This window comes from Cryptomeria japonica, chromosome 6 (genome assembly GCF_030272615.1).
Source record: "Cryptomeria japonica chromosome 6, Sugi_1.0, whole genome shotgun sequence".
Lineage (NCBI taxonomy): Eukaryota > Viridiplantae > Streptophyta > Pinopsida > Cupressales > Cupressaceae > Cryptomeria > Cryptomeria japonica.
In genome coordinates, this window is record NC_081410.1 from 160,670,483 (window position 1) to 160,742,571 (window position 72,089).

Here is a 72,089-nt window from a genome sequence, read left to right on the forward strand (position 1 = left end):
ATGGAGGAGACATCCACATTTGTGATGGTTTGCATTTGAATTGAATGTTTTATTTCCCAATCTCTATTGAATGTTTGTAGGTTTTGTTATCATTGCGATCTGGTTTTGTGATTGAGCTAGGCTAACGTTTATATTGCTTTGATGATTTCCAGATTCCTATCTATAGTAAGACATTAACATCTAGGTCCTACAGCACCCTAGCTTGGTTCTCCTTTTTCCCTGGTATTTCAGCTTTGTACATGATCAGGTCAGCTACATTAAAGACTGGTGATATAGCCAAATCTGAAGGCAAGTCAATCTTGTAAGCATTTTCCCCATACTTTGATAGAATTCTACAAGGTCCTACCCTCTTCATTTGCAGTTTGGTAGGATTACCACTTTGCATCCTTGCTTTGCTCAAATGGACCATCACAAAGTCACCCACCTTGAACTGAACCTCTCTCCTTTTCTCATCCATTTTGACCTTCAGTTTGTGAGTGGATTCAAGGATGGCTTTCTTAACTTGCTCTTGGAATTCCTTGATGGTTTGGGTGAAGTCCTCCGCTTGGCCACTCTTCATTTCCAAGGTACCAAGGTCTCTTGACTCACATACTCCTCTTGGATGTCTACCATAGACAACCTCAAAAGGACTTCTACCAATGGTCCTATTCACACTGTCATTATATGCATACTCTACTTGAGGAATGATTAGGTCCCATGTATGCCCATACTCCTTAGTTAAACACCTCAACAAGTTGCCTAACACCCTATTGATGACTTTAGTTTGACCATTTGTTTGTGGATGGTAAGCTGAGCTAAATGAGAGATTAGTTCCAAGTCTCCTCCATAATGTCTGCCAACTGTCCCTGTTTGAAACAATGCTTATAGGGAGTCCATGAATCCTAACAATCTCCTTAAAGAAGAGATGTGCAATATAGCTAGCATCATGTGTAGTTTTACATGGAATGAAATGGCTCATCTTGGAAAATCTATCTACTACCACATAGATGCTGTCCATACCTATCTTTGTCTTGGGAATTCCTACTACAAAGTCCATGCTTATACATTCCCAAGGCCTATTTGGGATCGACAATGGTTGATAGAGACCATCATTGCTTGATCCTCCTTTTGCTCTTTGGCATACACCACATTGTTCTACATATCTTTTCACATCCCTTGGCAACTTTGGCCAATAGTAGTACCTCTATACTAAATCCAAGGTTTTGTTGACTCCAAAGTGTCCACTTAAACTACCATTGTGTTTCTCTTGGATGAGGTTTTCCCTCATGGATCCTCTTGGTACACACAACTAATTAGCTCTGAACAAGAGACCATTTTGGAGAGTGTAATCTACATACTCACCATGGAAATAGTTCTCAAACTCCTTGCAAACCTTGTAAGCTGATGAGAAGTCTTCATCTCCTTCATAGAGGTCCTTGAAACCTTCTATTCTTATGCTCTGCAACTGTAGTTCTTGAATTGTCAACAACTTCCTACTTAATGCATCTGCCACCTTGTTAGGTCGCCCCTTCTTATGCTTGATGGTGAAGGTGAAGGATTGGAGGTATTCCATCCATTTCAAATGCCTATTGCTAAGCTTCTCTTGAGTGTTAATGTAACTCAATGCCTGGTTGTCTGTGAACACCACAAATTCCTTTGGAAGTAGGTAATGCCTCCATTTCTTTAGAGATTGCACTAATGCATACAACTCTAGGCCATAGGCCGAGTACTTCTTCTTTGCTTCATTAATCTTCTCATTGAAAAATGCCACAGGTCTTCCCTCTTGACTCAATACACCACCTACTACAATTCCACTTGCATCACACTCCAATGTGAATATCTTATCAAAGGTAGGTAGGAGAAGGATAGGTTTTGTGGCTACTTCTTGCTTCAACAATTGAAATGCTTTGTCAGCCTGCTCAATCCATTCAAACTTAGTTTTAAGGCCTCCCTTAATGGTGTCAAGGACTGGTGCACATATGCCACTGAAGTTCCTCACAAACTTCCTAAAGAATTGAGCTAACCCATGGAAACTCCTAACTTTAGTCCCTGTTCTAGGTGCAGGCCAATTCAAGATTGCCTCCACTTTGCTTGGATCCATCTGCAAGGTTCATTTAGATACCACAAATCCTAAGTAGACCAGCTCTTGCTTCAAGAAGTCACACTTCTCTAGGTTGATGGATAACTTCTCCTCATGCAACCTCTCTAGGACTAACATCAAATGCTCAAGGTGCTCTTCTTTGGTTCTTCTATAGATGAGTATGTCATCTAGGTACACCACCACAAACCTACCTGTGAAGTCTTTTAACACCTCATTCATCAACCTCATGAAGGTGCTTGGGGCATTGGTGAGTCCAAATGTCATCACAATCCATTCATACAATCCCTCTGTGGTCTTGAAAGTAGTCTTCCACTCATCACCCTCCTTAATCCTAATCTGATGATAACCACTCTTAAGGTCCAATTTAGTGAAATACATAGCACCTCCTAGATAGTCCATCAAATCCTCTATTCTAGTAATAGGAAACCTATACCTTATGGTGATCCTATTTATTACCCTTAAGTTAGTGCATAGTCTCCACTTACCTCCCTTCTTTGATGCTAGCACTACCGGGACTGCACATGGGCTGATGCTCTTCTTAATTAGTCCTTGTTCCAATAACTCCTGCACTTGCCTTGCTACCTCCTTGTTTTGATCAGGTGTGAGCTTGTATGCAGCTTTGTTAGGTAGGGATACTCTGGGAACAAAGTCTATTTGATGGCTTATAGACCTTCTAGGTGGGAGTGTTGCAGGTGCTCCATCACTCACTATTTCCTTATACTCTTGCAACATTTGCTTCACCTCCTTGGGTACTTCTACCTACAACTTGTCTTCTTCCTCCTTTGGTTTCACAAAGATGGCACACTTCACTATCTCCTCCTCATGTAGAAAGTTTAAGAACTCTTTACTGATAGCCAATAAGACACTAGGGGTTCTTGAAGTTCCCTCTTCATCCTCTGTCAAGGACTAAATCTTGAAGGTCTTGCTATCCTTATTGAATGATATGGAGTTCTCCCCTCCATCATAGATCACCTTCCTATCAAATTCCTAGGGTCTTCCTAGCAGCAGATGACAAGCATCCATAGGCAACACATCACAAAGGATCTTATCCTTATATCCTCCAATAGAAAACTCTACCAGTTCTGTTAATTGACTAGCACAGTTTGTCCTTTGTTCAACCAAGTTACCTTGTAAGGGCTAGTGTGGGGTATTCTTGTGAGTTTCAACTTCCTAACTACCTCTTCTGATATGATATTGTTAGTTGAGCCTGAATCAACTATCACCTTGCACACTTTACCAAGAACTTTGCATCTCACCCTAAACAATGCTCTCCTATGTTTGGGTTCCTCCTTAACCAGCTGTCTGATCAAAATCCTATTGAACATCAAATTCTCACCAATTTCTAATTCAATCTAGTCAACATCCGGTGTCTTTCTACTTGAAGAGTCTTCATGACCATAGGCAACCCTCTTTCCATTGTTGGATGAGGTAGGCTTGTCAGGGCATCTATATGTCGGGTGTCCCAATTGTCCACAGTTGTAACACTTCATAGTTGTAAAGTAGGAGTTACCTCTACCGATACCTCTACCCCTACTTGGACCACCTTGTGCACCTCTTCCTCTAGAATGGCCTCCCCTAAGATTGGTTTCACTGCCATGTTCAGTTAACTTGGCTTCTCCTTGGTTCCTCTGCTTATTTGACTTGCTTTGGTAACCACCTTGGTGATTCATTTGCTCTCTACCTCTACCTCTACCCCTATTATTGGAGTCTCCTTTCCTTTTGTTCCTCTCTTTCACCTTGATAGCAAGCTGATGACATTTTTGAACAGTAGTAGGAGTCCATAGGCTTATCTCCTCTTGTATGTTCCACTTTAGGCCACTTAGATACCTAGCCACCTTAATAGATTCATCTTCTTGGACTTTGGATCTAAGACAAAGTTTTTAAAATTCTTTGGTGTAGGAGGTCACATCAAGGTCTTTTTGCTTCAATCCCTATCTCTTCTTATGAAGTTGGACTTCATAATCCTCTGGTAAGTAGTTTTCTTTGATCTTGCTCACCATGGCCTTCCAATTGGCAATAGGTAGCTTCCCCATGCTAACTCTTTCTTCTTGCAAGTACATCCACCATGTCAAAGTTGCTCCCCTTAATCTTGATTTGGCAACCTTAACCTTTTGAGACTCTGTCACTCCCTCACACTCAAAGTGGTTTTCCATACCCTCAATCCATTCCATGAAAGTGTCAATGTGCAATCTTAAATGAGAAGATCAAGTCTGTGAGTTGTAACAGAGTAAGGAGTTACTAAAGACTGAAGTAATGCTAAAATGAATTAGCTATGAGGTACAATGGATCTAATCAAGGAGACTATGTCATTTGCTAGATCATTCACTTTATGATTACTCACATCTTTGACAAGTTTGAAACCCTTAACCAGGTAGGCCCAAAAAAGCCTTTGTAAATCCTCTAACAAGGTGGTTCACATCTGTGGATCTGAAATCCTCTCACAAGGTAGTCTTTAATCAGACTTATCTCCTAACAGAGATTGAGATTCCTAATAGGATCTGTTGTGGTAAAGAACATTGTATGACCTTAACCAGTTTGACCTTAACCAGTCTGACCTTAACCAGACTGGTTACTATTCTGCAGATAGTTACTTGTGAGTTTCATCTCACCGTGGTTTTTCCCATTTGGGTTTCCATGCCAAAATCTCTTGTGTAATGGTGATTGTGCTTTTGTGGGTGAATGCATTATTTGCTATTTGGTTTGCATGTGTGTTAACTAGTTTTTTTGCTAAACTGTTTTACTAGTTTAATGCTAGAATATTAAAGTGTTTAAGTACAGTATTTTTTGGTATACTAATTCACCCCCCCTCTTAGTATTCATCAATTGGTATCAGAGCCAACCTTTCTATAAGTCTAACCACTTGGAAAGAGATATGGGGGAATACACTATGAGGGAACTTACTCATCGGCTCACTCAGTCTAAGAAAGCCTATGATGAACTTATGGTCATATATAAGGCCTTTCAGGCAAAAAGGAGAGAACATGCTGAAAAACTGATGGAGCTAATTGAAAACAATTCTTTTGATGAAATAGACATGGAAGCTCTAATTCAAGAAGTAGAAAAGAAAAATGAATCTAATTCCAACCTAAGAAAGGAGTTGGAAGGACTGACTATCCGAATGTGTTAAGAGCTTGATAACCAGAGGAAAGCTAAAGATCTGGTAAAAGACAAAGACTATGAGATCTCAAAGCTAAAGCAAGAGATCAGTGCACTTACCACTCACCTTCATGAGAGCAAAATGGAAAAAGAAGAAGTATAAGGTGAACTAAACATGGCCATCTCTGAGAATGCAACCTTGAAGGAATCCAATGTTGCCATTTCCAAAGATCTCACAGAGTCAAAGGAAATACTTGTCAAATTCAATAAGAGCTCTGTCAAGCTAGAGCAGAAGCTTGAGTCAGCTAGACTGGTAAAGAATACCAATGGACTTGGTTTCTCTGATTATGAGGAAGGTGAGACCTCTGGAACAAAAAATGGAGCATCAAAGAAACAACCAGCATCAAAGGATAAAGGTAAGCAAAAGTTCAAACCTATTTGCTTTAACTGTCTCAAGGAAGGACACATGCTAATGTATGTAGAAGTAAGGCTTACAGCAATTTTCCTTATTTTCTAAATGATAAGCCTAGATCCAATAGATTCAATGGTAATTGTTATGCATGCAACAAGTTTGGGCATAGAGCATTTGAATGCAGGTCTGTCATGCACAATACTGGAAGGTGTCCTCAAAGGAATCAAGGAGTTTTTCCTGAACCCTCTAGGAACCAAAACCTAAACCGGTTTAATACCTATAGTCATCAGTCTGGTAGCGGTGTCTATCAAGCGGCAATTGGATGGAGAGAAATCTATATGATTTTCCATGGTCATGGTCACACTATTGCAACATGCAAAAGGAAGAATAGAAACATGAATAATGGACCTTGGAGAGCACCTCGAATGGTTTGCTATCATTGCAACAAACCAGGTCATTCATCAAGATTCTGCAGAAGTATAAAGAGTATATCAGATGATATACCGGTCACTCTAGAAGGAAAAATTGATGTTGAAATTGTTCAAGTAGATATGAAGAAAACCTGGAAGAAGAAGCCAGAAGAATTGATTCAAAAAGAACCAGTTTCTGCACCCAGTGTGGAAGTCGTTGAACCGGCAAACTAAGCATCAAAAAATATTAGGGGGAGAAAATGATGAAATATCTCAAACCCCTGGTTGACACTAGTAAAAGACCTTAATTGGTATGAGATACTTGTCAGATTGGCAGAAGACCGAAAATAGTATAAGGCAAAATTAGGGTTTACGCCCTAATAGTGGAGCATTTATTATGGTAGGTGGAGAATCTATTTAAAAGGAATTTTCAAATCATTTCTCACTATCATTTTTTGAGCAAAGAAGTCTTCAAAGTGCAGAGCAAAGAAAAGTGACTTACATTGCAATTCAAAGAATTCATCAAAATCCTGAAGAATAATCTGAAGCAAACATCTATTAGAGAAGTGTAGAATACAAAGCGGTATTTCAGCAACCGAAGGAGTGTGTAGAGAAGTTCAAATTGTGAAGCCCTAAATTTCAATCTACGAAGGTTTTTTCAAAATTCTTTGTTTATCATGGCTTTAGCATCACATGCTAGCTCTAGTGCACCCGTTGATTCTGTAGACTTCATTCAATAGAAGGCAAAATACAATGCCCTATCTCAAATACCCGTTGGTGTCATAGTCGAAGAAAGTATTTCAGATTTCATTGACTGCAAGATTGAAGACCTAGGATCTTTGATGATCCATTCCCAGTTGAGTCTGTTCTGCGAAAAGGATAAGAAGATTAAACTGGAATTCAACATTCTAGAAAAGAAGAAACTTCACAATGCAACTTATTTTCTTGAAGAATTTTCAAATGATCACATTCGAATTATTTTGAGCAGAGTACACGGTGATAAGATGTACTTAGAGTGGACGCATGATATCACACTAGAAGCAATTCATACCATCACCGGTTTCTACAATGTCGGTGAGGTGCCAGCCCTAAGAAAGATTAGCAAGATAGAAATGACTAAGCACACCAGTTCTATGAGAAATTCATGGGGAATGACTGTCAATTCAATCAAGGATGATCTTGTCAAATATGCATGTATGGTGATAGGATACTGGATGTTCCATGCCAGTAGAATCAACACAGTCTCTGCTGCAGTGGTAAATGTCACCTATAGGATGATCAAGGAAGATGCATCATTTGATCTGTGCACTTGTATGCAAAGACAACTTCTGTTGAATCTCAAGTCGATCAAACAAGATAGTGCACTAAGATTTAAGTTTGGAAAACTACTAGTTGGGTTGTTCTTTTACTTCGAAGGCTACTTTCTAGGAGTAGGTGATATTCAGTGGTCTGCTGACCAACCGGTGATAAAGAAAATCAAGGAAAACCTACAAGTGGTTGGAACCGACTATCTGAAAGTGCTAAACAAATACTTTGATGAGTTTAGATACAAAATGAACCAAAGGGTAAGAATATCCGATGATATAGTCAAAAAGTATGAGGAAGACATCTACTTCACCATCAAAGTCGATGAGTGCATAATGGAAGCGGTTGAGCCTAGATAGGAAGAAGTGGAACCAATGGGATATGAGGTAATGTATGATATGTTGGATAGATATGCCTCTACCCTACTTGCCTCGCCTCTTGATCCAAAGGAAAAGAGAACCGACACCTATCTAGAAAGGGTTACCCCGGTTCAAGAACCCTCAGCAAAGAAGGGAAAGGCAGTGCCTTCAACATCGACACCGGTTACTCCAGCAAGTCCCAAAGTGACCAAGCGGTCACCAGTTAAGATGAAACCGAAAGCAGCACCTGCCAAAGTCATTGAGAGGAAGTGAAAGACAAAAAACAATACACCAGACTTAGAGGACACTGTCTCTGAAGAATAGCCTAAGAAGACTAGGCAAACGAGGAAAAAGAAAAAGAGTGAACTAGCAACATCTGCACCGGTAAATATTAATATTTCCTCTTACAAACCTTTGACACATTATCAAAGAACAATTAAGAATATTAGAAGAAAAGTACTTGGTGATTTGAAAGAGTGCTTTGATGATTTTAATGATGATGAAAAGAAAGAAGTTGAATGGGAAGTTATCAATTAGCTATGTATTAATGACCGGTGGCCATCAAAAATTAAATCTGAGACACCTGATTCTTTGTATAATTCTTTAGATAACAAGTGGCACATTGCCATAGAAAAGGAACAAGAAATAAGAGAGAAAGTATTTGCACAATACTTTCCAAATGTGCCTAAAACATAACTATATGAAGTGGTGGAGAGATATAAGGGCCTCTTCTTCATGAGAAGAAGAAGACTCCTATTGTTGGAAGGAAAAGTTCTGGAAGTGGTCAAAGATACCCACTCCCTTGCTCAATCAACTTTAAGACTGCATGAAGTGGTTGAAGCCAACATGAAAGCTGAGCAAGAATCGGAAATCACTCAACTAGATGCAGTATATGATAGTGAAGGAGAACCGGTCACTACTCAAATGGAACTGATTGATGTTGATGCCTTAAACGGTGACAATGTTACTCTGGATGCACTAGTAGAAATAAAGGGTCAAGAGAAATAGGAGGAAGACAAGAGAAAATAGGCAGAGGAAGAGAAGAAGAAATAGGAGATAGAAAAGAAAAAATAGGTAGAACAGGAAAAGAAGAAAGAGGATGAGAAGAAAAAGAAACAAGAGGAAGAAAAGAAAAAGGAAGAAGAGAAGAGGAAACTAGAAGAGGAAAAGAAAAGACAAGAAGAGGAGAAGAAGAAACAAGAGGAAGAAAAGAAGAAGAAGGAAGTGGAAAAGGAAGAGGAGAAGAGAAAGGAGCAAGAGAAGAAGAAGCATGAAGAAGAGAAGAAGAAGAAGGATGAAGAGGAAGAGAAGTAGAAAGAAGAAGAGAAAAAGAAGGCATAAGAAGATAAGAAAAGAGCCAAAGAGAAAGAAGAAGTGGCACAGATCACTCAGATGGAGACTCCAAAGGCAACTGGTAGTCAAGCAAAACCAGCTGACATTACCAGTCCTAGTGATCTCCAGTCTGCAAATGAATTGGAGCTATTACAGAGCATTAAGCTTGCTCAAGAGTGATTGGATGCTCTAAGGAGGAAAAAGGAGGAAGATGTTATCCAAACTGTAGTGGAAACACTCACCAATTTGATACCTAGTACAAACCTTCCTAGTACCGATTCCTCACTTGCCCAATTAAAGCTTCTACGTATAGTTGTGGAAGACCAGGTCTGAAGCGTGGAAGAAGTTGCAGAAACAAATGCCAAAAAGGAGCATGAAAAGGCTCTAAACATTGCCTTGGTGAAGAAGTTCAATGAGCTTTGGTTAGAGCTTAAGAAGGCACAAAAGGACATCAAAGATGCAATGGATGAGGGCAATCTACTACTCAGCAAGATTTGTCAACCTCATTTATTTTGTGATGATGTGCTCACTTAGAAGGACAAACTGCAATCTGATATGCAGTCATTTATTAGCACCTTCAAGATGACATATGATTCCTTCTCCACATATGGATAAACTGCTCACCAATTTCAACTTTAGTCTGCAAGAATAGAGGCAGAGATAAGCAACCAGACATGTAATTTGCAGGAACTTCAACTAGTCCTACTGCCAAGACTGCAAATTCTCCAGAAATGCTACCTCATAGATGCCCTAAAGTTTACTCAAGAGATGAGTACCATGGATGCCATGGTGTAGCAGGTTTATCAGATGCAAATGGAGAATGAGGTTGCTACCTCATTACTTGAATCATGGTCTTTATCCATGAAGACATTTATGCAGGACTTTAAATCAGTTTTTGACAAATTTCACTCTCTATTGTCATAAACTCTTATTTTGTTAATGTTAATAGAACATGGATTATTCAGCTGTACTTTGTCATTGTTGGCAAAGGGGGAGTAGTATACTTGAATTAAAATTTTGATAAGGAGTAGTATCTGTATTTAAATTTTGATGCATGCTATGCATACTTTCATGTCTATCTTTGCAAGAGAGTAGTATACATTGTATTGTCTGCAAAAGGGATAGTGTATATGCTTAGGGGGAGTAATTTTGTTTATGGCATAATTTTGTTGTAAAACACTTAGATGTCAAAAAATTTTCTAAGTGTTGCCATCAATGCTAAAGAGGGAGATTGTTGGCATTTTGATGATTATGTTGTGATTGTCATTGATGGACACACACTTGCTATGAGATCCCTTTGAGAATGTATGAATTGTGCTCAACCGGTAATTATTCCAAACCAATATCATGTTGTAGTCTTTAGACTATTGTTGTTATGGAGAAAGAGTTTACCGATCTCAAGCGGTATAAAGACCCAAGTGACATAGAGAGATCAAGCGGTTTAAGGATCTCAAGCAGAGGAGAGAAAAGGAGCCACAAGCGGCAGTTATCTTTTTTCAGTCTTCAAGTTTTGTCAACCAGAAATCTGTTTGAATCGGTATTACTATTGAGTTAACAACCGGTAACCAGAAAATTTGGACAAACTGGTAATACTCTATGATGAGTTACCAACTGGTATATTTTTGTGATGAGTTACCATCCACCGACACTTTGACGATGTTTTTGTGTCATGTTATCAAATGTGTTTAGATACAATGAACCTAGGAACTTGTAATGAAATCCTATTGGACTGACATGAAATCAGATTCCTCTTAAGAACATCATGTCTAGGATTTTAAAAGAGAGAGAGAGTATGCGAGTATAGCTGTTAGGTTTTGTAGTGGTAGAAAAACCTCTTGAATGTGCGATCTTAAATGAGAAGATCAAGTTTGTGAGTTGTAATAGAGTAAGGAGTTACTAAAGACTAGAGTATTGCTGAAATGCATTAGCTATGAGCTACAATGGATCTAATCAAGTAGACTGTGCCATTTTCTAGATTATTCACTTGTTGATTACTCACATCTTTGACAAGTTTGAAACCCTTAACTGAGTAGGCCCAGAAAATCCTTTGTAAATCCTCTAACAAGGTGGTTCACATCTATGGATCTAAAATCCTCTCACAAGGTAGTCTTTAATTGGACTTATCTCCTAACAAGATCTGTTCTAGTAAAGAACATTGTATGACCTCAACCAATCTGGTTACTATTCTGCAGATAGTTACTTATGAGTTTCATCTCACCGTGGTTTTTCCCATTTGGGTTTCTACGTCAAAATCTCTTGTGTTATGGTGATTGTGCTTCTGTGGGTGAATGCATTATTTGCTATTTGGTTTGCATGTGTGTTAACTAGTTTTTTTGCTAAACTATTTTACCGGTTTACTGCTAGACTATTAAAGTGTTTAAGTATAGTATTTTTTGGTATACTAATTCACCTCCCCCTCTTAGTATTCATCAAAATAGTCATCAATCATCACTGTGAAATATTTGTTTCTTTGCAAGCTTATAACCCTAGAAGGTCCACATAAATCAGTATGCACAAGATCCAATAATCCATTTGAAAAATGTTTCTTACTCTTTAAAGTAACTCTGTTTTGTTTTCCTAACTGACATTGTTTGTGATAAACTTATAGGGCATTGAGAGGGGGGGGGTGAATCAGTGCAAGCAAAAAATTAATTAATATGATAACACCTTCCACTAATCTGGAAAATCAATATGCATGCAAGAAATATAACCACATAAGAAAACACCCAATAAAGCATGCAAACCATAACACAACGATTTTCATGTGCAAAGCCAAATGGGAAATAGTACCCACAAAGATCAACTATCTGTAGTATAGAGATTTGACCGGTTGAGGTCATACAACACCCTGTTAGGAGTGCCACCCAGTTAAGAGTGTTTTAGCCCGATTAAGAGCTATTAAAATAAGGCCTGTTAGGACCCAACCCTTTTAGGAGCTACCTTGCTAGAGGATTTTCAAAACACAAGATAATGTGTCACCTTTTTAGAGGATTTAAACCTTCAGACCTATTAGGATCCTACCACACCATGTTAGGAGTGACCTTGTGAGAGTATTTTCTTGTTGCAATTGTTAGGGAACAACAAGTTTGACTGATCTGTTGTTAGCACCTCTATGCCTAATTAGATCCATTTCTTCTTAGCTTCTATCATTGATTAAACATAAAAAACCTAACTCCTTCCATCGCATGATCAAATTCTCACTCGATCTCATAATATCATACAATTTTCATCTATTTATAAAACCTTTGTTAAGTCGGCTAAGAACCTTGGAATGATTCCCTAGATTCAATGAATCTAGGCACCTTCTTCATTTTCCCACTCATTACACTTTCCTTATGTCGGCCACAGAAAACATAACTCTAAAATATAACATAAACTCTATCGGTAACCAATCAAAGTAACTCTAATTTATCGGTTCTCTATTCTTCCTACTTGTGACTATTCTTTTGATCATAACTTTCTCAATACTCTAAATATATTGATGCAGTTTGAGACAAAGACTCATACCAATGTCATAAACATATTCTCCAAACCGCAATGTCTAACTCTTTGCTGATCTTTTGTACCGATTGTCTGGTCATCATTGTGTTCTTGTTTACCGGTTGCAGACAACATAATAGTTTTGTTGTCTGACAAATTCTACTACCAGTTGGTCTAGATAACTTAGATGACTCACAAAACATGGTTTCCATCAATGGAAACACAAATAAAGTTATCAAACATTCTATTATAACTCTATCATTATCATCAAGCCAACAATGTCCCCCTTTGGCATTGATGGCAACACTTAAGGTTTTTTTTTTTGTCTAAGTGTCACATTACAAAAATTATGACTCAACTGACTCAATTTAAATACAAAACCCCCCCTTAGCAATTACATGCTATTACAAAATTTTTGTTGACTTACACTACTCCCACTTTGACAGTAATGGCAAAGGTAAGCAAATACATTTGAAAACAAATGAATACAATATATCAAAAATTTACATTATGAAAAGTATAGGAGTTCATTACATTTACATTCTGAGAAAAATGTCAGCAAAATTAGTCTTCAAGACTTTCAGATCATTCTCCCATGTCTCCAAAAGAGTAGATGTAATCTCTATATGTTTCTGAATCTAGTATGTAGGTTCTTCTATAGCATCAAGTGTACTCATCTCCAGTGTAAGGAAAATTGCCTTTGTTTCGTTGTAACCTCTTTGCAAAATTTGTAACACGGGGACTAGGTGAGTCTGTAACTCCTGCAATGATGAAGTCCTCTTGACCTGCTATGCCTCAAATGCCTTAATCTTCTATTGTATACTTATAACTACTCTATCAAAAATTGTAGTTGAATCATTTAGAGGATCAAATGATTCACTTAAAACTTTTAGCTCTTGCTGCTCTGCCTTCCTCTTCTTATCAATATCATCCCAAAACAATGAAAAGTTGTAAATAGTAGATAGAATTTTACCCCCGGTCTTCAATGTTTCCTTGATCTACTCCATATTTATAGTAAGACCCACTCTATCTCTGTTAATTGCCTTAATCAATTGCTCAATTAATATCTTCTCATTTTCTTTCCCAACATTATATAAAGAAACTTCTCCAAGACTCTTCATTTGCTCCCCTACAAATGTAACCAAGTGGTCCAGTTTCTCAATAGGGGTTGAGAGACTATCAGTCTCAGTCTCTGGTAACAGACTTGAAAATATTTCAACAACAATTTGTATAGTGTGTGCTTCTCTCCTTTGTGCTCTCAACATCTTAATCTTTGCCTTAGATTTCACAACAGATGCAATCTCCATCAGCTCAATAGAACTCAACATATCCATGTTTATCAGTCCTTGAATAGATACTCTATCATCATATTCATCATCATCAATGGTCTTCTTTGAAGTAAGTGACTGGTAGGTCACTTTTTTCTCTTGTCCTTCTTCTTTCTTCTCTTCTTCATTCATCGGTGGCTCTGTAGTTGTTTGCTCAACATCAACCTGTACACTCTCCTTAGTATCTTTATGCATCTCTTCATCTTTCTCTGGTGGCTCAGTGATCTGCACATCATCAATTTTTGCATTCACTGATGTATCTATTTCCTCTTCATCCTTACCGGTTGGAATGTTTACTGATATCACTGGCTCTTCTACTGTGATAGTAGGAACATTAGGCACTGATGTATCACCTCCTTCTGGTTCTTTCTCCATCTGAGTAAATATCTCATCAATCTCAAATACATATGGTTGTTCACCTTCAGTTATTGGTGCCTCATGAATGTCTTCTTCCTCATATGATTCAATCTATTCCGGTCATTGTAAGATCTTTGTCATTCTCCATTAGACCTCTGAATGTTCACTCTAGACATGCACTCAATAAACATATGCACATACTTGTTGCAATTGAAGCAATGTCTATTAAAAGTACTAGGCTTATATCCTTCATACGCATTAGGGCTATATCCATCAAAAGTACTGGATCTACTTCTACAAACATTAGCAATATGATCTACCTTATAATAGTTAAAACATACTTGTTTGTAGGTTCTCTTATTGGTGATCGTATTGGTCTTAGGTGCATATGTGGATTCATGCATGGTGTCCTTGGTACTGGATGTCTCTCTTTTCTCAAAGGTTGTGTATCCCAAGACACATGTATCTTCATTCTTCCTTTGTGTCTGAATCTTCTCATCAAGCATAGTAGTTCTCTTGTTAAATTTAGCTAGTAAATCATTAGCATCATCCAACTCCTTGGTAATCTCCTCATTCTTCTTTGTAAGAATTTCTCTAAGAGACATAGCCATGTCTAGATTAGCTTGTATTTCTTCTTTTTCTTCTTTTTCCTCATGAAGATGTGCATGCAGGTTACCAATCTCCTATTTTAGCTTTAAGATCTCATCCTTCTTATCTCTTATCTTGTCTCCAGTTGTCCTCCCGAATTCCAACTCTTGACTCATCCTAATGGTAAGGGCTTCCAACTCTCTCCTCATAATTGACTTTTCATCATTCAGCTTTTCCACCTCATTAGCCAAGGCATCAATTTTTTCTTCCTCAGAAGAATTTTTTTCACAAAGTTCCAACAACTTCTCACCCAACTCTTTTCTCTTAGCCAATGAAGCTTTGCACTTGACCTTTAGTTCATGAAGGGCATCTTTAGATTCTAGAAGCCTATGTGAAAGCTCTTTGTAACTCATTGAACCTTCCCCCATGTTAGCCTTAGAGATCCTTACCAAGTGGTTAAGCCTTAAGGCAATTAGGCTCTAATAACAATTGATAAACTTATAAGGCACTGAGAGGGGGGGGGGGTGAATTAGTGCAAGAAACAACTTAATTAATCTGATAACACCTTTCACCAATCTGAAAAATCAATATGTATGCAAGAAATATAACCACATAAGCAAACAACCAATAAAGCATGAAAACCATAACACAATTATTTTCATGTGGAAACTCAAATGGGAAAAACAATGGTGGGAATTAGTGCCCACAAAGATTAACTATCTATAGTATAGAGATTTGACCGGTTAAGGTCATACAACACCTTGTTAGGAGTGACACCCGGTTAAGAGTGCTTTATCCTAGATAAGAGCTATTATAATAAGGCATGTTAGGAGCTACCTTGCTAGAGTATTTTCAAAAAACAAGCTAATGTGTCACCTTGTTAGAGGATTTAAACCTTTAGACCTGTTAGGATCCTATCGCATCCTATTTGGAGTGATCTTGTGAGAAGAGTTTCTTGCTGCAACTATTAGGGAACAACAAGTTTGATTGATCTCCTATTAGAACCTATGTGCCTAATTAGATCCACTTTTTCTCATCTTCTATCACCAAATAAACATCAAAACCTAGCTCCTTCTTCCACTGCATGATCAAATTCTCACTCTTGATCTCATTAAATGATACAATTTGTATCTCCTTATAAAAACTTTGTTAAGTCGGCTAAGAACCTTGGAACAATTTTGTAGATTCAATGAATATAGACACCTTATTCATTTTCTCACTCATTACACTTTCCTTATGTTGTCCACACAAAAAATAACTTGAAATTATAACACATACTCTACCGGCAACCGATCAAAGTAACTCTGCTTTACCAGTTCTCTATTCTTCTTGCCTGTGACTGTTCTTCCGATCATAACTTTATCAATACTCTAAATCTGCTGATGCGGTTTGAGTCAAAGACTCATACCAATTTCATAAACATATGTTCCAAACCACAACTTCTAACTCTTCACCAATATTTTGTATCAGTTTCCTGATCATCACTTTGTTCTTGTTTACTGGTTCCAGGCATCATAATAGTTTTGTTGTTTGACAGATTCCACTATCGGTTAGGCTCTACTAGTTGGTCTAGATAACTTAGATGACTCACAAAACATGGTTTTCATCAATGATAACATAAATAAATTCATCAAACATCCTATTACAACTCTATCACTATCATCAAGCCAACACTTTGCACATAGGGTTAGCAGCTTTTATCAATTTAAGAAGATCTCTCACAGCCTAAGTAGAACTTATCTTGACAATGTTATCAAAATTCAAATGAAACATCCTTCTATTTCACAACCAACTTTCATCAATTTGAACAATCAAACATCTTTTACTGACACTATTTAAGTGAAAGATATTACCTTTAGTCTTTGTACCTAATGTAATCACAATTTCAGAGCTACTCAAGATTCTACACCTACCATGTTCTTGAATTCAAGATCACATCCCTTGTCAACCTTTTGTCCAACACTCAAAATCTTATGTTTTAGGCCTTGTACATACAATACATCATTAGTATTGTGCTTATCATCAAGAGAAATGGATCCTCTACCACGGATTTTACCAACTTTGTCATCACCAAACTTTACAACTCCACCTTCATACTTTTCCAAGTTCACAAACTTACTCTTATTACCTTTCATATGATGAGAGTATCCACTGTCAATCACCCATTCATATTTCTCTTCAAATTGTGTAGCCAAAGCTCTTTCCACATTCATGCAACTAGAAGATTCAGTAGGCATTGGATCATCTTCCTTGATAGCAATAAACACCCATTCATTATTACTTGTATTTCCTGTATCTAATTCATCATCTGACACATCGGCTCCTTTGGGTAATCTCTTAGCAATAAGAGCTTCAAGATCCTCAAGCTCTTTCTCTTCTTATTCAATTTCCTTTCTCTCTTTCTCATATCTAGACATCCACCTTGAATAACTTTATCTTGAATCATATCTCTGCTTATCCTTTCCAGAAACAATAGCTTTGAATATAGATTCTACCTTAGGAAGAGAATCACCAAACTCACTCAATTCAAAGGTTGATAGCTTATAATTAAACATGTCTTTGGTTACATCAGTCATGGTCTGATCTCCTCAATAACAACAAATTTATGTTTGTAGGATGCAGGTAAGGATTTGAGAAATTTAACAACAATCTCTAATTCTTCCAACTTTCTACCAACACATCTAATATTGCACACTAGTTCATTTACCTTCCACAGAAGTGGTTTTCTCATCTTCACCCATCCTCAACATCTCATACTTTCCTTTTAGGCTCTACAACTTGGAAATCTTCACATAATTGTCTCCTTCATACAAAGTTTCAAACTTCTTCCAGATCTCATGAACAACCTACAATTCCATAACATTTGTCATCTCAGAGTTAGCCAGAGCACTCAACAATGCTTCCTTATCCCTAATATTGCATTCAACTTCCTTTATCTCTTCTAGATTTGAAGGTCCATTTGCAGGAATGGTATATTTGTTCTTGGTAATAGTCCAGTAAGATTCATCGATGCATCTTAGATGACACTCCATGTGGCTCTTCCAAAAAGAGTAGCTAGTACCATAAAATCTTGGACTGTCCTTGTAAGATGTCATCCCGGATCACCTCAAGTGGTTAAGCTTCTTCAGAGGAACCTGCTTTGATACTAATCAAAGGAAATAGGCCAGACAATTGAGAGGAGAAGGGGGGTGAATCAGTTGTCTCAAAAACTTAAGCAACTTGAAACTTATTCTTAGATTTGATAATTAAACATGAAATCATAAATAAAAAACATAACATAAACACACATAACATCAAGATTTTTGATGTGGAAAACCTGATCAAGGAAAAAACCATGGTGGGAACCTACCCACAATATGATTATATTCAGCTAGAAGTATATAAGTATTACAATATGGAATGCACATGCATTCAAGAACATTGCCTAGAGCTCACTACTCAGAAACAACAAGGGCTACAACCCAAGGAAGTCTCACTGCCTTACAAATAGGTTTAGATCACATCTAGAAGTAATGAACTAGAAAATAACATCTTCTTAATGCCTAGTTATAGTTCTGGTTAAGTACATAAAAACTTTCAACTTGTTCACACTTCTTCTCTACTTCCGAAAGATTAATACATTATTCGCACATCCACAACACCATTTACTCACAACATGCTCAATTACAAAGACATTAGATTTATTTATACATGACATCAACCTTGGAAAGATCAACAAGGTCGGCTTAATACACACCACCTAATTACAAGGATATAACTACATGCTACAATATCACATGCAAACCAAGCAATTTTGGCCAAGACATAGAACATACCCATATCACATGCCTTGAATTTGAAACACCTTCAAGATTAATGCATCAAATATCTACAATAGGCTACAAGCATCCAATTGACCAAAAACATGAAGAACACTAACACACCAAAGAAAATCATCAATTGCAAGCTCAATGATCAATATGAACCACCAACGCAAAAGTCACTTGAACCAGAAACTTCCACAAGAATCATGAATTACCATAACAACATCCACACCAACACAAATTACTAGAATCACATCATAATTATACCGAACCTCAAGAATACTAACTGCAATGACTGTCAACCTTGAAAAATCACTTGTGGAGCTCCAAACCATGAACCACTTGAATTGAGGATACAATCAACATCCCAAACATTTCTCCAAATCCGTAGATCAAGATATTACAATCTAGAGCAATGGAGATCAAAATACTAACACTCTGTCACCACTGAACAACTGAAAAACCAGCCACAACACAGATACCCATAACTCACTCAAATATTCATGCAGACCACTGAAAATTGTACTAAATCTACTATAGACAATCCTTTACAAACCCTTTAATCCACAAACTTGGATCATCATCATGTTGAGAAAACTCACTTACTGAACTTCACTACATCACTATCATAGATAGAGAAATATATTGACATCAATGACAACACATCTCTCAGATATCTCTCAACCACATAACTGCAACATACTTCCAAAAATCTCCAACACACTCATGTTGCTAGAATGGAGGCTATTAGGATGTTTTTTGATTTTGAATTATTTAAGGATTTCAAAGTCTATCAAATAGATGTGAAGTTAGCATTTTTGAATGGAGATTTAAAAGAAGATGTATACATTGAACAGCTAAAAGGATTCAAGTTATGAGATGATCTAGAAGTTGTTTTCATATTGAAGGAGATGCATGGGTTGATGCAAGATCCTAGAGTTCTATATGGAAGATTAGACAAGTATCTATTGAGTCAAGGTTTTCAAAAGGGGTTTTCTAACAACAATCTTTATTTTCAAACTGAATCAAGTAAGATCCTAATTATTATTATACATGTGGATGATATAGTTTTTGGAGGAAATGATGAACATGTGCAAGAAATTTGCTAGTGAAATGCAAAGGAAATTTGAAATGTCTATGATTGGGGAGTTAAATTTTTTTCTTGGATTGTTGGTGAATCAAAATAGTAAGGATATTTTCATTTCTCAGTTAAAGTATGATAGAGAGCTATTGAAAAAGTTTGGATTGGAGAATTCCAAACCGATATATACTCCTATGACTACCAGATGCAAGTTGACTAATGAAAGAAAGTATATATCAATTATTGGAGGACTGTTATACCTAACTACTACTATACCAGATATCATGTATGTTGTTTGTCTTGCAACCAAATTTCAACAAGAACTGAAAGAATCTCATGTTGTTGCAGTAAAGAGGATTTTCAGATATTTGAAAGCAACAAAAGATTTTGGATTGTGGTATCCCAAAGGATCTGACTTTACTTTGAAAGCTTACATTGATGCAGATTGGGCAAGAAGTGTTGATGATAAAAATAGTACTAGTGGGTAAGTGCACCAAGATGGCGTACAAAAAGGGGGGTGTAAGTGGACACCTTTTTTCTAAAATCAACTAAACCTAAACTTGAAGGAGCAATTTGAGACTCGTCTACTCAAAATATGAAGATACATAGAGAACAAAGATTGTAGTATTCTGAATCTAGTTTCCAACTACCAATTTTTTTCAAAATTGGATAAGATTAAGGGGGTCAAATCATTCACACATGAAAAATAGATCCTGATTTTTTCTAAAAAAACATAACATAGTGTCTGGCATGTGCATCAAAAAGTCATAGCTAGATTTAGTATTTTGACAAATCCTTTGGTAGAAAGATAGATCAGAGTGAGCACTAGAAGTTGTGTATTTTTTTACAATTTTCTGTTTAGTATTATTTTTTATGATTTTTCGAAATGCGCATATTCAAAAAAATTAGGTACCTATTTGTGCACGAAGTATAACTTGCACCAAAATAATCGAAAAATGTAATTAATTTTTTTAAAGTGTAAAGAATCAAGTGAACTACAATAATATATAAAGTTTTTATAAATTTGGATAAGCAGATCAAAAGTTATTGAAAAAATGATACACATATGTCTCTAAGAACTATGGAGATAGTGGTAAAAGAAATTCACGAAAAAAAATTATATGGTTAGAAAGATCAGAAGATGGATGAAATTATGGTGGCAATTTTATCAATACCCACTTGATAACATGTAAACTTGATGATGATGGCATTGAGAAACCAGACTAGATGAAGAAAGCACGTAAAAATGAGGGAAAAAAGGCTCTCAATCCTCAGCCTTTTTATCCAAGTCTAAGTACAAGGCAAGTTGTGTACATGTTATTCAAATTAAAAATGAGTATGGGTTTTTTAAAACAAAAATGTGATTGTGTTTTAAAAAAAAAAAATGCATTCGTGTTTTTAAAAACACAAAATGCGTACGTGTTATGTTTAGTAAGAAAAACATGTTTGTGTTTTGCTTACATTAAGTTAGATTAGTAATATGCACGTGTATGCAATTCATTCAACATTCCCTTAGTTTTTTCAGCAAGATATATACATAAATATAAAGTATAAGAAAGATAAAAGACAAAGAGAAAATAAGTTATATTTTCTCTTTGTCTTTTATCTTTCTTATACTTTAAGTTATGTTTTATGTATAGATTCTCATGATTTTTGAGAGCGGTTTTAGATCTCTAGGAGTCATAATGCAGATTTTGGATTTTAGGAGATCTTATAATTTTTCAAACTTAGTCAAATTTCAGTAATAAGTAGGCTTGTATCATCATTCACTTGCTATCTTTATATCTCACACTCTTTGTCTACCCTAAGCTCTAGACTTATCTATTTTCCTATCTCTCTTACCCTCTCTTTACCTCTCTCAATCTAAATATCTCCTCTCTCCCCAAGCTTTAGATCTTATAATTTCTCATGATAAACCTAGAGGATCTGGTTAATACTGAGAGGGGGTTGAATCAATATTAACAAAAACTGAAACTTTCAATAGCAAAACAGACTTATCTTAGATCTAAAAAACATTCAACACTTAAACCAAATCTTCATAACAAATTTCCTTATCAGATCTAGATAATAATTTCCTCTTATGTAAACTTATTGATCGGATCAGTCATCAATTCCATATTACATCAACAAACATAGTTACCAACTTATTAACTGATCAGAATTCTTCATCAATCATATAATCATCAATATCGGTAGCCACTTAAAGTTCTCTGATAAACAAACATAAACTGTCTTTATTGGTTATCATAATTAAAACATGAACATAACAAGAAAAGCATACCATACATGAACAACATGTTTTCACATAGAAACCCAAATAGGGAAAAACCACAGTGGGAAATGGTACCCACAAATATTTTGCACTCTTTTGAAATGTGCCCTGTTAGGAGCCAAGCCCAATTAGAAGCTTAGAACGATGCCCTGTTAGGAGAAGACCTAGTTAGGAGTCACTCGGTTAAGGGATTTACCTCAGCCCTATTAGAAGCTTTGATCTGTTAGGATCAACCTTGCAAGAGGATTTATAAATTAGATATTGAGTCACCCTGTTAGGGGATTTTACAATGTGAGTTATGTTAGAACCTACTCGGTTAAGGGATTTTAGCTGCTATAATTGTTAGAGAACAACAGCGAATGATCTGCATATAGCACTCTACTTCTTTCTTGATTAGAACCAATTAAGTTCTAAGTCTATATCTCTCTGGAAAATATTCTCACAAACTCTAGTTCATCTTCTCACACTTCTCCAAATCACTCACACTCTAAAACATCAACCTTGTCGATATAAATAAATTTTACAAATAGGTGGGAATCAAAACCCTAAGACTTACTACATAGATCATCATAGATCTTTACAACTCATTACAGATCATCATAGATATCATTACAATCAATTAAAAATCAATATCGGTCATTGAATGATCATAAATTAGCACAACAAGTTCATCTGGTACAAAGTCAAACCCTTAGCACATTCTGCTAAGCACTTTGCACATTCCTAAGAAATTCATTCTTCAAATGCGCAAAAACATCTTTCAAACTCATCACACGATTTGTGGTGTGTTTGTTGGCAATATTATATTATAACAGGCAATGAAAGATTGTTGACATTTCAATAAGGATATTGAGAAGGTTGTTGATGATTATGGACATAACTGATTAAAGATGTTTTACTATCTTGATATTATTATTTTGTCATTGATGTCAAGAAATTGATTTTCTAATTCATTATGATGTTGCCATATCTTGAGAAGTATGATATGAATATTATAAAGAAGTCAGTAAAGACACAGGAAAGAATATGGTGAATAAGGGGATAAGTTATTGAATGGGCAACTCTACCGAGTCAGACAATGATGAGATCTTGATGTTTTAGATTGTTTTAACATCATACATATGTTGTAAAATGTAAAGGTTAATACTATACTATGTTATCAGGCAAAGAACCTAGTTGGTAAACCCTAAGGTTATCGCAATCAGTTAATGAAGATAAAATGTCTACCGAGTGAAGTTTAGTATTCATCGAGTTGTAACCGAGCTACAAAAAAATGAATTAAATGTTTACATGTGATATTTAATGAATGATGTTGATGAGCTGGAGCAGATCAATGACTGGTAAGCCGTGGAAGAAGTTTGTTAATGAATCTAAGGCAATGAAAAGTTGGCTGGAAGATCTACAGCTCAGATTGAACTGCATTGCCCTAACACAAGTTCCAAGGTGAATGTGCAAGTTCCAAGGCGAGGTAAAATGTTTTTAGATCGAAAGATACAATGAACCTATACAAGATTTAAGATCTGATGGCTATGATTGATCATAGGAAATGTGATCAAGGAGATTAAGCAGTTAGAAGATTGTTTATAAATAGGAAACTGTTGATAAACAATGCATGTGGGCAAGTGTATGCACAAGGATACTACATATTGATTACCAAGCACAAAAGCTTGAAGACCTGTTAGAATAATAGAGTATTGATGCCCAGCAGATAGACAAGATTAGTTCTATGTCTAGATTGTATTGAACAAATAGGAATCTGCTTTAGCATTTTAGATGTGAAGTTGTAGATAGATTGTATTACTGTTATTCTGTGAAAGTGATAGGAAATCTCTTAACCGAGTGGACTTAACAGTCTTATATGTAAATCCTCTAACAAGGTGACATTCTAATTAAGTGTTTGAAATCCTTTGACAAGGTCACTTCTAACAAAGTGAAGATCCTAACAGATCTGAGGGAAATCCCTTAACTGGGTCACATCTAGAAATGTGTTTGTAATCTTTAACAGGATTTTCTTTTAATCGAGCATACTCTAGAAGAGTATATTTCTTAGTGGGTCCAAAATCCCACAATGGTTTTTCCCTATTTGGGTTTCCATGTTAAATCTCGTGTTATGAGGTTTACATTGTTCATATGCTTTTGAGTTTGCATGTTTGATAGTTTTTGGTTATATGTGTTACCGAGGTTGAATCTGATGTTTTTATGGATGATTAAGTTTGTATGATTCACCCCCCCCCCCCTCTCATCTTGTTGGCTATTGGATCTGTACTTATATTAAGTATGAGAACTATCAATTGGTATCAGAGCTTTGGACTCCAAAAGGAAAGTTAAAAGGCACTTGAGTTAAAGATCCAAAGATGTATAAGAGGGATGCACCTAAGCTGAATAAGTCAAGTTTCTCTACATGGAAGAAAAGGATGAAGCTACATCTATCAGGAGTTGGAGAATATGCTATATACTATCTGGAGAATGATTTTGTTGCACCGAGCACCTATCCATTGACTATGGAAGAGATAAAGGTGAAGCAAGAACATATTCAAGCAATGTTTGAAATAACATCTGCATTGACCGATTCTGAGTTTAATGATCTAGAAGGTTGCAATGATGCAAAGGCAATGTGGACTAAGCTCATATCTGTATATGGAGGAGATTAACATGTTCAAAGAGAAAAACTTGATAGTTTAAGAGGACAACTTGAATCTATGAGGACGAATGAAGGTGAGAACATAACCTAGTACAGTACAAGACTAAAGGAGATTGTAAATCAAATCAAAGGAGCAGGAGGAACTATTGAAGAGAAGGATGTGACAAGTAAGTTGTTAAGATCCCTTCTACCTGCCTATGCAATCTAAGTCTCTACAATCAATGAATTGAGGTCTGTACCTAATATGCCAATTTCCTTGGATGCTACTATTGGTAAGCTACATGCATTTGAGTTAAGTAATCTTGATAATAGTGGGTCATCGGTAAATAAAGTTGAATCTGCATTCAGTTCTTTTCATCTAAATGAATCTAATGATTACAATGAAAGAAAGTATAAGTACTCTGAAGGAGATCACAGTGGAGCAAGTGAAAGATTTTGGAATAACATGGAGGAGGTACACAAATTGTATGAAGAAATTAGAAAGCAAGAAGAGTTTGAAGCACTATTGGCCAAAAGGTTACCAAGAGGCAAAGGTAAGTATAAAGGAAAACTACCTTTGAAATGTTTCAATTGTGATAAGATTGGACATATGGCTTCTAACTGTCCTGACAAAGATTTCACTAAAAAGAGAGATTACCGAGATGACAGACAAAAAGATAATCATTACAGAGGACACCAAGACTTCAGAAGAAGAGATAGAAAGACATGCTTAATTGTTGATGAGGAATCTAAAGATGATAAATCAGATGAGACTAATACAGAGGAAGTTGTTTATGTGGCTATCAAGGATGGATCAGATGAAGAAAGGTATGAAGAAAAAGCCCTTATATCTCACATAAACACTAATGATTCTTGGATTATAGATAGTGGATGCTCACATCATATGACAGGAGATAAACACAAGTTTGTTAGGTTAGAAGATTATGATGGAGGCTATGTTAGATTTGGTAATGATGCACCATGTCCGGTGAGAGGTAAAGGATCCATAACACTTCTTGATAAAGCAAGATGCAATGATGTTTATTGGGTTGAAGGTTTGAAATATAATTTGTTGAGTGTAGCACAACTAAACAACACAGGTTACCAAATAGAATTTCAGAAAGGAATTGTCAAAGTTCATGAGAAGAATGGAAAGTTAGCTGCTACTAGGACACAAACAAAAGGTAATACATTTCACCTTGACTCAACTCACAATAAGTGTTTGCATGCAAAGATTGATAATACTTGGTTATGGCATAAAAGGTTTTGTCATGTTAATTTTGATAATCTGATCAAGATAAGTAAGAAGCACAAAGTAAGAGGTCTACCAAGTCTTGAAAAACCTGAGAATGCTATGTGCCGAGGGTGCCAGATGGGTAAGATGACAAGATATAGCTTTACAAGTAAGTCCTACACTTCTAAGGGAATTTTAGATCTTGTGCACACTGATCTTTGTGGTCCTATGAAAGTTCAAAGTTATTATGGTGATAAGTATTTCATATTATTTGTGGATGATTATTCAAGGATGATGTCAGTAATGTTTTTAAAAGAAAAATCAGAAGCTTTTCAAATGTTTAAGTGGTAAAAGGATAGAGTTGAAAATGAAATAGGAAGACAACTGAAATGTCTTAGACAGATAGAGGAGGAGAGTTCACATATGATGAGTTCAACCTTTTTTGCAATGATCATGGTATTACAAGACAAGTCTCTACACCGAGAACTCCACAACATAATGGAATAGCTGAAAGAAGAAATAGATCTATTATGGATTGTGCTAGAACACTGATGATTGAGAAGAAGGTTCCACAAAAATTTTGGAGAGAAGCAATAAGCACAGTTGTTTACACCTTGAACCGAGTTCAATTGAAGAAAGGTACTGTGAAGACACCTTATGAATTCTGGTATGACAAGAAACCTAATGTAAGTTATTTTAAGATCTTTGGAAGTAAATGCTATGTTCATAAAGATGATAGAAATGGCAAGTTTGATCAAAAAAGTGAAGAAGGAACATTTCTAGGATAATCTTCTAGAAGCAAAGCATTTAAATGTCTGATCAAATCATCTAACAAAATAGTAGAAAGTGAAAATGTGAAAATTGATGAATTTGCAGAAAGAACTGATGAAGGGAAATTGGTCTATGTGCAACCGAGAAGTCCTACCAATATAACTGTTGGAGAAATGAAGGAAATATCTAGTTACCGAGTGATGAAGAAGATCATACAGAGCCTACCAAGCCTATATTAGCCAAGTATGTCAGAAGACACCATGCACCAAGTCAGATTATAGGAGATAAGGATGATCCAGTGATGACAAGGAACAAACTGAGACAGAACACATGTTTGATATCTGAATTTGAACCGAGAATAGTGAAAGATGCATTTAACAGTGAAGATTGGATAAATGCTATGACAGAAGAGATTGATCAAATCAAGAAGAATGACACATGGACACTGGTCCCAAGACCGAAGGACAAAAATGTAATCAGTACAAAATGGATCTTCAGAAACAAGCTAAATGAAAAAGGTGAGGTCATTCGGAACAAAGCAAGATTAGTTTGCAAAGTTTATGCCCAAGAAGAAGGAAATTATTATGGTGAGACTTTTGCACCTGTTGCTAGACTTGAAGGAGTAAGAACATTGTTGGCATATGCTACTTTCAAAAACTTCAAGGTATATCAAATGGATGTCAAATCTACATTTCTGAATGGAATATTAGAAGAAGAAGTTTTCATTGAATAACCTGAAGGATTTGTTGAAGACAATGATAAAGATCAGGTATGTAAATTGAACAAAGCTTTATATGGTTTGAAACAAGCACCTAGAGCATGGTATGAGAGATTGCACTCTTATTTGATTAAGATTGGTTTTATAAGGACAAGTGAGAACAACAACATGTACATGAAGAATGATGAAAATGGAATACTAATCTTAGCCATATTTGTTGATGATATTATATTTTGTGGAAATGACTCTTTATGCAAGAACTTTGGAAATGAAATGAGCAAAGAATTTGAGATGTCATAAATCGGTGAGATAAAGTATTTTATAGGTTTACAGATACTGCAAATGAAAAATGAGATTTTCATTACTCAATCCAAGTACATAAAAGAAATCTTGAAGAAATTTGGAATGGAGGATTCAAAACCAGTAAGTACTCCTATGACTACCAACTGTAAACTATCAAAGAATGATGAATCTACATCTGTTGATGAGACACTTTATCAATCTATGATTGGAAAGTTGCAATATGTTGTTCACAGTAGGCCAGATATAGCACATGCAGTAGGTATTGTTGCAAGATTCTCTGCAGATCCTAAGGAAATACACATGATGACAATCAAAAGAATTTTCAAATACCTAAAAGGCACTGAAGATTATGTCTTAGTATATCAGAAAGGAAATGATTTTGATTTAAAAGTTTATACTAATGCTGATTGGGTAGGAAACATTAATGATAGAAAAAGCACAAGTGGAGGAGCTTTCTTCTTAGGAGAAAGACTAGTGAGTTGGCTTAGCAAGAAACAAGGGTGTGTTTCTCAGTCAACAGCTGAAGCTGAATATGTTGCTGCAACACTGAATTGTACCAACATTGCATGGATCAAACAACTGTTGGAAGGTATAAATGAGAAAGTTACCAAGCCAGTAACTATATTCTGTGACAATACTAGTTCCATTAATATTTCAAAGAATCTTGTTATGCACTCTAAGACAAAGCACATATCTATCAATATCATTATCTTAGAAAAGAAGCTCAAGAGAAGAAAGTGGTGTTGGAATATGTTAACACAAAGGAGCGAATAGATAATATCTTCACCAAGCCACTACCAAAGGACACTTTTGAATATCTTAGAAGTAAGTTAGGGTTCCTACCCCTATCTTTTACTCACTGACCGAGTTTGGTGAAAGCATCACTTCGATGACTCTATTCAATATCTTTTGGGGAGTTGATGCTAGATTGATACACTTTAGAATGCTTTTCTGAAAGTGTACTAGAATTAATACTGGAATAATACTGAGAATGATACAGGGAAGAGGAATTGAAGACAAATGCTCTGACCAAGACTCAATTGATACACAACAATAGGCAATAACTTCTTACAGAAAGAAATTATGTTTTAGTTCTTTTTGGCATTGTTGTCAAAGGGGGAGAAGACCTACCTAAGGGAGAGAAGACCTAAGGGGGAGAAGACTAATATATGGGAAAAGACTGAGAGAAGAATACAGATTGAAATAAAGACTGAAACAGAAGAGAAGTATAATGAATGGGGGAGAGCATTTCAGCATTTCAGAATCACAGCAATCCGAATCTTTTAAAGGTCAAATCAATTGGTTTTGCCATCAATGCCGAAGGGGGAGATTGTTGGCAATATTATATTATAACAGACAATGAAAGATTGTTGACATTTCAATAAGGATATTGAGAAGGTTGTTGATGATTATGGACATAACTGATTAAAGATGTTTTACTATCTTGATATTATTATTTTGTCATTGATGTCAAGAAATTGATTTTCTAATTCAGTATGATGTTGCCATATCTTGAGAAGTATGATATGAAGATTATAAAGAAGTTGGTAAAGACATAGGAAAGAATATGATGAATAAGGGGATAAGTTATTCAATGGGCAACTCTACCGAGTCAGACAATGATGAGATCTTGATGTTTAAGATTGTTTTAACATCATACATATGTTGTAAAATGTAAAGGTTAATACTATACTATGTTATCAGGCAAAGAACCTAGTCGGTAAACCCTAAGGTTATCGTAGTCGGTTAATGAAGACAAAATGTCTATCGAGTGAAGTTTAGTATTCATCGAGTTGTAATCGAGCTACAACAGAATGCATTAAATGTTTACATGTGATATTTAATGAATGATGCTAATGTGCTGGAGTGGATCAATGATTGGTAAGCCATGGAAGAAGTTTGTTAATGAATCTAAGGCAATGGAAAGTCAGCAAGAAGATCTACAACTCAGATTGAACCGCATTACCCTAACACAAGTTCCAAGGTGAATGTGCAAGTTCCAAAGCGAGGTAAAACATTTTCAGATTGAAAGATACAATGAACCTGGACAAGATTGAAGATCTGATGGCTATGATTGATCATGGGAAATGTGATCAAGGAGATTAAGCGGTTAGAAAATTGTTTATAAATAGGAAACTATTGATAAACAATACATGCAGGCAAGTGTATGCATAGGGATGCTACATAGTGATTACCAAGCACAAAAGCTTGAAGACTTGTTACAATAACAGAGTATTGATGCCCAACAGATAGACAAGATTAGTTCTACGTCTAGATTGTATTGAACAAATAGGAATCTGCTTTAGCATTTTAGATGTGAAGTTGCAGACAGATTGTATTATTGTTATTTTGTGAAAGTGACAAGAAATCTCTTAACCGAGTGGACTTAACAATCTTATATCTAAATCCTCTAACAAGGTGACATTCTGATTGAGTGTTTTAAATCCTTTGACAAGGTCACTTCTAACAAAGTGAAGATCCTAACAGATCTGAGGGAAATCCCTTACCCGGGTCACATCTAGCAATGTGTTTGTAATCTTTAACAGGATTTGCTTTTAACTGAGCATACTCTAGAAGAGTATATTTCTTAGTGGGTCTGAAATCCCATAGTGGTTTTTCCCTATTTGGGTTTCCATGTTAAATCTGGTGTTATGAGGTTTATATTGTTCATATTCTTTTGAGTTTGCATGTTTGACAGTTTTTGATTATATGACTGATATATGTGTTACTGAGGTTGAATCTAATGTTTTTATGGATGATTAAGTTTGTATGATTCACCCCCCCCCCTCTCATCTTGTTGGCTATTGGATCTGTACTTATATTAAGTATCAGAACTATCAGTGTTATCACTAACATGTGAACTGGATGTAGATCATTATCAAACCAAAAATCATTACTAGTTAAGAGAATTATTTACTGGTCCTTAAACCCTTCTTAAACCCTCGCAGAATTTCATCAGAAATTCAAAACACACATTCCGGTAATCAACATAGGATGTGGTTCCAATCACATAGTCAAATCCATCATAAAAGCTTGTGAATCAAACCACAAATCACCAAACATTGCTAATCACTCGATTCCATCAACACGTATCTGCTTTACTGGTTAAGGTCCCAATTTGTAGTATTGTCGGTAAACTCTATCAAACTGTCAAACTCTTATTCCAGTAGACCAAATCACTTAGCGAACAAGCCAATCACCAAAAACCAACTATAAACATCATTAAACATCAGTTGAACATGGTTGACATCAATGCCAATATAAAGAACTAATCATGTCATCTTCCTCTACCAGTACAGTCATCCACCATCATCTCTTCTTCATCAGTTATTCCAAACATGCCAACAATCTCCCCCTTTGGCATTGATGGAAATACTAAATATCAACATACTCAACTCATAATGTATCGCTCTATTCTGGACCTTCTTTGCAACTCTCCTCTTCTATGTTGTATCTCATCTGCCAATTACACTATATCTACTCCAACTAATCATATGTCTTCTCATAATCATATTTATTCTCCCCCTTTGACAACAATGCCAAAGGTGCATAAGCATCACAAATCATCAAGCCTGCTACAGTGTTGTCTTCACCAAGTCTGCATACACATCTAAGTTTCTCCCCTTGTAGAGTAGCCTACATCTCATCAATCCAAACTGAAAAAATAGACATGAAGCCCACTAGATTGAAGCATCCTTCATTCTAGTTTTGTCTGAGTAGGGGTCTGACCCATAATTTATGTCTGAGATAATCAAAGGTTTTCTTCAAAAATGGTTTTGTGAAAATATCTACTAGCTGCTCTTTGCTTGTCACATACTCCATACAGACTTGTTTTCCCTCTACTCTTTCCCTTAGAAAATGATATTTCAATTCTATGTTCTTTGTTATTGCATGTAACACAAGATTTTTTAAAATATAGATTGCACTAGTATTATCACAGTAAATAGTTACTGGTTCAGACATATCAAATCTGAAACCTTCAAGCACATGTATCATCTAGATTGCCTGTGTGCATTTCATTGATGCTGCAACATATTCTGCCTCTGTATTTGACTGAGAAACACAAGTTTGCTTCATACTTGTCCAAGCTATTGGAAATTGAAAATCGTTGGATTCATATGTTTCCATTGGTGGAAACAAGATTCTATAGAAGGTATATACCGACATATAGCAACATTGGAGGCATATACTGGTAGATAATGACATTGGAGTAATCAGGGTCATCACCGACACCAACACTGACATCTAGCACTTTAGTGGAGCCGACATCAGTTTGCGATCCGAAAAGTTTTATTTGTAAAATCATTTTGTAATAATTGTATAGGGTCGACATTGAATATCTTTTGTATTGTAAGCCGACATAAGGCATATTGTTTGTAGAGGGTATATAAGTCAGTTTATTAGGTCATTTTCAAATATGAAAAGGTAGAAGAACAATGTGATGCGAAGGATATGTATGCAGGTCATCTGTATGTGAAATTTATATCATGTTTTGATCAGAAGATGGTTTGTAAAGCATTCTTGGAGGAAAGGAGATACCAGTAAAAGGGTTCAGGTTTTATGAACCGGTATAGAACATAGCTTTAATCAGAACTCTTTCTGGCACTGCAGATTCTTTTTGTGAGTTCATTATTTTTTTTATCTCAGTAGAAGCTTGTAGTCAGTGAGACTCTTTTGTGTTGAGCAGTGTGTCTTCTTGCATGTGCAGTCCCCCACACTATGTAATATATTTCATATGGCCAGTGAATTGATATTGTGGGTCACAAATCCCACTATGGTTTTTCCTCTTTGAATTTTTCCACGTATAAAATCATGTGTGTTATGGTGTTCATTGATGTGGCTAGTTTATTTACTTCATGTTATATGTTTCTTCATTTACCAATTTATATGTGTATGTTGTAATAAGGTAAAATCTTATCTTACCGGTAGAACACTAATTCACCCCCCCCGCTCTCAGTGTTCTTGGATTCATTGTACTCCAATAATTGGTATCAGAGCTTGGTACCTCAAAGGAAGTTTAACATCTTGAGGAAGATCCTGAAACCAGAATCATTGAACATGGCTATGGAGAAGAAACTTGAGATGAAACTTGAGGATTATGATGCTGAAAGGATGGAGAACTTAAAACTACAAGATGAATTGAATTCTGCTAATGAATTCATTCTTGTTCTGCAAGAAAGTTTATCATTTGCTCAAGTTAGGAGGAAGGAAATTTTGCAAAACCAGGATGATGAAGAGAAAAATGCATTTAAGGAACAATGTCAGAAGCTGAGTCAACAAAACATGCTAATGAAGAATGAAATCCTAGACCTAACTATGAGGATGTCAAAAGATATTGAGGATAAAAAGAAGAAGGAAGAAAATCTTGTTGTATCTCTGAAGAACAAATTTGAAGAATGTGATAGATTGTCTCATGAGAATGATATGTTGACAATTGATTTGGTATAATCTCAGAATAATGAACAAGAGCTTGAAAGATAAATAATAACTCTGAGAGATCATCTGACTACTGCACATGAGTATAAAAAAAAATAAGGATTAGTGTTGCATAGATGGATGATTTATTGAAAATACAAAGGCAGAGTGAAGATTCTAGAGGACTTGGATTTGTACAAGGCAGAAGCTCGGGTACTGCAAATGAAGATCAAACAACCGGTATGCAGAACTCATCAGACTAGAGGAAACCGGTAAGGCAATATAATGCTTACAAATTCAATGGTAAATGCTTTGTTTTTAATAAATTTGGGCATATGGATAAACAATGTACAAATAAAGAAAATCAAAACTATAATTCAGTTCCCGATCAATGCACAAATTGCAATAAATATGATCATAAGTCAAAAGATTGCAGAATGAATGTTAAGTGTCATGCATGTGGAAAGTTTGGACATTTGGATAATCAATGTAGATCAAAGAATGACACCAGATATGCCAAAGAAATTCAAAAGAACAATGTTACATGTTATGCATGCAACAAAATAGGTCATATTGCTAAATACTATAAAAGCAAGACTAAACCAGTTAGCAATGACAAAGAAAATGAGAAAGGAAAGAAGAAGGTAGATGAAATACAATAAGTCACACCAAGAGATGGGTTAGAAAGTCTAAAGAACCAAGTGGAGATGCAACTACACTAGTAACTGCACTAGTAACTCCATCGGTAGAACAGAGCATTCCTGCATCGATAGGAAATTCAACTGGTAACTAAGGCATATGCCTTAGGGGTTGGCAAATTAATTGTAAATCTTGCATATTCCCTGAAAGAGATCTAGAAAGAGATCTAGAGAGTGGTATTTATCATTGATGGAGGCTTATCCGACATAAAATTGTGAAACCAGCATCCGGTAGGGTGCATCGCTAAGCATTTATGACAGTGAAGGATTAGAGTTTACTCATTGATAAAAAGGGAAAATGGACTCATTTTCACTCACCCAACACTCGAGAAAATTAGAGCAAAGAAAAGATGAATCATAGGTGATCAAGAGCAAGAGAAGACATTCTGAAGGATTTCTAGTAGTTATCGAAAAAGTGATCAAGATCTTCAAACCGATAATCGTTATCCAAGTATTTCTTTGAAATGGCATCCAAATCATCATCTGCTCAGACTTTCATTTTGAATCCCACTATTGTTGAGGTTAAGGATAAGCTTAGACCTATTTTCAAGGAAGTTCCTCAAATTATGATGAAGGAAGACTCCACTAGTGCACTCTCGAGGGTTCCTAATGGCATGGTTTATGCGGAAGATGTTAGGGCTTATATTCACTGCACATTGGAAGATTTAGGAATTGGGGAGATCAAGGCAATGTATCAATCTATGATACTAGGCATCTCTAGAACAATCAATTTGGAATATCAAATCATTGAAAACCTAGGGTTAACCGAAATTTTGTATATACCCAAATTCAAGGATGAAATGATCAGATATGTTCTGAGTAGCATTCATAATGAATTCATCTGGCTAAAACATACTCACATGATCACCAAAGAAGGAATTCAGGTGGTCACTGACTTACCCAAAGTTGGACAGGAACTAGGGAAGAAGATCTCTAACACTGAGGTTGAAAAGCTTACCGATGCAACCCATGATGGAAGGTCAATGAGGGTCAGCACCATTAAAGATATAGATGTGAAATTTTCTAGCATGATCATTGGCTACAAGGTAATACAATCAAGTCAATTGAACTCTTTTGCTAGTTCCTGTATCCATGCTACATATCAAATGATAAAGAATAATGGAAAGTGTGATTTGTGTGAATGGTTGAGAAGTGAACTAATGTTAAATCTTGGTAAAATCAAAGTTGTCAACAAAGGAACTTTCCAGTTTGTAAATATTATTGTCTTCTTAACGTTTTATTTCATGAATGAGCTACTAGGTTTGGGAAAGAAACGATGGGCTCATGACATACTCGTAGGTATGTATATCAAAGATGCAATCATCAGTCTTGGAAGTGTTAGTATTTTGGTATGGTTTTGTCATTGATGTCAACACTTGCTAAATACACCTACTTTGGAGATCCAACAACATTCACCGGCAATCAATAAACTGTTCAAACAATCACCGGTATATGGTTAACCGGTAGGATATAATATTCACTGGTACCTGCAATGACATGGAAGACACTTGGTAATGTCAAAGACATCATGTGGACACTTTTCCTTGAAGTAATATCATTGGTATATTCTTATTTGCATATTTGCTTTTACTGACAAATAGGTCCAGGTTATCTAGGGTTACACAGACAGGTTTATCTTTTCTAGATCAGCATGGCACGCTATGGAGATGATTTATTATTGTTATAAAAGCATTAAGCCGACATGTTGAATCGGTTATTGCATCGGATATTGTATTATTTGTAATATCTTGTAGAGCTGACCTACTAAAATTGGTCTTAGGGTATGGTATAAATGTAAGATCTTATTTGTAAGATCAAATGTGGAATGTGAAAAAGGATTGTGTGAAGGTATATGCGAGATTAAGAAGAGCTACATACGCAGACATCATCTGAAGATTGAAGAAGGGTTTTTGTAGAAGCATATCAGCATTACACCAGACTGAATCCAGCATATGAAGATGCTATTTTGTGGAGTACATTCTCATTGGATTTAACCATCCAACTATAGTCAGTGCGACTCCCATTTGTGTTTGAGTAGTGAGCTCTAGGCTGTTGGCCTTTCTGCATGTGCAGACCCCTCTTTGTACACTTACTATCTGCAGTAGTATCATTTGATTGTGGGTAAGGTTTCCCACCGTGGTTTTTCCCCTTACAAGGTTTCCACGTACAAATATTTGTGTCATGTGTTGTGGTTGACTTTGTGCCTATGTTTCATGCATTAATTCTTACCAGTACAACATTTCCTGTTAACACTATTTACCGGTACATTTAACTATCTTACCGGTATTAAGCATTAAGTTGGTTAATAAGATTTTGGTTTGAATTTATTAGACAACTGATTCACCCCCCCCTCTCAGTTGTCCCCGGGACCTACAATTGGTATCAGAGCCTAGTCCTCTCTTTTTTTGCAGAATTTTAACAACTTGAGGAGATCCAATGTCTACTAATTATTTTAGAAAGGATAGTCCTAAACTTGATGGAACCAACTATGGAATATGGAAAATCAGAATGGAGACACATCTGGGAAGTTACTAAGAATGGTTATACTGCTGCTGTAGCTAGTCAGCATGCTTTAGCTAAAGATGAAGAAAATGATTGCAAAGCAAGAGAAGCACTTTTGAGCGCATTTTCAGATCAACAAATCATGGGATTATCAGATAGATCTACTGCAAAAGATATTTGGGATCATTTGGAAACACTGAATGAAGGGGATTCCACAGTCAAAATTGCAAAACTTGAAAGCTTCTGAGTCAGGTATGAACATCTGAAAATGGAAGAAGATGAAAGAATTTCTGCTTTTATGGAAAGAGTAAATGAAATTGTTTTAGGTATCAAATGTTGTGGAGGAACCTTGAGTGAAGATGAGATTGTTTCAAAAATCTTAAGAGGTTTGCCATTGGCATATAAAATAAAGGTTACTACTATTAATGAGTTGAGAACAATGCCTAATACATCAGTAACTAGGGATACATTGATTGGAAAACTTTCAGCTTTTGAAATTGAGGAATTTGGTCCTGTTGCTACTATAAAAACTGATTTGGCCTTCAAAGCATCAACATCATCTGCTCCATCTTTTTGACAAATCAGACTGGAGAGCCTTTTATGCAAGAGAACTTGAAGAAACCAGGAAGGAGAATGAAGAGCTTGAAGAACTTGAAGCACTATTTGCAAGAAAAATGCCAAAAGGTCCAATTGGAAGTAAGTATGAAGGTAAAGCACCCTTTAAATGTTTCAACTGCAATAAGATTGGTCATATGGCTTCAAGATGCCCTGATAGACATGCTAGACTAAGAGAAGAAGCTAAAAGGACATACAAACCTAATCTTGAATATCAGAGATATAGATTTAAGAAAAACAAAGATAAATCTTGTTACATTGCTGATGAAGGTGTGACTGATGATTCTGATGAGGATCGAGTAGACAACGGATGGGTCTTTGTTGCTATAATAGAAGATCAACCGGTACCTATTGCTCAACTGGTAGAACAAGCCCTAGCAACTAAAGTTGAATCAAAGGATGAATAGATTATTGACTCAGGATGCTCACATCACATGACTGGAGACAAAGGCAAATTCTTGAACTTTCAAGAATACAATGGAGGTTTAGTAAGATTCGGAGATGACAAAGTCTGTTCAATCAAAGGTAAGGGTTCAATATCTCTTGATGGTAAACATAACACTGACAATGTTTACTATGTTGAAGGATTAAAACATAATCTTTTAAGTGTTGGTCAATTAGTTGAGAAAGGTTTTCAGTTACAATTTAAAAATGGAAAATGCAAAATCATGAATAGAACTAGTTTGGAAATTGCAATCGGTAATCAGACTAGAGGTAATATCTTTCATTTGAATAATAGTGAAAAGGCATGCTTAATTGCACATATAGATGAAAGTTGGCTATGGCATAAAAGGCTATGTCATGTAAATTTTGATTGCATGGTAAAAATCAGTACTTCTAAGGCAGTTAGAGATCTACCTAAAATTATGAAACCTCAGAATACAATTTGCAAGGAATGTCAATTTGGAAAACAAGTTAGAACTAGTTTCAAAAGTATTCTAGAAAAATCCAATAATGCTCTTGATTTAATTCACACTGATTTATGTGGTCCGGCTAGAACTAAAAGCTTACAAGATGATAGATATTTCATGCTAATTATTGATGATTATTCTAGAATGTGTTGGGTTACTTTTCTCAGGGAAAAATCAGAAGCACTTGGGAAGTTCAAACTATTCAAAGCAATGGTTGAAAATGAAACCAATAAGAAAATTAAATGTTTAAGATCAGATCAAGGAGGAGAATTCACATCTAGAGATTTTAATACATTCTATGAAGTAAATGGAATCAAAAGATAGTTATCAGCACCTTGGACACCACAACAGAATGGAGTTGTTGAAAGGAAAACTAGAACTATTTTGGATGCAGCAAGAAGTATGTTATCAGAAGCAAATCTACCACATGTGTATTGGAGGGAGGCAGTAAGCACTGCTGTCTATACATTCAACAAAGTTCACATCAAAGGTGAAACTAGTAAGACCCCTCATGAACTATGGTTTGGTAATACTCCTACTTTTAAGTATTTCAGAATTTTTGGAAGTAAATGTTATATTAGAAGAGATAAGTATATTGGCAAGTTTGATCCTAGAAGTGATGAAGGAATATTTCCTGGTTATTCATCTAAGAGTAAAGTTTATAGATTCTTTAATAAAAGATTACAGAAAATTGTTGAGAGTACAAATGTAAAGATTGATGAACAATTCAGAGGAACTTCAAGGTATATAGACTCTGAACCGGTAACACAAATTATGACAAATGAACCAACAGCAAATCCACCGGTACAGAATGATGATCCAGTTACTCCGGTATCATCAGAGGATACCATTGTAATTGAAGAACAACAATAGAATAAGACACCCCGGTATGTAAGACTGAATCATTCTGAAGATCAGATAATTGGAAGCAAATTTAAAGGAGTCATGACAAGAGGAAGATTGGCAAATGAAGAAGTATGTCTTATTTCTCAAATTGAACCATTATCTATCAATGAGGCATGTGAAGATAAATTTTGGATTAAAGCTATGGAAGAAGAATTAGGACAAACTGAGAAAAATAATATTTGGACATTAGTTCCCGGCCTGAAAATAAAAATGTAATTGGAACCAAATGGGTATTTAGAAAAAAACTCAATGAAGATGGATTATGCAAATAATTTTCTCTTAAAATGCAGCATGAATTTGAAATGTCTATGATTGGAGAAATAAAATTCTTTTTAGGATCGCAGATTTTACAGACTGATAAAGGCATTTTTTGAATCAATCTAAGTACTTGAAAGAACTACTCAAGAAATTTGGGATGGAGAACTCTAAACCAGTAAGCACACCTATGACTACAAATGACAAATTATCTCAAAGGGATGAATCTACACCTATTAATCCAACTAGATACAAATCTATGATAGGAGGTTTACTGTATTTGACACAAACCAGACCTGATATTATGAATGCAGTATGTATAGTTTCTAGATTTCAGAGTAATCCCAAGGAAAATCATGAATCAGCAGTAAAAAGGATTTTTCGATGCTTACAAGGCACAACAAATCTTGGATTATGGTATCCTAAAGATGAAAATTTTGATCTATATGCATACACAGATGCAAATTGGGCAGGAGATGTGGATGATAGAAAGAGCACCACTGGAGGAGCATTCTTTCTTGGAAAGAGATTAGTTTCTTGGTTAAGTAAGAAACAAAGTGGTACATCTTTATCAACAGTAGAATCAGAATATGTTGCAGCAGCAACAAACTGTACACAGGTACTTTGGCTTAAGCAAATGTTGAAAGACATAAAGGTAAAATGCAAGGAACCTATTACTATATATTGTGATAACACTGCAGCAATTGATATATCTAAGAATCCAGTATTACATTCTAAAAAAAAACATGTTTCTATCAAACTGAATTTTCTAAGGGAAAAAGTTGAAGAAAAGGAAATAAAACTGGTTTATGTGAATACTAAAGAACAACTTGTAGATATTTTTACAAAACCTTTGCCTAAGGAAACTTTTGAGTATCTTAGAGATCAGCTCGGAGTCTTACCTCCACTGGTAGAGACTTAGACAGTTAATGATTGTCATCAACCGGCAAAATTAAATGGACAAATCTTTTATTCCGATATTTGATGAGGAAGCTACTTCTCAAGGGGAGTAGTTGGTATATTGAATTGGTTGGTATTTTGTATGAACTTGACCTTTTTGTGACTTTGGCATTTTATGTCAAAGGGGGAGAGATATATGGAAAAAAATTAAGGAAAAATATATGGAAAAATGCATTATCTTTTTGAGGAGAGATTGGTATTGTGAATAAATCTTTGTATAAACACATATTACTCCCAGGGGGAGAATTGGTTTTTGCACTTGGCATTTCTATTTTGGCACTTTGATGGTTTTTCCATCTTGTGTTGCCATCAATGCCAAAGGGGGAGATTGTTGGTATTTTGGTATGGTTTTGTCATTGATGTCAACACCTGCTAAATACACCTACTTTGGAGATCCAGCAACATTCACTGACAATCAGTAAACTATTCAAACAATCACCGGTATATGGTTAACTGACAGGATATAATATTCACCGATAGTTGCAATGACATGGGAGACACTTGGTAATGTTGAAGACATCATGTGGACACTTTTCCTTGAAGTAATATCATTGGTATATTCTTATTTGCATATTTGCTTTTACCGGCAAATAGGTCCAGGTTATCTAGGGTTACACCGGCAGGTTTATCTTTTCTAGATCAGCATGGCACGCTATGGAGATGATTTATTATTGTTATAAAAGCATTAAGCCGACATGTTGAATTAGTTATTGCATCAGATATTGTATTATTTGTAAAATGTTTTATTGTAATATCTTGTAGAGCCGACCTACTAAAATTGGTCTTAGGGTATGGTATAAATGTAAGATCTTATTTGTAAGATCAAATGTGGAATGCGAAAAAGGATTGTGTGAAGGTATATGCGAGATTAAGAAGAGCTATACACGCAGACATCATCTAAAGATTGAAGAAGGGTTTTTGTAGAAGCATATCAGCATTACACTAGTATTGAATCCAGCATATGAAGATGCTATTTTGTATAGTACATTCTCATTGGATTTAACCATCCAACTGTAGTCAGTGTGACTCCCATTTGTGTTTGAGCAGTGAGCTCTAGGCTGTTGGCCTTTCTGCATGTGCAGACCCCTCTTTGTACACTTACTATCTGCAGTAGTATCATTTGATAGTGGGTAAGGTTTCCCATCATGGTTTTTCCCCTTACAGGGTTTCCACGTACAAATATTTGTGTCATGTGTTGTGGTTGACTTTGTGCTTATGTTTCATGCATTAATTCTTACCGGTACAAGATTTCCTGTTAACAATGTTTACTGGCACATTTAACTATCTTACCGGTATTAAGCATTAAGTTGGTTAATAAGATTTTGGTTTAAATTTATTAGACAACTGATTCACCCCCCCCTCTCAGTTGTCCTCGGGACCTACAGGAAGCAATAGGGATGAGAAGCTTTGGGGCTTCTTTAAAACTTTTCAAGAGAACATGAGACTGAGGGAGAGAATCTCCAAACACATTGTAGAGAAATACTCCACTGAAATTTGCTTCATGGTAAGTACAGATGAGACACTTATGGAAGAGATAGAACCTAGAACAATATGGGTCATTGAATTGGGGTATGAAGTTGATGAAAACATCTTGGAACTATATGCTAAAATGTTGATAGATGCTCCTTTGGATGATAAGGATGAACACTTTGGCACTGTAGAGGAGAAGGCTCTCAAGGTTAAAATTGGCTTCAATAAGAAAATGAGGAAAAAGAAAATAGACAAAATGTTTGCCTTCATTCAAAATGTAATTCACAGGATAGATATAGAACTAGGTTCTAGATCTAAACCAGTAGATAAACCTAAAATTGATGAGAGTGTACAGACTAAACCGGAAAAGACAATATTTGTATAGTCTAAGAAAGGTAATGCAAATAATGTATAGGATACTGACAATATTATGGATAATAATCCACTGGCAGCAACAGTTACTACACCAAGTGGTGAAGCGACTGATGCACAAGAGGATGAGAAAAACGATACACCAGGAGAGGATAAGGAGAAGAAAGAAAAGGAAGAGGAGACTGTTAAAACACCTAGTAATGAACCAATAGTTGATTACTCAGCAAAATTTTTGGCAATTGACACTTCTCAAGCTAAGAAGAAATCAATCACAAAGATGAGTCCCACAAAGACAATGATGATGTCTACTCAAAAGCTAATGAATGAAGGACCTGCAATCAAAGGAATAATAGATCACTCAATAACTATTTTGCATAGATTGCTTCCTGAATGTATGATTGAAAATGAAGCAAGCCCTTCCAACAATATTAAGGCATTGATAGAGAACATATCTAAAAACATTCAATCATTGCAGCAGATTTCCAACCAGCAAGCACTTGAAAGATTTACTTTGGCTAAGAAAGCCACTTTTGACCAGATTATTGAGACAGAAAAGAGGAAGGTTGAAGATAAACTTTTACTTATTGAAAATTATTTGAAACAATGTACTAACATCTATGGGGTCTGTTGTAATATAGAAATTCTCACAACAAATGTAGATAAGAGGATAAAGGAGTTACAAGAAAAGATTGATAATATTGCCAATTCTTTTGATGGACTAACTTCACTTACAACATCTATTGATGGAAATATTTTGAATTTGGAGAACCAAATTTTTTCTTTTGAAAAGGAAAGAGAAAAGATCATTCAGAGAGAAAGGAGTCTTAGAGGGTTGGTGAGTCCAAGATTGGATTCACTTGGTGTACATAAGAAGGAATGCATGGATATGCTTGCAAAGCCCACACTGGTAGAAGTCACTGAGAAAGAAACACTTGCACATTTACAGAGTGGACTTGAATCCATATCTAAAACATTCAAAATGGGTTGGGATACCTATATATAGTTGCTAGAGAAAGCTTATCTAGAAATCTTGAAATTGGTCAAGCTCTGGTAAGGTATTTTGTATCAATTCTTTCAATTGTTTCACCAGTCTTTGGCATTGATGCCAAAGGGGGAGTATATGTATGTGAAAAATATGTATATGTATATAATCCTAGGGGGAGGATATCAAACAAAGAGTATATTGAAAACATAGTCAATCAGCTCAGGGGGAGCATATTTCAGTTCATGTTTCAGTTGAATCGGCACAGAATCCATTTTTCACATGAGTGTTGCCATCAATGCCAAAGGGGGAGATTGTTGGAAATTAAAACTCATTGGATTTATATGTTGTCATTGATGGCAACAAGATTCTATAGAAGGCATATTACTGGCAGATACCAACATTGGAGGCATATACCGATAGATACCTGCATTGGAGTAATCAGGGTCATCACCAGCACCGACATCGACATCCAGTACTTTAGTGGAGCCGACATCAGTTTGGGATCCGAAAAGTTTTATTTGTAAAATCATTTTGTAATAAATTTATAGGGTCAACATTGAATATCTTTTGTATTGTAAGTTGACATAAGGCATACTGTTTGTAAAGGGTATATAAGTCAGTTTATTAGGTCATTTTCATATATGAAAAGGTAGAAAAATAGTGTGATGCGAAGGATATTATGTAGGTCATTTGTATGAAAAATTTATATCCTGTTTGTGATCAGTAGATGGTTTGTAAAGAATTCTTGGAGGAAAGGAGATACTAGTAAAAGGGTTCAAGGTTTATGAACCGGTACAAAACAAAGCTTTAATCAAAACTCTTTCTAGCATTGTAGATGCATTTTGTGAGTTCACCATTACTGGTTTATCTTAGTAGAAGCTTGTAGTAAGTGAGATTCTTTTGTGTTGAGCAGTGTGCTCTAGGAAGTGTGCCTTCCTACATGTGCAGGGCCCCATACTATGTAATATCTTTCATATGGTCAGTCAATTAATATTGTGGGTCACAAATCCCATCGTGGTTTTTCCTCTTTGAGGTTTTCCACATATAAAATTATGCGTATTATGGTGTTCATTCATGTGGTTGGTTTATTTACTTCATGTTATATGTTTCTTCATTTACTGGTTTATATGTGTATGTTGTAATAAGGTAAAATCTTATCTTATCGGCAGAACACTAATTCACCCCCCTTCTTAATGTTCTTGGATTCATTGTATTCCAAAACAAGCAATCAATCTTCCTCCAAGAAGAAAACTTCCACCAGTAGTTCTTTTCTAATCATCTACATTGTCTGCCCAATCTGCATAAGTAAACACATCCAAAGAGAAATTTCCTTTATAAGGATACCACAAACCATAATCTACTATGCCTTTTAGGTACCATAATATCCTTTTCACCACTACCAAGTGAGTCTCCTTGGGATACTTTTGAAATCTAGCAACCAATCCAACAACATGTGCAATATCCGATTTTCTATGAATGACATAATGAAATTTACCAATCATAGACTTGTATTCTTTCTGATCCACATATGGTGAGTCATCTTGCTTAGACAACTTGCAGTCTGTCACCATCAGAGTAGCCACCGGTTTACAATCTTCCATGCCAAATAATTTCAACACCTCTTTGACATACTTACTCTAACAGATAAAAATTCCACCATCCAACTATTGGATCTGCAACCCAATAAAAAAATTAATCTCTCCAATAAGAGACATCTTAAATTCCTTTTTCATCTTCTCAGCAAAATCCATACATAAGTCTATTAGACAATTCAAATAACCAGAAGACAACTGAGAGGGGGGGGGGGTTGAATCAGTTGTCACATATTACCAAAACTATCAGCAATTTAAAACTTTAATATCGGAACCCAAAACATTAATACCGGAATAGTAGTTAAACCAATTAAGCATAAACAATAATCATAGAATAAAAACCATCCACATGACACCAAGATTTATACATGGAAAACCCAGTAAAGGGGAAAAACCATGGTGGGAAGCCTACCCACAGTTAGATAATACTTTTGTACTAAGTATGTGAGTTACAATTGAGGGGCCTGCATTTACGGGAAGGCCAACAGCCTAGAGTGTACTTCTCATCACAAAAGGAGCCTCACTGACTACATAAAACTCCAGACTACAATCCAGAGAAGTGTTGAACTGCAAAAGATAGCATCTCCTATGCCTGAGTAAAGGTCCAGTTAAGCTCCATACCTGAGGAATGAATCCTCTTATATAAACCCAATTCTATCTCCAAAGATCAACCAAATCCTCTACCTAAATGATATTACATTATTCACACATTAAATTCCTTGACCATGACCTCTAACGTAACCATGATGATCTACAATGAGATCTTACATCTATATATACCAGTTAGATAATTACAAACCATATTGGCCTGATACCAAATAAATAATATCCAACACATAAGACATCTCAGAAACACGTCAAGAGGTCCAATCCACAGGTTACATTAAAGGTGGTCCATAACCTAGATCAACCAAGACTGAGTATAGGTCCACACGCTACAACAATGATCTCCATCCCCAAAGTCTCAAACATGATCACCAATAGCATCCTAAAACTCCACTAGAAGCTGCATCAACACCACTTATGCAATTCATCAAATATCCTCATCAAAAGCTCTTCTAGTGAAACCCTTGTTGGAACCAGAAACTAAGATTCTAAGCAAGCAGGATAGCATCTAATCACCAGACCAAAACCAATTGACCGAATATGAGCATGAGTAGCATGAACAAGCCAATCCCATCACAAAACTATATCGAAGCCTACCGGATCATGCTGGATCCAGAACAACCAAAGTCCACAAAACCTACCGAGACTAGAAGGGTGCCGACAAAGCATCCAAATAGATAGTGTTGGCATTAATGACAGAACATCAATGCAACACATAATCAATTCCACCAAATGGCCAACAATCTCCCCCTTTGGCATTTATGGCAACACTAGATGTGAAAAACATCTAACTACCAATAAATACCAAACAAGTCTCCCCCACTGGAAGACAACCAATAATCTCCCACATACAACTCTAAATGTCAATTTCTCTCCTCTTTACTTTTCTTATTCATATCTCTCCCCCTTTGACTTTTTCTTTTTCTTTCTTTCTCTTTTTCACATCAATATATCTCCCCTTGACATCAATGCCAAAAATCTAACAAAAATATGAGAGCAAAAATGTAAACCACTGAATCACAAAGTTGACTACTCCCCCTGAGTAGTAGCATCCCATGTCAGTGCTAGAATGAATAGTATCTCTAATAATGCATGCTAGACTGATGCCAAACTACATCAATCAAGTGTCTACTGGAGGGGCAGAAACTCCCAATTTGTCTCTCAGGTACTCAAATGATTCCTTGGGAAAAGTTTTAGTGAAAATATATGCAATCTTTTCTTTAGTGTTCACATAAACCAGTCTAACTTCATTTGCTTCCACCTTTTCCCTCAAAAAGTTATACTTGATAGATATGTGTTTGGTTTTAGAATGAAATACCAAATTCTTTGATGTATCAATAGCAGCAAAGTTATCATAGTGAATAACTACCAGTGCATCACAATCCACCTTTATATCCTTCAACATTTGCTTCATCCATAAAACTTGTGTACAGTTAGTAGCAACAACAACATACTCAACTTCAACAGTAGATAAAGAAGTACATGGATATTTCTTGTTGATCCATGAAACAAACTTCTTTCCAAGAAAGAAAGCTCCACCATAAGTACTTTTTGGTCATCAATATCTCCATCCCAATCAGAATCTATATATGCACATAAAGTAAATTTATCATCCTAAGGGTACCACAAACCATATTGTGATGTATCTTGCAAGTATCTAAATATTCTTTTCAGCTCAATCTCATGATTTTATCTAGGATCACTCTAAAATCTTGAACAATACAAACAAAATACATAATGTCAGGCCTAGTCTGAGTCAAATAAAGGAGACCTCCAATCATATATTTGTATCTTGTAGGATTTACCGGTTGAGAAACACCTTTTCTTGTCAATTTATCACTTGTAACCATAGGTGTACTTACTAGTTTAGAATCTCCCATAATAAATTTATTCAACAATTCCTTAGCATATTTAGTTTGACAGATGAAAATACCTTTGTCAGTCTAAGTAATTTGCAAACCTAAGAAAAATTTCATCTCACCAATCATAGACATCTCAAACTCTTTCTCCATATTCTTAGAAAATTCTATGCATAACTTATCTTCACCTCCAAAAATAATGTCATCAACAAATACTTTAATAATCAGTATATCATCATCAATGATCTTATAATATAAATTATTGTCAGCACTGTCCTTAGTAAAACCAAGCTTCAAAAGATATTTATCCAACCTTTCATACCAAGCTCTAGGTACTTGTTTCAATTCATATAAAGTTTTCCTTAACCTGAAAATCATATTTGTATCATCTGATAGTGAAAACCCATCAGGTTACTCAATATAAACTTCCTCATCAAGATTTCCATTAAAAAATGTGCATTTAACATCCATCTAATAAACCTTGTAGTTTTTATAAGCAACATATGCAAGAAATATTCTTACAACTTCAATCCTAGCTACAAGTGCAAAAGTATCTCCATAATCAATTCCTTCCTTTTGAGAATATCCTCTACAAACCAATCTAGCCTTATTCCTTATAACTTGACCATCCTCATTCAATTTATTCCTAAAAACCCATTTAGTTCCAATAACATTTTTATTTTTAGGTCGGGGAACCAAGGTCCATGTGTTATTTTTCTCAATCTAATCTAATTATTCTTCTATAGCTTTCAACCAATATTCATCTTTACATGCCTTAATTACTGACACTGGTTCAACTTGTGAAATTAAACATACCTCATTAGTTGCCAGTCTTATTCTTGTCATCACTCCATTGCTCTTATCCCCAATGATATGATATTATGAATGATTCAATCTCGCATACCTAGGAGTCTTTTGACTTTCTATTCGTCTTCCCTATTCTTCACTTATTGTAGACATCTTTGATACTGTCGGAGTAACTGGTTCAATACTCTATTCTGGTAAAGGTGCTACCGGTTCAGATATAATCATTTCCATTGCCTATTCCTTCTCATAAACTCTTATTTGACTTATGCTAAGCTTATCTACTTTGACATTAGCACTCTCCACAATTCTCTACAATCTCTTGTTATAACATCTATATGCTTTTCTTTCATTAAAATAACCGTGAAATATGCCTTCATGACATCTAGGATCAAATTTCCCAATGATATCATCTCTCCTAATATAACATTTACTACCAAATTTTTTGAAATTCTTAACTGTAGGTGTATTGCCAAACCATAATTCATAAGGTGTCTTACCAGTTTCTCTTTTGATATGTACTATGTTGAATGTATAAACCGTTGTGCTCACTGCTTCTCTCCAATAGATATGAGGTAGACTAGCTTCCATCATCATTATTCTAGAAGCATCCAAGATATTTATGTTCTTTCTTTCCACAACTCCATTCTATTGACCTGTCTAGGGAGCAAAAAATTGTCTTTTTATACCATGCTTCTCACAAAAGGTATTTAACTCACCGGATGTGAATTATCTGCCATGATCTGACCTCAAACATTTAATCTTCATTCATGTCTCAGTTTCCACTTTAGCCTTAAAGATTTTAAACTTTTCAAATGCTTCATATTTCTCTTTTAGAAAAGTAACCCACATCATTCTAGAGTAATCATCAATTATTAGCATGAAATATCTATCATCTTGAAATTTTTTAACTCTAGCAGGGCCACACAAATCAATATGAATGAGATCAAGAGCATCATTTGATCTATCTTGTATACTCCTAAAAGAGATTCTAACATGTTTACCCATTTGACATTATTTACATACCAGATTATAGGGCTTCATAATATTAGGTATATCCCTAATTGCCTTAGTTGAACTGATCTTCACAATGCAATCAAAATTCACATGACACAACCTTTTATGCCATAGCCAACTCTCATCAATCTATGTAATCAAACATGTCTTCTCACCAGAGTTCAAATGAAATATATTACCTTTTATCTGTGTACTGGTTGCAATCTCTAAACTAGTTCTATTAATGATTTTGCATTTTCCATCCTTGAACTGTAATTGAAATCCCTTATCTACTAATTGTCCTACACTCGAAAGATTATGCCTTAAACGTTTAACATAATAAACATTGTTAGTATTGTTCTTACCATCCAATGATATATTTCCTTTTCCTTTGATCATACATGCTTTGTCATCTCCAAATCTAACTAGATCGCTATCAAATTCTTGCAAAGATAGAAACTTCCATTTATCTCCAGTCATATGATGTGAACAATCACTGTCAATTACCCATTCATCCTTGCCTTTTTTTTTTTGCAGCAAGTGCCTTCTCTTTAGGTCCATTCACTTCCACTGTCAGATCATCTTCCTTGATAGCCAGGAACACCCATTCCTTCCCATTTCTAGAACCAGTAGCAAAGTCTTTTGTCGGTTCATCATCAGAATCAATAATGCCCTCCTCATCCACTTTGTAGCATGATTTGTCTCTATTTTTCTTGTACTTGCACTCGTTCTAATTTCCTATGTTAGGCTTAAATGATCTTCTAGCTCTTTCTTCAAATCTTGAATTCCTTCCAAGACATCTAGATACAAAATGACCAATCTTATTACATGCAAAACATTTAAAAGGTGCTTTTCCTTCATACTTACTTCCTACTGGTCCTTTAGGTACTCTTCTAGCAAATAGTGCTACAAGTTACTCAAACTTATCATCTTCTCTCTTCATATCTTCTAATTCCTTTGCATACAAAGATTTTCAGTCTTTCTTACCAGTTGTAGATGTAGATGCATGAAAAGTAGGTTCAAACTTCACAGCTCCAGAAGGTCCAAATTCTTCAAGCTCAAAAGTAGATAGTTTCCCAACTAAAGTATCTTTGTTGATAGATGTATTAGCTATTGTTCTCAACTAATTAATAGCAGTAGCCTTCATTTTGTAAGCTGGTGGTAGGGCTCTCAGGACTTTAGAAACAATTTCATCTTCGCTTAGAGTTCCACCACAACATTGAATTCCCATAACAATCTCATTTACCCTTTCCATGAATGCAGTAATCCTTTCATCTTCTTCCATCTTCATGTTTTCATATCTCACCTAGTAACCATCAAGTTTAGTAATCTTCACTATAGGGTCACCTTCATTAAGAGTCTCCAACTTATCCCATATAGCCTTTCTAGATGATTTGTCGGTTAATCCCATTATTTTATTATCAGAAAGTGCACACAAGAGGGCTTGTCTTGCTCTACAATAATTCTCAAGCTCCTTGTCCAGGTTTGCTAGAGGAAGATTGCTAGATCCTGAATTATAAGGTGTGACACCATTCTGGGTGATCTCCCAAATCTCCTTTGCAAGAGTTCTTAGATGAGTCTCCATCTGAATCTTCCATATGGTGTAATTTGTTCCATCAAGCCTCAAAATATCCCTCCAAAAGATAGCTCCAGAAGAACTAGATGAACTTGAACTGTTAGTCACCATAGGATCTCCTCAAGAGGTTAAGCTTTCTGTAGAGAGGACCAAAGCTCTAATACCAATTGTTAGATAGTTCAAATAACTGGAAGACAACTGAGAGGGTGGGGGGGGGTTAATCAACTGTCACAAATTACCAAAACTATCAACAATTTAAAACTTTGATACTAGAACATAAAACATTAAACCAGAATAGCAGTTAAATCAATTAAGCATAAACATTAATCAAAGAATAAAAACCATCCACATGACACCAATATTTATATGTGGAAAATTCGGTAAAGGGAAAAACCATGATGGGAGGCCTACCCATAGTCAGATAATACTTATGTAGTAAGTATGTGAATTACAATTAAGGGGCCTGCACTTGAAAGAAGGCCAACAACCTAGAGCGCACTGCTCATCACAAAAGGAGCCTCACTAGCTACATAAAAATCCAGACTACAATCCAAAGAAGTGTTGAACTACAAAAGATAGCATCTCCTATGCTTGAGTATAGTTTTGGTTAAGCTCAATACCAAACATTTGAATCCTCTTAGATAAACCCAATTTGATCTCCAATGATCGACCAGATCCTCTGCCTAAATGATATTACATTATTCACACATTACATTCCTTGACCATGACCTCTAACATAACCATGATGATCTACAGTGAGATCTTATCTATATATACAAACCCTCAACCATAAACAATTAGGTCGGCCACCAAATAATAAACCAATTACATAATTACAAACCATGTCATCCTTAGACCAAACAAATAATATCCAACACATAAGACATCTTGGAAACACATTGAGAGGTCCAATCCACATGTTACATTAAAGCCAATCCCTAACCTAGATCAACCAGGACCCAGTATAGGTCCACACACTACAATAATGATCTCCATCCACCAAGTCTCAAACATGATCACCAAAAACATCCTAAAAATCCACTAGAAGCTGCACCAACACCACTTATACAATTCATCAAAGATCTTCATCAAAAGAGTTGTCAGTGAAACCCTCGCTGAAACCAGAAACTAAGCTCCTAAGCGAGAGGGATAACATTTGATCACTAGACCAAAACCAACTGGCCGAATATGAGAATGAGTATCATGAACAAGACAATTTCATCACCAAACTATACTGGAGCCTACCAAATCATGCTGGATCCAAAACAACCAGAATCCACTCAACCTACCATGACTAGAAGGGTGCCAGTAAAGAATCCAAAAAACTAGTGTTGGCATCAATGACAAAACATCAATGCAACACATAATCAATTCCACCAAATGGCCAACAAATTCATCATTACCACCAAAGATAATGTCATCCACAAATACTTCATCTATTAATACTTTCTCTCCATCAGTCTTTAGATATATGTTATTGTCCTCACTGGTACACTTGAATGCTATCTTGATCAGGTTTGCATGCAACCTTTTAAACCATGCTCTTAGTGCTTGCTTCAATCCATACAATGCCATATGTAGTTTGAAAACCATATCTTTGTCTTCAGACAAAGAAAAACCATCCACTTGTTCTATGTATACTTCTTTTTCAAGGATGCCATTGAGAAAAGTTGATTTAATATCCATTTGATAGACTTTAAATCCTTTAAATGTAGCATAGGTAAGTAGTATTCTTAGTCCTTCCAATCTCACCACAGGTGCAAAGGTTTCACCATAATCTTATCCTTATTGTGCATAGCCTTTGCAAACCAATTGTGCTTTATTTCTTACAACCTTTCCTTCTTCATTTAAATTGTTTCTAAAAACCCATTTAGTTCCAATCACATTCTTGTCTTCCAGTCTAAGAACAAGTGTCTATGTCTTGTTCTTCTCTATCCTAATCTAACTCCTTATTCATTGCACTAATCTAGTCATCATCCTTTAATGCCTTTCTTACTATTTTTGGCTCAATAGTAGAAATCAAACAAGAATTTTCGCTGTTTTTCCTCCTTTTTTGTACTCTAGCATGTTTATCTCCAATTATTTGTTCTTCTAAGTGATTTAACCTAACGTACCTTGGAATAACTGGTTCTAGTGTTGTGCTTCCTACTTCATGTTCTTTATCTTCTTCATCGCTCTCTACATTTATCGGTTGAGCACCTATTTCTGCAACATTTTGCTCATCAGTCTTCTACACTTCCGGTTCTATGAACACAAGTCTTTCTTCATCTTTCTCAAGCTCAGATTTGTTGGACTCGCCAGATTTGTCAAGGAGTTCATCTATCTTCACATTAGCACTTTTAAGAATCTTCTTAGTTGTCTTATTATAATATTTAAATTCCTTCATCACACTTAGCATCAAATTTGTTTGTGTAATCATCTCTCTTAATATAACATTTACTCCCAAAGATTTTTAAATATCTTACACTAGGAGTCTTTCCATGCCATAATTCATAAGGTGTTTTGTTATTACATTTTTTGACAAGTACCCAGTTCAAAGTATAGACACTAGTACTGACTACTTCACTCCAAAACATCTTTGATACTTCACCTTGAATCAACATGGTTCTAGCAGCTTCAACAATGGTTCTATTCATTCTCTTTGTTATCCCATTTTGTTGTGGAGTTCTAGGGGCTGACATCTGCCTTTTAATTCCCTAATCATCTCAATACTTCACAAACTCATTAGAAGTAAATTCACCTCCTCGGTCAGATCTCAAACATTTTAGATTCTTTTGGGTATCTTTCTCAACAAGAGCTTTAAATTCTTTAAACTTACTAAAAGCCTCAGACTTTTCTCTCAAAAAAGTTACCCACATCATTTTGGAATAATCATCAGTAAAGATCATAAAGTACTTATCACCAAAATAGCTCTTAGTCCTCATAGCACCACAAAGATCAGTATGAACCAAATCAAGAATATTCTCTAAAGAAAAAGACTTAGTCTTGAAGGATACAGAGGTCATCTTACCCATTTGACAATCCTTGCATAACAAATTGTCCAGTTTCACAAGATGTGGCAATCCTCTAGCAATAATTGACTTACTAATTTTAATCAAATTGTCCAAATTGACATGAAAAAATCTCTTGTGCCACAACCAACTATCTTCAATCTTTGCCACCAAACAATCATTTACATTAGTATTTAGATGAAATAAATTTCCTCTAGTCTGCTTTCCAATAGTAGTCAATTATCCATTATTTACAAGAATCCTGCACACTCCACTTTTGAATTCAAGTAGATATCCCTTATCATTAATTTTTCCAACACTCAAGATGTTATGTTTTATTCCTTCAACCCAAAAGACATCATCTGCATTACTCTTCTCATTTAATGAAATTGATCCTTTACCTTTAACCATGTAGGGAGAGTTATTACTAAATCTTACAACACCTCCATCAAACTCTTTAAGGGATAGAAACTTACTTTTGTCACTAGTCATGTGGTGTGAGAAACCAATATCTATTATCCATATGAGAAACCAAAGCCTTCTCATCACTCAAATCCTCCTTCACAACAACAAATACTATCTCCTCATTATCATCTTCTTCTGATTCATCATCGGTCACATCTTCATCCACTGCAACATAACCATGTTTCTTTCTTTTCCCTTTGAATCTCCTAAACTTATATTTCTTATCAGCATTAGGGTTGTTAGCACCAATGTGTCCAATCTTACTACAAGAGAAACACTTCAAGGGTAATTTACCTTTATATTTACTTGTTCCTATAGGGAATATTCTAGCCAATAATGCCTCAAGTTCCATTAGATGATCTTCATCATTACCATCACCTTTGCTACCACCATGACTAGACCTGCAGTCATGATCATGAAAAAACATCATTTCCTTTCCTTGTTGATGTACCCATTACTGAAGTCTTAAAGGAAGATTCAGAAGGTTTGGAAAACTATTATCAAAGTTGTTAAGTTCAAATGTAGTTAACTTTCCAATTAAAGAATCAACAATAACTTTATCTTTTGAAATGGATCTCAGTTCTTGAATAGCAGACACTCTGATAGAATACTGCGGCAAAAGAGTTCTAAGCATTTTTTTAACAATAGTATCATCTTCAATATTACCTCCGACACTCTTTATTCCACCAACAACTTCCTTTATCCTTTGTCCATATTGAGTTATGTTCTCACCTTTAACCATTTTCATATCATCAAATTTTCCTCTCAGACTCTCTTCCTTTGCCCTTTGAACATGTTCATCTCCTCCATAGAATAATTTTAATTTCTCCCATACTTCATTTGTAGTTTCTAATCCATGAACATCAATATATTAAGAGTTGGTCAGAGTACTTACAATTGCTTCAAGAGACTAAATGTTTTCCTAATGTTCTTTGAGCTCATTCGGTGTCAAGGGACTAGTAGTAGGTGCAACATACTTAGTTAACACATGATTCCAATACTATGAACCCATTTCTTTAATGTAGATCTTCATTCGATCACTCCATATCTGGTAGTTATCCTTGGTAAACTTGGGACCTAGAATATTTCCCTCAAGATGTTATGCTTTCTACATAGAGAGGACCAAGGCTCTGATACCAATTGATAAACCTAGAGGATCTAGTTAATACTGAGAGGGGGGTGAATCAATATTAACAAAAACAAAAACTTTCAACACCAAAATAGACTTATCTCATATCTAAAAACATTCAACACTTAAACAAAATCTTAATAATAGATTTCCTTATCAGATCTAGACAGTCATTTCCTCTTATGTAAACTTATTGGTCAGATCAGTCATCAATTCAATATTAGATCAATAAATATAGTTACCAACTCATTAATTCATTAGAATGCTTCATCAATCATATAATTATCAATACTGGTAGCCACTTAAAGTTCTTTGATAAACAAACATAAACTATCTTTACCAGTTGTCATAAATAAAATATGAACATCACAAGAAAAGAATACCACACATAAACACCATGTTTTTTACGTGGAAAACCAAATAGGGAAAAACCACGGTGGGAATTGGTACCCACAAATATTTTGCACTCTATCGAAATGTACCCTGTCAGGAGAAAAGCCCAGTTAGAAGTTTACAATGATGCCCTGTTAGGAACAGACCTTGTTAGGATTCACTCGGTTAAGGTATTTACCTTAGCCCTATTAGAAGCTTTCATCTGTTAGGATCAACCTCGCAAGATGATTTAGAACAAAGATATTGAGTCACCCTGTTAGGGGATTTTACAATGTGAGGCTTGTTAGGATCTACCTGGTTAAGGGATTTTAGCTATTGTAATTGTTAGAGAACAAAAATGAATGATCTATGTATAGCACTCTACTGCTTGCTTGATCAGATCCAATTATGTTCTAAGTCTGCATCTCTTTGGCAGATCTTCTCACACACTCTAGTTCATCTTATCACACTTCTCCAAATCACTGACACTCTAAAACATTAACCTTGCCAACATAAATAACTTTTACAAATAGGTAGGCATCAAAACCCTAAGACTTACTACATAGATCATCACATATCTTAAAATCTCATTACAGATCATCATAGAGATCATTACAATCAATTACAAATCAATATCAGTTGTTGAATGATCATAAATCATCACAACAAGTTGAACTAGTACAAAGTCAAACCCTTAGCACATTTTGCTAAGCACTTTGTACATTCCCAAGAAATACATTCTCCAAATGTGCCAAAACATCTTTCAAACTCGTCACACGGTTTGTGTCATGTTATCACCAACATGTGAACTTGATGTATATCACCATCAAACCAAAAATCATTACTGGTTAAGAGAATTCTTTACCAGCCCTTAAACCCTTCTTAAACCCTAGCAAAATTTTATCAGAAATTCAAAATATGCCTTATGGTAATCAACATAGGATGCGGTTCTGATCACATAGTCAAATCCATCATAAAAGCTTGTGAATCAAACCACAAATCACCAAACATTGTCAATCACCCGATTCCATCAAAACTTATTTGCTTTACTGGCTAAGGTCCTAATTCACAGTCTTGCCGGTAAACTCTGTCAAACTATCAAACTCTTACTCTGGTAGACCAAATCACTTAGCCAACAAGCCAATCACCAAAAATGAACTGTAAACATATTAAACATCAGTTGAATCTAGTTGACATCAATGACATTATAAATAACTGATCATGTCATCTTCCTCTACCAGTATAGTCATCCACCATCATCTCATCTTCATCAGTTATGCCAAACATGCCAACATCTTAAACATAATCAATTTTTCAGTAATCACTAAGCTCTCTCTCTCTCTCTATCTTCCTCCATCTCTTTGTATTTTATCTTTCTTATACTTCAATTTATATTTTATGTACATATTGTCAGGATGTTTGAGAGTGGCTTCATATCTCTAGGAGTGGGAATGAATATTCTAGGTTTTAAGAGATATTATAATTTTTTAGATAGTTAAATTTCAATAATCAGTGGGCTTAGATCATCATTCACTTGTTATCTCTATATATCATGGTCTTTGCCTCCCCTAAGATCTAGACCTATCTATTTTCCTATCTCTCTCCTTCTCTCTTCACCTCTCTCTATCTCACTCTCTCCTTTCTCCACAAGCTTTATATTTTATAATTTTTTAGACATAATCAAATTTCAATAATCACTAAGCTCTCTCTCTCTCTCTCTAGCTCTTTTTGTTTCTCTCTCTTTATCTTCCTCCATCTCTAGAATATCTATCTTCTTATCACTCACCTTCTCTCTCCCATCTCTCTATCTCACTCTCTCCACTCCTCCATGATTTAAACCTATCTCTCACCCTTCTTTATACCTCCTCTCTCTCTCTCTCATATGGTGTCTTAAGGGGTAAGGTGTTGTATGGGATCCTAAGGGGCCATATGGAATCATTAAGGGTCAATATGGAGTTCTAAGGGGCCACACATGTTAGAAAAATATATCACCCCTTAGGAAACCATATGACCCTTAGAACATCATATTGTCCTAAGGGGTCATATAGTATCCCTTCACTTAATTATTTTTAGGACCTCTTTCTGTTTGTCCCCTTTTATCCTTTATAATACTCTCTCTCTCTCTCTCTCTCTCTCTCTCTCTCTCTCTCTCTCTCTCTCTCTCTCTCTCTCTCTCTCTCCTTTAAAGGCCTCTCTCCATTTGTCCCCTTTTAGTTTTTCTAATACTCTCTCTCTCTCTCTCTTATGGTTTCCTAAGGTGTCTTATGGTGTTCTAACACATGTGTGGCACCTTAAGAACCCATATTACCCCTAACAATGTCAAATGACCCCTTAAGACACCATATGATCTATTGAAACACCATATAACCCCTTTTAACATCCTAATACACAACATGAGCCCTTAGGACACCATATGAACCCTTTTAACATCCTAGTACATGACATGATCTCTTAGGACACCATATGACCCCTTATGACAACATGATGTCCTAATGGGTCATATGGTGTCCTAAGGGGTCAGATGGTGTTCTAAAAAATGTGTCACCCCTTAGGACTCCATATGACCCCTAACAATACCATATGACCCCTTAGGACACCATATGACCTGTCACGACACCATATGACACCTTTTAACATCCTACCACATGACATGACCCCTTAGGATACCATATGACCCTTTATGACAATTTGATAGATCCTAATATGATGGATCCTATTATGCCCTACATAACAAACCCAAACTTTTCGCTTACTAAGATAGCCCCCCCCCCCCCACCCCACATTTTCTTTGCTTTGTTTTCATCATGTTTTCTTTTCATGTACACTTCGAAACTCTTGGTTCTCGAGACCCCAAAATGCATTTTGTTTCTTTTGTTTCTTTTGCCTTGTTTGACTTCAAATTTTCAAGATTTCGGAACCCTGAGGTGTTCATTTTTTCTTCTTTGACACTTCAGAACTCCAAAACTTCATAATTCCAAAGTGTCACTTTATTATTTTCTCTTTGATTTTGGAACTTCGAAACCCCAAAGTCCCGAAGTCCTATGTTTTCTTCTTGGAATCCCAAGATCCCCAAACTCTGAAATCTCGAGATTTCCTCTTTATTTTGTTTGTTCCTTCTTCGGATTTCTAGGACTTCGAAGTTTTGATGTCTTTCTCTTTTTGACCTTCGGAACCTCAAAATCCTCAAGTATCCCTTCGTTGGTTTCTCTTTAATTTTGGAACTCTAGAACCCCAAAGTCTCGAAGTCTTGTGTTTTCTTCTTAGAGCCCCAAGATCTTGGAACTTTAGAATCTCGAAGTCTCTCTTCATTTTTCTTATTCCTTCCTCGGAGTTCTGGGACTCTGAAGTTCTAAGGTCTCTCCCTTTTTGACCTCTAGAACCTCAAGATTCTAGAACCCCAGAGCATTCCTGGGTTTCCCTGTTGGTCAATTTGTTTACAGTGGGATTTGTGTCCCTTATTTTTCCTTGTTCACGTGAGTTATCCTCTTCCTGACTTTGTGTTTGTGTTTTTTTGATTTGTTTTCTTTTCATTTCATGTGTTTTTAGCTTAGAGTTTTTCTACAAATATGTTGATTTCTAAATTTGTATTTAGGGTTTTCATTTTCTTCATTTTGGAACTTTGGGTTCCTGATGTCTCAAAACTTACCTTCTTGGCCCCAGCTTTGGAACTACGAGTTCCCTAAGACCCAGAGTTAGTCTTTGTCATTCCTTGAGTATTTTGGGATTCCAAAACCCTACAATTATGAAGTCATGGTCTTTCTTGCCAAATCCACCTTGGGATTCCAAAATCTCAAAATCTCAAAATTGGTTTCTTTATTGATTTTCAAGCATCAGGACCTCGAAACTTTGGGATCCTGAAATCATGAGTAAGGGTTTCTTTTGACCCCAGAACCCCAAGATTCCAAAGTCCATTTCTTTCTAATCAACATTCTAAGGTACTGATTACTCATAGTCTCTTTTGCAGATTGGATAAATCTAATGGAAATACCAGCCATCCCAAGGGAGAAAGCCAGGAATGAGGTCAAGCTCAAAAGGAATCCCATTATCCACTTCAGTAGACTTCTACATAGGAAACTACCATGGTTACAAGGAGAAAATGCGATAAACAAGAAGTTAGATCCCAGCTCATCCCTATTATTGTAGAGAGGGAAACCATAATCTTGGAGATAACTATAGGTTTGAGGGAAGGCTTGGATTACACTTGTCATGCACAAGCATCACCTCCAAGAAGACACACTCATGTGGAAGGTGGATTTGCAGTCACCTCTAAAGAAGACTCAGGTCTTCACATGCAACAAGTGATAGCTAAGTGGAGTTCAAAAGTAGTGACTTGCATGTCGACTGCAACTCCCATCACTTTGTAACTTAGTCCTAGGCATAGTTTACTCATAGAGTATAGGAGGAAAGACACTATAAATGTAATGAATCAAGCCATTTCAAGGGTCCAAAAATTGAAAATTGGAGGCCATAGTTAGAATTAGAAGCATCTTAGAAGATGGAAATTTTATGGGACTTGGCTGAAGGTCATTCTAGATCTTTTTCATTGCATTTTCATGTTAGCGTATTTGGAAGCAACTTCATGTAAGAAACATAAGATATTCAGTGTGACAAATTTATTGAAACTTCATCCTCATTCGAAGGTGAATATATGAACTTTAATTCAATTTCCTATTTACATTTCAACTTCTTGAATCTGGAGAGAGTTGTGTTTTCATTTCTTCTATATGTGCATGTATATGGTGGTATATGTTAATGTCAATGTGCTTTAGCCTCTCTTTCATTTGAATCTAGTTTCGTTAGTATGTTAAATTTTTGATTTGCATACTAATGTATCTTTATGTTCCAATTTCCTCCAGGTTTAGTTGATATTGTCAAATGGAATGAATGTTGAATTTTCATCATCCCTTTGCATTCCATTTCTCTTTTACTATTTATTTCTCACTGGTTAGTTTAGATTTATTTTAGTTTTCTAGCTTTTATGTAGATAAATTAGAAAGTTTTGAATCAACAGGGCCTTTAATAGGTATAGTTGCATCAACCACCGAGTTACCCAATACCATCATGACCCGACTACAAAGACCTTGGAGTTGTCAATCTTTCAAGATTGATCTCTTTTTAGGAGAGGTGGTATGTGCTTTCATGTTCTACCTACCTGTTGGTGAGTTTTTTAAAACACCCGTCAATAGAAGTGGTGGTAGAAGGAGGGTTAGGGAATGATTTTTGAATTATTTTATTTTGTTAGAATGAGGTAGACCTTGGGAAAGTTTAACTCCAATGGGTAGTCCATTGTGCATACTCGAGATTTTTCAAAAAATTATCATGCATATAATGGGCTTCCCACGTTCTTTCCTAAAAATGGACAAAGTGCTTCATACCATGTAAATATTTGCAAACATCAAGTAGTATTTCTTCAAAGCACACCAGAGGATGTTGCTTGCAATTTATTTGTTCAAAATCTTCAAGGTTCAGCATCACAATGGTATGCAAGTCTTGCTCCTATCTTGATTTTCTCATGGAATGAAATTGAAATCCTTTCCTTATGTCATTTTGATCCTTTCACAAGATTGGAGGATGAATTAATGATATTTGCAAAGGTGAAAAGAGTATCAAGTGAATCAATTTCTCAATTCAATCACAAATTCTTGCTTATGTATCAAAGAGTTCAATCCATGAATAGAGTAATAGATGCAAGATTTTTGAAAAATCACTACTTTTGGGGTATTGGTACCACATTTGCAGCAAAGATTAAAAGTTTTGGTGAAGCTAATGATGTACATCAGGCACTTGGAATAGCCTTAATCTTCTCACAATTTGGGTATGAAGCTGTGAATAATAACTTCTATGATTTTAATGAAATTGTGTTAGGCGGTTGTTCGTATGTACAAACTTGTGCTCAGGTACACACCATGCCTATCCAACAAAAAGAATTCAAAAGCTACAACATCCCAAATCTATCCACTATGACTCAAAATAACACAATAGATCAGCCTAGTTGTAATCAGCAAATGCAACTCTCAAATGTGAATGAAAATGTTACATCTAAAAATGAAGTTTTTATGTTTGTAACTTATTTCTATGGTCATGATTTAGGAAGAAGAACAACCAATCAAAATAAAGTTGTCATTGCTGAAGTTAATGATCAGCCATACCATGTGAGCTAGTTTCTTTAAAATGAAGTGGATGCAAATTCAAATTACAAACAAAAAATCAGATTTAGAAGAGATTCATCAACTTGTTTGGAACAAAGTTGTGAAGAATTTGAAATGTCAACAATGCTGCCCCTGTTGGCAATTGACCCTCATTGGATTCATTTTTTTATCATTGATGGCAACAAGATATGATGGAAGTTACAAACCGACACTAGGAGGCGTATACCGATAGATACCAACATTGGAAGCATTCAGGCCTACACCGACACCAATAAAAATACTTCAAGGAAGCCGAAATCAAGGAAGATTTATTTAGTAAATAATTTTGTAATTATTGTCAAGGCTGATATTGAATATCTTTTGTAAATGCATTGTCAGTCTGCTAGGTTGATTTAATAAATGATGTGCTGATGTGTTGATATAGGAGAATATAGCAGAACTGTATGATGCGAAATATATGTATGGAGATCATTTTTGTATGCAAACATTATATCATGCAATGATCTACAGATATCTTGGAAAGCATTCTTGGAGGAGAAGTAATACCGGTAATAGTTCAAGTTTGTGAACTGGTATAGAGAAAAACCAGAATGGAAACTCTATTTGGCATAGTAGATGCATTCTTGAGTTCATTTTCAATAATTTAATTTGGCAGAAAGCTTGTAGTCAGTGAGGCTCTTTAGTGATGAAAAGTATGCTCTAGGCAGTGTGCCTTCCTGCAAGTGCAGGCCCCTATTATATGTAAATCTTTTCATATGGCCATTGAACTAATAATGTGGGTCATAAATCCCACCATGGTTTTTCCTCATTGAGGTTTTCAATGTATAAATTATATGTATTATGGTATTAATTTATGTGGATGGTTTATTTGCTTCTTTTTATATGCTTATTTGTTTACCCGTACATACATGCATGGTTTAGAAAGTTAAAAACAATTTATTCCAGCAGAACACTGATTCACCCCCCCCCCCCCTCTCAGTGTTCTCAAATCCCAACAACCCCAACATTGTTACAATGGAGATTCAACAAATGAAAGGTTTCATGCACATTCCCATGATGATTTACATAGTAACCAATCACAAAATGAAGGTAAGAAAACTTTTATTTTTTTGGAAGACATTATGTTTGCACATAGTAGCTTGAATTGATGTTTGAAAGAAATGGGTGTTTCTAAGTGTTTGGTTGATATTGCACTTTTAGATGGATGTAGAATAAACCTCACAAAAAAGCATTGTGAAGCTACTTTTTTTTTTCTTTGAGAGAATAGACCTATTCTTGAGTGAGGAAATTGAATTCACAGAAGCATTCACTTCGTTGGAAGACCACATGGACCTTACAAATGAATTCAAAGAGTGATTCTTATCTTCTATATCTCAAGAGGTCTCACAACTAAGCCCACATAAGGAATTGATTGACAAAGACCAACATATTGGAGAAATCATTACAAGCAAAGACAAAGATGGTATGTTAATGACTGACTCTTTTCCCCCTAATCAAATGAGCATTGAATCAATCCCACATGATGAGGTTGAGTTTTATTTGGGTATGGATTTAATTTACAAAGAGGTCTATTCAATAATGGATGATTTCTTGGACAAATTTATGAACAATAATCTTTTGTGTTTAGAAGCTGATAATGTTGATCTTTGTATAGACTTCATAATCAAGGAGGGTGATCTTAGAGAAGATTTGGAAGTCACTGATAACAATAATGTTAATTTAGCTTGTTCAGACAAAGATAATAAGTTTGTGAATGTTTTCATAACCAAGGATGATATGAGTTTCTCATTGGAATATACAAGTTGTGTTGATTCAGTTGAAGAGAGTGTTTTGATTAAGTAAAAAGAACTTGAACCTTTTACAAATCATGAAAAAGAGAGTATTAGAGCTTGAAAGAACTATACCTGATCACTCCAACAACAAAAAATAATCCCACCTGAACAAAAAGGGATCTCAACACACATAGCATAAAGAACCACAAAAGGACAGCAAAAGGAAAGAAAAAGGACAACACAAATACAAAGACAACGACCGAGACAAAGACAACTAGATATTTTTCTTAATATCTTTAGTGTGGACCACCATCTACTTCATGTTGTTCGTAGAGGTCTTCAAATTATCCAACTCTCATCCCTTGATGTTGCCCTTATTTCTAGTGTTGTCTCTAGTCCTCTTCTCATGGCCTTTTTTATCAAGTTGATCCTTGTCACCCTCTTTATCTTTGATGTTATCAAATTTATTAATCAAAATATTCATATTGTCCACCGAGGCTTTGAGAATCTAGAAATTTTGTTTGGCTATCTTCTTCACTGTAAGTTCCATCTTGTCGACTTTGTTGCCCAGATTATTCATAGCAATTTCTAGCCCTTTTGCATCTTTATTTCCTTCCATCTCCTTAACCTTCTTTTTAGTTTCAATAATTTTACTCACCATGTTTTCAATGGCTTCAGCATTGTTGATTGCCACCACCAATTCTTTGACACTTTCAGACAGAGGTTTGTCACCTATCTTGGTTTTTTTGACAACATTCATATCCTTCTTTAGGATATCTATGTCTTTCACCATTATGCTGATGGTATCACATAAGCCCTTAATACTATCATTATCCCCAATACAATCACTAGATTTACCCCTTTTGTCTGCTTGGTTCTCTTTCTCCAGACCTTGAGTATTCAAATCCTCATTGATACCCACAACCAAGATAATATCCCCCTCCTTACCTTGCCCATTATGATTTTTATCCTCCTCTGCCTCCTCATCAAAATCAATCAAAATTTGATTAATATCTTTGTTACCTACCCTGCTGATGTTCTTCTTCCTCTAGGTTTTCTTTCCGGTACCTTTACCTTTCTTTCTTTTGATGAATTTTCCTTCGAAGGACTCATCCTTAGACTCTAAGATATCAGAATCCATCTATCCTCTTTCTCTTCCCCTTGTTCTTCCCCTTTTTTCTTAACTCCTCTGACTTGCCTTCAGTTTTTGAGTCGAAGTTAAAACCACTATCCTCACTCTCCATTTTCTCATCCCTTGCATTTTTACCTCTAATAGGTTTATCAATGCATTTCCCTTTCAATAATTTATACACAAGAGCCATAAGACCCTGATAAAGATCATGGTCGCCCTTGGGGTCTTTCTGTATCTCTTTGATTGTATGGTCCATGGAACATGCAAGATAATATGGCAAGCTTACCTTTTCACCATGGCAAAAATGGTTGAGCAACACAAAATGGTGCCCATAAGCTCTCATAAATATACCATACAATGTTATATAGGCAATTGTAGCAAACAAAACAAACCTCCATGGCCTACATATATGTTTTGGGGAGTGATAGGAGTTTTCGACCTTCACCATTTTCTTCTTCTCGCCATCCGTGATAGGAAATTTGTCCGCTTCCTTATTAGAGATACTACGATATCTATAAAATTTCATGCCCTCTGTCACCATCCCTATGGCTTCTGCAATAATCTCCTCATCCATAGTCATCATCTGGGTCCCCCAAAAAACTTTGCCATTCTTCCAATTCTTAATAAAGTGCTTAGTGATCGTTGGGTCTTTCCTACTAAGCCTCTCTATAAACACACTTAAACCCCCCTCCTGTAGAATATCCCAAACCTCTCAGTTCTTCTTCCAGTCTGAACAAGAGGTTGGTTCGAACCTTTTTTTGTTCCCTCCCATTTTTCCTTCTCAATCATTGAATTTCTTACTCTCCGCTCTGATTCTTGTTCTCTAGTTTCTATTGTTGCCCTAAAAAATAGCCCTGAATCTATGCCAAGTGTAAAGCGGAAAAATCAAACCCTAGATGTCCTCCCCTCCCCAACTCCAAGGAGAGAGAAGGGAGAGTCACTAGGGTTGATGGTTTTCACTTAGGAGAGACTTTACGTTCAAAAGAGGGGTTGAAACCCACAAGATCCAATCCCACGCAATGCAAGATTGGATTCTAAATGAGTTTCAAGGGTTGTGACATCAAGGATACCCTCTTTTGTAAAGAATGTAGATAGAAAGATTGAACTAGGAATGCATGTAAAGTAGGAAAGATTCGCTTATAAACAGAGATAGGGATATGGGATGAAGCTGTAGAACTGGAATTAGTAGTAAAATGTCGAGACGATGTTGTTCTTCAAATTTGAGCGAAAGTTGATAGGACGATGGCGCCCCGCGTGCACACAGTCCTCCGAAAAATCTGCGAAACGAAGGGGGATCTGTTCGTCTCTGCACAAGGATTCCAGATCTTCAATTACAGCCACGTACCTGCAACCTACACACAGAAAAGAGAGGATGATTGGGGGGTTAGGGATGAGGGGTTTGCCTTTAGGTCAAACCCCGGTTTTGGAATTAACCAAGAAATGAGAATGCTGTAAATGTAAATGTTTGTAATGTAAACAAGTACTGATACCTTGTTGTAAGAATGTTTGTATTCTTACATGTGAAGGTGTAATGTATGTAGTATGTTGTATGTTGTATGTGATCTCCTCTTCAATGGTTGAATCCTTGTCTTGAATGCAACACTTAGCCTTGAATGGAGACTTAGAATGCTCAATTGCTTGAAGGAATGCTTGAATGCTTGAATGTTTGAATGTTTGAATATCACTTCCACCTCTTGCTCTTACTTCTTTTTTCCCTTTTTCGACCTCCTCAAATGGGAGAGGAAATGTAGTTTATATACTTGTCAATTAGGGCTGATAGACTGATTTTCCCGACCTTAGGCCGACCAGGAAACATTATTTTCCAATTTGCAAACTTAAAGACCCGATGCCCAAAAGAGACCGGGCCCCAAAATAGGGCCAGGGACCAGGGCGCTGGGCACCATGGTCCTGGGGGACCAGGGTGCTGGGCGCCCTAGTCCTGAAGGACAAGGGCCCTGGTCCCACCTCTCGGAATAGCAGGGTGCAAGGAGGGATCAGGCCAAGGTGCGGAAAAATGGAGTTTTTGATGTTGTAAATAGGTTTCGGGGTCTCCATTCAGGTTCAACATTGCGCCGACATCGTGAAGACCCAAATGCAGTCAAAATTGCAAGTGTCACAATTTTAGGATGCTACACCAAGTTATTATGATAGAACACTTAAATAAATGCTCATCACCGCCAGTGTAAGCCTTCATCGAATTAAGTGGAAGAAGCATTTAGAAATTATGATTGATGATGCCACATTTCCTCATCTGGATACGGTCCTAATCGAACAAAGATTTTGCTTCACATGCAAGTTCACTCTCACCATTAATAGTAATGATTTCCTCAGTTCAGCAGGCCAGGTTGGTAGCCCAGTTAGCACACAAGTTAGCTTCCCTGTACACGTGTGTGAAAACACACATATATAATGTGTCACTTATTTTCTCTGTTGCTTTAATTGCATTGTTTATTGACCAAGATGGCGGGGACTCCTTGTTGAAATAGTTTATGATATTCAAAGAGTCTCCTTCACACCAGACTCTAGTGCAGATGGATTCCTTTGCTAGAACCATCCCATGATAAGCTTCCATAGTGTCAAAAACATGACTAGTTTTATTTCCTATAGGTATGCATTTAATGATTTTGCATTTTCCCCATTCATCCCTTAGGACCACACCACATCCCGCATTACCAGGGTTACCCTTTGAAGTGCCATCAAAGTTGATTTTCATCTAACCTTTGGGAGGACATTCCCATTTCATGCCCTCTCTTGGATTAGTCTAAAATTAAACTTCTCCCTTTAATCTCCAATTCTTGAAGATAATTTGATCATCCTTGTCTTGAGGGTTAGCAATACCACCTATGATATTAATATTTTCCAATATATTTCATTTTATTTTCACAAACATAAGTTGAGCTTCTCTCTAAACACTCTTTCATTTCTCTCTTTCCATATTCCTTAGCATATATGGGGTAAGGCCAATTTCCATAACAAAATTGTAGACTTATTCCTTGAGGGGTGCTGCCAAGAATTAAAAACCTGTTGAATTGGTTCCAAGAAACTCCAATTGATATTGAAGTGATCCAGACATCTTCCCCAGATATCAGCAGAGAAGGAACAATGAAAGACCATGTGATTAATGGTCTCCTCATTCTGCATACAAAGAAAACAAACACTAGGCATACAAATACCTCTTTTTCTAAGGTTATCAATAGTTAGAATTTTATCTTGAAGGGTAGTCCAGAATAAAACATTAATTTTAGGAACTAGGCCTTTCACCCAAGCCTTAGCCCAACAAGGACTATCCACTTTAGAAATCTACTGATAATAAAGAGAGGCCACAATAAATTTACCATTTGTTGTGAGTTTCCAGATTAATTGATCTTCATCATCCACCACCACCATGGAGTTCATTATTTTGTTTAGACTACCTAAGGAGGGATCAAATTGGGATAAATCCTTCCACTGTCCATCTTTCCAATAGTCACCCACCACAAAGCCATATTTTTCCTTGCACTGATTCTGGAATCTACTCCAATCAGAACTTTCACTCAACGAGGAGTCTAGCAACTAGGAGTCTTCCCAGAATTTGATAAGGTTTCCTTTCCCCATCTTCCATTTCACACCTTTGGCAATTAGCTCTCTTGTTCTTGAAACTTTTTTCTAGATATTAGATCCAATTGGGATATCTTCTGCATTGAGGAAGCTTAGAAGAGTAGGATATTGTCTTTTATACTTGTTGTCCCATATCGGTTTCCATTCTCTCTGGTTATTATACCCTCTCCAAATCTGCTTGGCCATAAGAAACTCATTCATGTCTCTTATTCTTCTAAGACCTAGACCTCCCTTTCTTATTGGTCTACAAACCTTAGCCCACACAATCAAATTCATTCTCTTCTTCTCCTCGACCCCTATCCATAGAAAAGTTCTTTGAATTTTTTCAATAGCATCCACAAACTTGGTAGGAATTCTGAAAAGGCTAATGGCATAAAGAGGAATACTTTGAAGAGTAGATTTCAAAAGTTGAACCTTACCAGCTTGGCTAAGAAGAGAACCTTTCCAACTTGCTAACTTCTTATGGAATTTGTCCACCAGAGCTCCCCAGAAAGTATCAAGAGGATCTTGACATAAAGGGAGCCCCAAATAGGAAGCAGGAAGACTCCCCAATTGACACCCCAAAATGTTACTTATTTTTATCTTTCTTCTTTCCAGAGTATTGATGAAATAAACAAAGATTTTAGACAAATTAATAAGTTGCCCAATAGCAGACCCATAACTATCCAATGCTTTCTTTAAACTCTTAGAATCCTGCACTAAAGCCTTCCCCATAATTATAGAATCATCCACAAACTATTGATGGGAGAAAACTTGATCCCGTGAAGATGGTTTCAACCCACAAAACTCTCCCTTCTCAATCAGCTTTCCAATGCATCTCCCCAGACATTCTGCCATGATAATAAAAATAACTGGAGATAGAGGATCTCCCTGTCCAAGTCCCCTTGAGGACTTGAAAAAGGGGGAAGGAGACCCATTGATTAAAATAGAAAAAGAAGCAGAAGAGACTAATTTCATAATAAGACTGATGCTTCTAGAATAAAAACCGAAAGTCGAAAGAACTTTCATCATAAAATCCCAATCCACTCTATCATAGGCTTTGGATAAGCCAATCTTCAAAAGAAAGCCTTCTTTTTTAGCACTGGATAGAGAATGAATGTTTTCATGGACCGAAATTATCGAATCCAAGATTTGTCTTCCAGGGACAAAACCACTTTACTAAGGAGAAATGATAGAAGGAAGCAGCTTCAGGATTCTAGAAGTCAGAACCTTAGAGATGATCTTGTATAGAGAGTTGCAAAGGCTTATAGGTCTAAATAGATCCATGGAATCGACTCCCATCTTTTTGGGAATAAGGGCAATAAAAGTGCCATTTATCTCTTTCAAAATTATTCTAGCACCAAAAAACTCTTTCACAGCTCTGGAAACATCATCTCCAACAATATGCCAGTACATCTGAAAAACAAACATGGGAAAACCATCCAAGCCTAGAGCGTTGTTACCTTCAAAGGAGTTGACAACTTTCATAATCTCATCATTGGATAGGATAGTGGTCAGATAAGAGTTGTGATCTACCTCCAGGATAGATGGAATACAATCCATACGGCTCTTTTGAGCTTGCAGATCCAAATTCTAATCCTTAGCAAGGAGGTTGGAGAAAACCTCCATGGCAGCCTTTCTCATTGATTCTTCCTCTTCAACAATTCTACCATTAACTTTAATCTATGATGTCCTATTGATGGCCTTATGTTTTAAAGTGGACATATGAAAGTATTTAGTGTTTCTATCCCCTTCCTTCAACCAAACATTTGTTAACCTTTGTTTCCAGAAAGTTTCTTCTTTTGCTATTATGTCATGATATCTTATAAGAATTTCATCTTCAACATCTCTTGAAGTATTAGTTTATCCATCGTTCTAAATCTCATCCTGAATATCTTTTAGATCTAATATAATAGTGGCTTTTGAAACAAAGATGCTCCCAAAGCATTCCTTATTCCCCCTTTTAACATTTTCTTTCACAAACTTCAACTTTTTGACCACTTTATACATGCATTACCTTCAATTCTGACTTGTCACCATTCCTTGATTTTTCTTTCCATATCCAGGTGTTTAGTCCACATTCTATCAAATCTATAAGGGAAGTGTCCTCTTCTCTTCTTGGCATCATCCATGAAGGATATAGGATAGTGATATGATCTTGCCCTTATGTGAGCAGATAAAGAACAAAAGTAAAAATTAAATGAATCTAGAGAAATAAGAGCTATATCAAGTTTGACCTGAAATAAGTCCTCACTGCTCCTTCTATTAGTCAAGGTGTATTTAACTCTTGGAAAATCCAAGTCATGGAGAGAATTATTATTGATAAAGTCCATTAAATCCAATCTACTGTCTAGATTGGTTTAGCTCCCTCCCTTTTTCTCATTTTCCTTCAAAGGGGTATTGAAGTCCCCCATAACCATCCACCCATCTTCAGCAAACCTACTTCTTAACAAGGATAATATTTTCCAAAAATCACTTTTGCCAGTCTTAGTGTTAGGAGCATACACATTAGTTAAGACCCATGAGGTGCTCTCTTTCAAATGCTTAAATGTAATACAAGCCAGATTGTTGTTCTAAATCAGCACTTCTCCCTCTATAGTGTTTTTATTCCAGAAAGTAACAATACTTCCCGAGGCTCCTTCTGAACTACCACCGCTAACTCCTCCATTACTAAACATTTTCAAGCCTTCAACCTTTTCCTTAGACATTTTGGTTTCTTGAATAAAAAAAATATTTGGCTTTTTGTCTCTAATCATACTTTTAATTAAATCATGTTTGTGAGGATTATTCAATCCTCGAATATTCTAGGAGATAATCTTCATGGTTTTTTAGAAATACTTGCCTCAAATATGGTTCTTTGAGTCTCATCTGCAATATTCTTGATTTTTTCCATGGTCCTCTTTTTTGCATTTGAATATCTTCCTGGAGAAGTATGCTGAGCTCCCACATCCCCTAGTCTACTTTTGGTATTTCCGGTTGATGTATTATTGTTGTTGTTGTTGTTATTCTTTTTTTTGTTGTTATTCTTTCTTTTATCCTCCATTACTTCTTCTTCTTCCTACTTTGACTCACTCTTTCCTAGTGCCTTTTTGATGTCTTCCTCATCTCCCCATCTTGGTTCATTTTCCTTTGGAAAAGTCAACTTTACCTGAGCTGGAGAGGCTAATGAAATCTCCGATAGCCCTTGTTCAAGGATGTTATCAGGTAATATATTCTCATCTCCCTTGTTCATCTCCCCATCTTGGTTCATTTTCCTCCAGAAAAGTCAACTTTACCTAAGTTGAAGAGAGTGTTAATTATGAAAGAGAATGTAATATATTCTTGGATGAAGTAGTGGAAGACCTCTTCCCTTTTCATAACAATGACTTAGATGTTGAGACTTTTGACACTAATGTAGAAACAAGTCAAATTGGCATTCAAACTTATCGAAAACTTTTTGATGAATGTCTAGATCAGATTTGTGCCAATCACAAAAGAAAGTTAGAAGTAAAAATGAATAACGATGAGAACAAATATATACATGAGACTGACCTCTTATTGCAACAAAGTCTTTTTGATATGTTCCAAGTTGATAGGGAAGTCTTCATTTGATGATATGCATTCTAATAAAATTTTAAGAGAAATGTCTTATTCATTAGTTACTTATAGCCTTTGTAATGAAATTTCTAATGCTAGTGATTCTGTGCAGGGATTTGATGTTGTTCATCATGAAAAGGAGTTTCAAAATTTGCAAGTAAAAAATAGCATACAGTTTACCCCAAAAGAATAAATGGAAAGGACAATGAATCTTGTGTCAGAATTGATCGTGGGGATGAGTAGTTGTGGTTTCTCACATAATGTGTTATATTTTGCATGTGGTTCATGTAGGATTCATCCTTTGGAATCACAATCTAAGGTAAGTTGCTCAGTTTTTATGATGGCTTGATAGATTGTCATGGTAGGTAAGGCTGAAGGTGAACATTCTAAATTTAATCATCTGGAGAATGATGAATTGAAATCTTTTGATTTATTAGAATAGAGGTTTGAAGTAAAAATTCTACTGGAAGTTAAGTCTCCCAAATCGCCACCTGGGATTGATCTTCACGATAATGATGTGTTGAAATTTAAAGTTAATGTTGATGACTAGCATAACACATCAATAAAAAAACATTTTTCTTGACATGTATGAATCTGAGTGAGACGACGAGTTGTACCTCAAGCTAGGACCTCATAAGGATGAAGTCACTATGTAGGAGCATGCTCCTACAATGCAATTGAATGAGGTGGCCTCCTTCCTTTTCCCTCCATATGTTGATTACTTTGTATTTGAATATGAGGTGGGGGGAATACCAATATATTTGTGGATAGATCACAGTCAAAATGAAAGCCCACAATTACTGATCTTTAAAGTTTTGTGCTCTCAATATGAATCAAAATTATTAATATTTTACATT